Here is a 71180-nt window from a genome sequence, read left to right as displayed (position 1 = left end):
GACAGCAGTAAATGGCTTATGAAATTCCTTCTTGATGTTTTCTCGGTTCTCATTGACAGGCGGATGCAACTTTTCGTAGCTCAATGTAAAGAGAAGGATCATCTCAAGAAAATGTTCGAAGGGTAGTCCACAAAAGCTCAAAAAGAAAGAATTGTTCACCTTACACAGTTCAAACTTCAAAGCGATGAATAATGTCAAATTAGAGGGGATACAAGCGGTTGCTACAGTATCAGGAAAATAACCCTTAGTCCATCAACACTACTTTACTACCTTGGCAACATGCTTGTTGAACATCAAAAGAAAAATGGGTAAATTTCAAGTGCGTAATATGGAAATGATATGAAATTGATCAACTCACCACAGCTCCAATGCATAGAACCGCATCAAATTTTCCAGACTTCCCAAGCTGTTGTGCTGTTATAGGAACTTCAAAGCTTCCAGGAACACTAACAACCTAAACAATGATTTGAATCTGAGTAAAAAATGTGTTCTCCAAAAGTTTCTGGAACTATTTAGAAGCATACATATTACATAACTATGCAGCTCATGATTAATGCTGTATAAAATCATGGTGCAGGTGAAGCCTAAATTTTTTATACGCTATGGCTTTATATGTGCTATTTATGACAAAGATTCTATATGTTTGGGGAGCAGCACTCCTATTCAAGTGCATATCACTCTAGATTTGAAGACATTTTTCTGTATAATAAATAATTAAATTATTTAGTAATGCTGATCATCTACTATTAAGCATACAGCATGCTACATGACATTCATCAAATGTAGACGAATAACTCACAGCGAAAAGACCATAAATGAACTAGCTATCTATCAGTTATATTGCCATAGTTGTGATTAGGATTAAGGTTGGTCCAGAGGAAACTGGCAATGATAATTTTTGGGCCTTGACAAACTACATTACTCTGCTATTCAGGAATAGTAAATGTGACAATCAAATAAACAAAGGGTAGGATTTTAGAAATTAAAAATGTTGACCCGATCAAGTACATTAGCCATCAAAAGTAGTTGTTTGTAAAGCTCATGTGTCCTTAATGACAAAAGCTGAAAACCAACTCTATGCCAACACTAAAGAGGGAGGGTGACTATACACTTCGGTCGATAGTCATGCTAGTATTTCAGAGTGGTGATAAAAAGCAAAATCAGGTGCAATGTTACATGTAAAATATTCGATGAACAGCTTCAACTTAACCAGAAGAGAGGAGATGCGTACTGTTATATCTTCTGGTTTGACAGAGTACCGCTCGAATGTCTCCAGGGCTCCCTGCAGCAACAAGTTTGTAACAACCTCGTTGAATCTTGCCACAACCTGAAAGTCCATAACGAACCATAAAGTTACTGAATTGTCAATTGTGCGTTCGAAGGTAATAGGAAAGCCACTGCTTTTCTGAAGAACATCAGTGTCGGTAAGCACAACAGTGGAAAATCCGTGGCTTTTGTTCCTAAAGGTCCCATCGGTGTTCCGAAGGGGGAATGGGAGCTTCTGGAGCAGCACTGGACTCACCACTCCGAACCTGAGCCCCTCGGCGTTGGTCAGCGACCCCATCAGCTTGCTCCGGTGCGCCGCGGCGGGGGCGGCCAGGCACCGCGAGGGCCCCGCGCCGGCGCGTGCGGCCAGCGCCGCCGGCCGCGCTGCGTGAAGCGAAACGAGAGGAGGAAGGATGAGTCCAACAGGATGGCGAGGAGGGGGGGGGGGGTATGGATGGCGCGTACGGCGGGAGGGGAAGAAGCCGGCGGCTCTCAACGGGCGCGGACAAGCGGCGCCGGGCAGCCGCGCCGCGCGGGGGCTCGCGGCGGCGTGGGGCGGCGCGGGAGGAGCCGCCATCGCCGCCGCCTGACGTTGGGGACGACCGGTGGCTACTCCACTCGAGAACTCGACGACCCTTGTGAGCGCGGATGTCAGCGATGCGCCTCTGTGGGAGGCGACTTTTCTTTCTTGCTTCTCTTCCCCCCTTTTGAAATGTTTTCTTTCCTTTTGGAACTCAAAAATCACGGGTTCATATCAATCGCGCGATGGTAGCTATACTATCCAACGAGGCCAATTATAAGTTGAAGCCAAAATATATTTGATCATTGGGGCAAAATTTATGTTGAAGGCAAAATATATTTTATCAAGAAAGAGAATAGGGAAAATTTGATTCATGCCACCACAACTCCGTGAAATTGGGTTTCATGTTCAAAATCATGCCACTCAATGGCATGGATTTCAACATGAAATTCAATTTCAAGAAGTTGTAGTGGCATGGATCCAACTGACCCAAAATAATAAGGGCAACTCCAACGTCTTGTGTCTAAGAGAGTGCCCGGAAAAAAAGAGAGAAACAGGAGGGTGCAATATATTAGACCAAAGGTGCTATCTTAGCAGTTGCTTGCACTGGTATGACAGGTATCCTATTGTGGCACCTGGGGAAAAGAGAGGATGGAAAAGCTACGATTTTTGAAAAAGGTACGGCTTGTGGACCCCAACTTAGTCTATTAGTGAGGTGCAACAGGATGCAATACACTCGATCAAATTTTGCTAAATTAGTAATCATGACGTAACCTGATCTAGCACTATCTCATGTTCCAAACATTAAAGTTGCCCTAATATAGTATATACCCATATTTTGATCGATGGACCTGTATAGCCGTATGGGCGTAGCCGCGTAGAACATGATAAGCATTTCTGATGCAAGGAAAATTTAATACAACTAATTTGACGTTGTAGATGTTGTTCAATTTCTTTTGATAAATTTAATCAAATTAGATAGTTTGATTTAGGATGAAACTAAAGTGATCTATAATTTCAAAAGATTAAATTACACTCCGAGTTCCTAAACTTATCCCGCAGTTTTACCTAAATCCTCGAACTCTCGTTTGGATCCCTAAACTTTGTTAAGTGATTCATCCAAAATCTCAAACATGCCACGCTAACTTTCGACACTGACACGGCATTGCCACGTACGTGGTGCCATATTAGCAAAAATTTCGTTACATAAATGATAGGTATCAAGAAAAAATAAAACATTCTATAATTTCGAACAAAGAGAGTAGTTTATTAGCTAGCTGTTCGGAGACTCCTAATGTGTGCTAATAGCTATTAGCTAGGTAACTATTACCACTAATATCTAAACATGCTCGTACACTACTGGAAACTGTGTGTTTGCCGTGTGCCCAGAGTTTTGTCGTGGGCTTAACCTCGGGCACAAGGCAAACGTAGAGTTGGCCGTGTGCAGGCCAAAACAGCACACGGCAAAATTCAGGCACACGGCAAATGATGTTTTTGCCATGTGCCACTCTGCAAAACGCACGGCGAAAAAATTGCACACGGCATACGAGGCCGTTTGTCGTGAGCCAGCTAAGCTAAAGAAACACACGCCAAAAGTTTGGCACACAGCAAACCTGTATTCTTGCCGTGGGCCTGAAAGGAGCACACGGCAAACCCAAATTTTGACGTGTGCCATAATGTTTTGCCGAGTGCTTGATTGTTGGCACACAGCAAAATTGTGGGAAAAAATTTGAGTTTGCCCTCCAAACTTTTTCTGCTAAACACATATAATGTATGTTACTTTGTTTTAAATTTTGCTATATTTAGTTATTTAGTTTCATTAATCGAATTTCTTGGTGATTGAACTGGAAGTTTATTAAATAGTGGAATATAATGAATCAAAAAATCATATTCATGTTATGGAGTGCAATGTGAGGATGTATGCCTAAAATAGAAGTAAGTTATGAAGATCTTGTTCACGAAACATGAGCACAAACATTGGGCCGAATCGTTTTAATTTTTTATTAAAAGCAAATGAATTCTGAAAATTATAAAACTTGCCATGGTATTATGATTTCATGCATGGACAGTGTGGTAAAAATCTGGAAAAGTTTTCACAAGTTTTCATTACAGATGTTAGAAATCAGAACATCTCCATAGATGTTCCGTATATTTGTAAATAAGTCTTTACCATTTGAACTCAGTGTTTGCAACGAATTGCCTATTGACTTTCAAATTTTTTCTATTTGCAAAACACCACTTAGTTTATTTCATGCCAAATTTTGGTTAATTTTTGGATCAGTTTGGTAATTATGAATTTATTTTGCAAGTAAATAATCTCATGTGATATATATTGAATTTGAGCTAAAACTGCATGAAATAATGAATTGTATTACATAAAACCAGAAAACATTAACTTTGGCAAAGAATCAAAGACACTTTGGCAAAGGACAAAATGTGACAAACAAAATTTACAAACATGAACTTATTGGAAAAATATTGGAAAAAAAAGGAAACCCTGCGTTTGCCGTGGGCCCTGCACGAGGCACACGGCAAACTAGCGACGCGGCCGACGTGGCACGTTTGCCGTGTGCTAGATCGGCGGCACACGGGAAAAAGGGAATCTAGCCCTTATCCATTTCAGCTCGCGGCCTCCCGACCACACACGCGACCGGCCGCGCTCCCGTGCCGACAGTCCCGCGCCGCCACCGCCCTGCCCCGCCGCGCCACACCGTAAGTGGCTTTGACTCCTATCGAGTTTCATTCGTTTTAGTGACTTAGCATTAATCTAGAATGACTTAGAACTAATGCCTTATGATACATCTACAGTGACTTAAAACTTAGGCTAATGCTTGTAGTTTCATTTCTCACAATACACATGATCGCAACTTAAGATATAACTAGAATGACTAAGTTTGAATGCCCGTAACTTAATTCATATGTAACACATGCTATATATTCGCTTGTGTGCAGAATCAGTCAGCGACATCCAATGATGGGCCAGTAAATCCTAACTTCTCGCCTCCGGTGCAGCAGCCTCAGCAGGTTGTGTGGCCACCGCCTCAATGGGTGGCTTGGCTTCAGCAGCAGCACAGCAGCAAGCTTGGTCGTAGATGCCTACATGGCCGCCCCCGCCGATGTGGCCGCAGCACCCGCCACCTCTGCCGCCGCCGCCGTCGGCCCCGTGAGTTGTATGGACTTGTTTTGTATGAACTTCAATGGACTTGTATGGATTTGTATGGACTTGATTTGTGTGAACTTGTATGGACTTGACTTGTACTTGTGGTTGTGAAACATGAGTTTATTTGTATCTGTGTATCAAATGCCTGCGATGCTTATTCTGATACATGAAATGCTCATTGTGATATATATGAAATGCTTGGGGTACCATATACGTAATCAACAAAACAAAAAAAATGAATCTGAGCCCTTTGTCGTGTGCTTTTACCATGGCACACAGCAAAGAAACATTTTTTTGCCGTGTGCAAACACCACGGTTGTAACATCCCGGATTTTTCCGAAATGTTATAAAGTCGAAAAATGTGAATTTCAAAAATTTTGTGACATTGCTTTAACTTTTCAGCTTAAGTAGGATTTCCGCCTTCTAAAAATTCCTAGTAAAATTAAAACTTTGTTCTTAACTAAGGATATTGATTACAAGTGTGAGAATATTTGGAGTTGTTTGGATTTGTTTGGCTCTACCTTGTTTAAGCTCGAATTCGAATTCGGATTTATTTTATTGCATGAAATTATGTGGAAATTAAATCAAGGTGTGCCCCTCAATTTAATTTCATCTTCTAATATTTGTGTGGGATTTAATTTGAATTGAACCATTCAAATTAAATCCAATCTCTAACCCTAACCCGGACCAAACCCGTTGGTCCAGTCCAGCCCGGTTGGACCCAAAACTAAACCCATCAGCACCTAAACCCATCAGCAAACCTCAACCCTGGAACCAGTCCAGCCCACCTGGCCTGGTAACCAAGCCGCCGGCCCAAACACACGCACCAGCCCGCAAACAATGAGGCAGCCCATTCCCACGCCGCGGCCCGCTCATGCCGATGCGGACGTGCGCGCTTGCACTGCCCGAGCACCGCTTCGCCCTTGCCAGCCCACCAGCCTGCTACCCCGCCCCGCGAACGCACGCGCGCCTCACCACGCGGAAGAGCCAGCCCAGCTCTGCAGCCGGCAGGTGGTCCCCACCAGTCAGGCCGCCCTGTTTCCCTTTCTTCTCCCTCACGGACGCTGCCGCCTGCTCTGCTTTTTACCCTTTTCGACCGCCTACGCCCTTCGCCTCTCACGCCGGCGCTGTCTGCTCGCGTCACTGCCTCCCGCGCACCTCCCGCAGTCGGCCACTCGCTCTTGACCGCCTTTGCGCACGCTTGGAACCCTAGCGCTGCGAGCATGCGACTGCGGGATGGCCGCCACGTAGCCCCGCGCGCACCGCCACGGCCGCTGGCCAAATCCTCGGTGTCCGTGCCTTGGGAGCACCTCGCGCCGGACCCAAACCCTAGCCGGCTGCCTATAAAACCCTGCGGCCGCCACAAACCCTAGAACTCAGAGCTCTTTTCTTCTGCCGCCGCCGCACCTACAAAATAGAGGAGAGGGAGAGGAGTAGAGGAAGAGAGGAGGAAGAGAAGGGGAAGCCGGAGTGCCGCCGCCGGAGGGCGTCTCCGCAGAGCGCCAGGAGAAGGAAGGAGGAAGGAGAGGGACACGCCGCCGCCAAGGAGCTTCACCACGCCAGCGCCTGATCGACGACATCGACGAACCCGCGCGGCACGGCACGGCCTCGCCTCCTCGCTGCTCCGACATGCCACCGCGTCACGCAGTCACCCTCGACCTGACCCGGTAGGCCGCCTCCCTCGCCTTGCTCACCTCAACTCGTTGCCGTGTCTCCACCTTGCCGCTGCCGTTGAGCCGCTGTAGGAACAGCCTAGGACCCCCATTTCTGATATTGCTTGCAGAAGCCTAGCACCAAGCCGCGGTTCTAGCTTTGCCCTGACCCGTGCGCACACCCGATCCACTGAGCCACCACCACGTTGCGGACCAGGTTCCGCCTGGCCTTGTGCCCGCGACGTCGCCACCATGACGACGTGCGCACGCCATGCACACACCTCACCGGGCATGGGCCGGAAGGCCGTGCCTTTTGACCTTCCCCGAACATCGGCCATCGCACGCATGAACGCGCGCGTCCCTGGACCCGATGCACCCTCGGCCACGCCTTTGCCCTGGCCTTGTTCTGCCACTGCCACCATCGCGCCGTGGCCGCGTCCACGCCACGATGTCGCGGTCACATCGCGCCTGCACGCCCCTTGAGCACGCAAGCCAAAGGTCCTGCCCTGGCTCTCGCCACCGTCGCTATGCATCCGTGGGCACCATAGCCCACACATGCACACCCCACGCACGCCACGGGAGCACGCACACAGCGTACATGTCAACCTCGCCGTCGCTCTACCGCCGCCGAGAAGCCGTCGTTGGTCGCCGCCACGAGAAGACCCGGAGCCAGGGAAGAAGGAGACGACGCCGCCCATGGAGGACGAGCCCGTCGGGACAGAGCCGCCGCCACCAAGCCTGCGACGTTTCTCCGCATTTCGGCCTCTGCCTTGACCCAAGCTCGCCATCGCGGGCATGAGCCGCCCCGCCGACGCCGCCTGAGCGCGCACCCGGACCAGACCCCTGCCTTGCTGCCGCCAAGCTCCGCCGCACGCACAAGCCCCGAGATGACCCACTGCGAACCTGGGGATCCAGACCCCCCGCGCGCACGGCTTAGCCCTGGACCTTGCCCACCGCCGCGGACCGGGAATGCCCGGACTCCGCGTGCGCAAGCCGCCCTCCACAGGACCGAGCCTCGACCTCCTCCTGCCTCAACTGTGCTCGCAGCCGAGCCGTCGCTCCAGCCTAACCCGCTGCATGACCACGCGCAGCCCTGAGCGCGCGCCAAGCCTGAGCTTCGACCTCGCCACGGGATGCGGGACCACCTTGCCGCCTCTACCCCGCCTCGCCGACGACCCGGAGCCGCTTCATCGCCGCCATCGAAGCCCGGCGGACCTGTCCGCCGCGGGAGGAGGAAGAGGAGCTGAGGAGAAGAGGGAAGGGAGGCACTGACGAGTGGGCCAGCCCCGTCAGCCGAAGGAAAAAGGAAAAAAGGAAGAGAAGTAAAGAAGTCAGGCCGCTTTTGGCCTAGTGAACCCGAGCCGGCCTTTAAAGCCCAAGCCGAGCCGACCGCCTCTCGAGCCAAGCCTGCTTAGCCGGCCTGCGAGCCGCAGGCCGAGTCGACCCACCTTTTTAGCCGAGCCTTGTTGGGCCACCTGTTCACTTACGGCCCAATAATCCTTAAACCCTTTTTCTTTTCTGGTTTAACCCTACACGCGGGCCCCACCTGTAAGCCTCTGTTGAGAGACTGACCTGTGGGACCACTGACTCGCGGACCCATTGACCCGGTTGACCAGTCAATGGTCAATGTTTACTTGGTCAACACTGACGTCAGCAGGGCCCACTGCTGACGTCAGCAGAACTGACCTGTGTGGTGACGTCATGATGCCGTCATGCTGACATCATCATGCCATGTGGCACGCTCTGGTGCTGCCACGTGTCACCTCTGTGTTTTTTCTTTTTTGATAATCATTTATTAATTGCAGAAAATGCTTTAATCTTAGTTAATTCATAATAATTCAACCGGACTTCCGAAAATTATGAAATCAGTTTCATAATTCTTCTAAAATCATGATCTACGCGTTATAATAGGTTTTGTTGTGAGTTGGATCTCTTTTGAGCCTGTTTTGTGCATTCTTGCACTTTGGTCCTTGTACTTATATTTATATGTAATTACGACTAGGTCCTGGTGGAGGAGTTGACCGACGTCTCGGACGACCAGAAAATCCAGAAGGACTACCCCCAACACCCGAAGAACCCAGAAGGATGTACCGGATGACCAGAAGACATCAAAGACCGAGGAAGACCACGAAGACATATCTGGTTCACGCCCATTCGCGATTGAATACCTATTAGGCATTGCTTGCTAGATACGCTACGCTCCCAAATTGAGTGTGATGAGATGAGCTTGCATGGCCTTTTATTTACCGTATTCCTTGCTTCCCATACTTATCTTTGATTTGTTAGATGCTTTGGCTACTATGAGTGAGATTTGGGTATGGGAATATAAGATGTGATAGTCCTTGTTTGCTGGAAGTTGCCTCCACATATATGGGAGTTGGTGATTAGGTTACAGCGGGGCGAGCGGACCCTTTTCCCTGATCTTCGAATCGGGAGCCGGGGGATTGTGTGTTGGACACGACCCTGTGAGCACCTGTGATGGGTGACGAGCACCTGTGGCGGGTGCAAGACTATTCCGGTGGGAACTTTAGTAGAGGAGTAGTTGAGGAGGAGATACTTGTGATGAGTATTGATTGCAAACCGTGTTGACGGAATGCTACTTTGGACGAAGACGCTCGCCTCGGCTGGATGAAGGACTTGACTTTGTGGCCCTAGTGACAAAACTATGTCAAACGTGCACACCACTTATCCTTTATGAGGGGGGACCCAGCCTGAGCTAGCTATGCGCGGCATCATATCTATAGGAGGATAGTGTATCAGTGTCAGGGGGAGAGGGCAGGACCCTATCGCCCCCGATCACAAGATCCATGGAGATTTCATTCTAGATTGCTTCACAGCCCCGGGCGACCTTCTGCGGGAGGATGCACCCCAGACTGGGAGCAGCATGGTGCCGTAGCCGTTAGTTTCGTTGACTGGTGCCTCGGAGAAGGTCGGGTCGCTCCTGGCCGGATTTGTGGCGAGTGGGTACAGGTGTACAACCCCTGCAGGGTGAAAATTATACGTATAGCCGCGTACTCGGTCATGTACAACTCTGGATCTGGCCCCACAAATGTAGTTAGAACCACATATACTTTTCTACCTCCCTCTAGTACCACTTTTCCTACTTGGATAGCAGCTGAGGTGCGGGGAGAGGGAGTTCCTGTACCGAAACAGGGTTGAGATACTTGGTAGAGGAAGATAGGAGTCCGGGAGTCCGGGATGCCGGAGCTGCCCGAGTTGAAAGGTGATTTGGATGACTTATACGTATATTGCCTGCATAGAAAACCATAGCCTATCCTTGGCATTACTCTTATACCGTTTGCATCCACATAAAGCTTACATACGGATGGTGACGTGAACTTATCCCGTCCTTAGAGATGGCCTGATAGATGCAGGATTCGAGTGAAGGAGTCGACAGGACGACAACGGAAGAAGATGTGAAGGATGGCCCGAGCTGTTCACCGAGCTGCCTGTGGAGAGGATTCGTGAAGATGAAGATGCCCAGAAGACTAGATATCGTTTCCGCTTTCTGTTTGTTTTCTTTTAGCCTAAGAGGCTTGTACTCTGAGATTCATATTACAATCCTTTGGATTATGTAATAAATAAACTCATGTGATGTTGTAAACGTGAGATATGTCTGTGATATTCAATTAAAATGAGTTCTGTATGTGATAGCTACTGATACAGGAACTATCACGACAATACAGCAAGTCGGGTTCGCCTTTCGGGAACCCGGTCTGTTTCAACGGCACACGGCAAACATTCAAACTTTGCCGTGTGCCACGTCGGGGATGCACACGGCAAAGGGCGCCGCCACGTCAGCTTTCCGGTTTGTTAATTTTTTTTGCCGTGGGTCAAGTTTAGCACACAGCAAAAACTTTGCCGTGTGCCCGATATATTGCACACGACAAAGACCTTCTTTGCCGATGCCTGTTTGCCGTGTGTACTTTACCGTGTGCAACACATGGCAACACACGGCAATCCTTTTGCCGTCGGCTTTTTGTCCTTTGCCGTGTGCATTGGGCACACGGCAAAGTCTCAGTCTCCCATAGTGGTAGCTGGTAAATTTAATAAAACTAATTTGATGATGTAGATGTTGCTCAGTTTCTTTTGGTAAATTTAATCAAAATTAGAGAGTTTGATCTAAGATGAAACTAAAATGATCTATAATTTAGAAAAGAGGAAGCACTCTATGAGACTAAGCATTCCAGATGCGCAATGGGGTAAAATGCCTTATCAGGATCTTTACTTTCATTAGTACATATACTCAATTATCGTAGCATATGTGTCATGTGTCTGCATTATTAAATGCCGTTTAGATTCCATAAGTGTTATCAGGATGGGTCGATAGAACAATCACCCGATGCCTGACTGGATGTAAAGCAAGGTGAGCACATATCCATTTTTGTGCTCCGGCCACCTAACGAGCATATATAACAGTGGATCTGATGGATAAGACCAATCTCAATAGAAATGTCATGAGTATTAAATGTTATGTTCGTGGCAGAGTCATTATATTTACGAGGAGGGATTATGGGGAGCTTATAGAATGTGGAAGGAATGTTATGATGATGACACTCCTTAACTGTGCGATGACATTCTTCACTTATCTAACAGCGCCTATAAAAACCGGACCCTGCCTAGGCTCACTGCTAACCAGAACTTCATTGCAAAAACAAAAACACAGTCGATCGATGAAAAAAATGGAGCTTGCAACCGGCGCAAGGAGCGTGTCCCTCTATGGCTCTAGATCTGGCTACAACTACGGCTACGGCTATGGCTATAGGAAGCCCCCAGTCGTTAGTAGTGATCAACGTACTGCCGCCTGCCCCCTTGAAAGTGATCGGGTGCTCTAGCCTAAGAGGGGGAGGGGGTGAATTAGGCACTCTAAAACCTTAACCTATGGCTCCAACTAGTTTGCACAAAAACTTAAACTAAAACAAACTATCTAGATGTGCAACTACGGTTCTTCTAGTGTGAAACCCTCATCCCAAAAAGAATTTAGCAACCTATAGCCAATTCTATCAAGATACTACTCTATGAAAGTAAAGGCACAAAGATTACAATATGAAATGCGGAAGCTTATAGCGGATGAGAGGAAGCAAACTATCGACACGAAGATTTATACCATGGTTCGGATTGCCACAGAGGCGTCCTACATCCACGTTGTTGAAGCACTGACGAAGAGTATCGCTTTCCGGCAAACAAGTCTCTCCCGTGAACACAATCACGGTCACCTTGATCCTGCTTTCCACTAAAGGAGCTTGCCCACGAAGGAGGGGTCTCCGTCCCCCGTACAATGTTGTCGACGCTGCTCCACACCAAGCCGAAGGGTCGTTGACTTGCCGGCGAACCACCAATGCTCCAAGGGGCCGGCGCACCGAGATACAATGGTTGGTTCCCTCAAGAACCGCAGCACAAGGATCTCAACCTTGCTTACTCACTCACTCAAGAGCTAATCTAGCACTCACACTCATAAAGCTAGTGCTAAACCTAAGGATTTGATCAATAAGCACTTGGGTTGGCTTGGAGGTGTTCTTCAATGTGTATGGGGTCTCTCTAGTCTCCAGCCTGCTTCAAATGGCCGGGGAAACACATATATATAGCCCTCCAACTTGAACTAGCCGTTTAGAGCCATTGGCCAGTTTTTTGCGTAGGCATCGAAACTTCCGGTGCTGAGGGCATCGGTTCTTTCGGTCACTCTGCGCTCTGAAGTAGCCGTTGGCATCTCTGACACAGCCACAACAAACTTCAGGGACCATCGGTTAAACCGATGCTAGGGCGTCGGTTAAACTAGTGACACTTGATCTGTTACAAAGCCGTTGCATTCTTCTTTTCTTACTGACGTCATTGCTCCGATGCGTTGCTCCGACGGGCATCGGTTCTTCCGGTGCTGAAGGCCTGGCTGCTGCACACTTGACATCGTCTCTGGACAATAATATGTTGATTGCACCGATGCCTCTGAGTGACCCGTCGGTTAAACTGGTGCTACTGAGTTTTCCTCACTTGATTCAGTACGCACGTCCAAATTGCACCGATGCCTTGATGCCGGTTCATCTGACAACCATCGGTTAGACCGGTGCCTCCGCGTCGGTTTAACCGGTGCAGCTAATCCTGCACTACTTCGTCCAATTCGTTGCGGTGATCTTTTGGATGCTTGAAATATATTCTCTCTGGATTTTTACTATGTTTTGACACCTCTGCGACTGATTGGACTTGTCATCTTGATGGTGGATTGGACTTGGCATCTTGACGATAGAATGAACATTGCATCTTGACGATGAATTAGACGTGTTGAATCATATCCATGGGACCTAAAGACTCCTACAAATATGATCTCACAAACTTGTTAGTCCCATTGATTATGTTGTCACTCAATCATCAAAATCACAAATAATGGCCTAGATGGGGGCCATGTTCCTTACACCCCTGCAGCTGCAGGGCCTGTGGAGGCAAGAAGAAGAAGAAGAAGAAAAAGAAGAAGACCACCAAGACCAAGACCAAGACTAAGACGACGAAGAAGAAGAAGGAACTGCAGTACGGCGAGCTGTATCCGGGGATGGGGAACTATGGAGGAGCCGCCGCCGTGTATGGGGGGATGGCGAACTATGGAGGAGCCGCCGCCGCCCCGAAGAAGGAACTGCAGTACTGTAAGTGGGGGATGGGGAACTATGGTGGAGCCGCCGCCGTGTATGGAGGGATGGCGAACTATGGAGGAGCCACCGACGGTGGCGGCGGCGGTGCGCTATGCAAGCGGGCCGCGTACGGTCAGCACCAGGAGGCAGGCGCCATCGAGAACGCTGCTAGCGCGTATTGCGCCAGCAGCAACAAACGCGTGGAGGAGGAGGAGAGCGAGAGTGAGGACGAGAGCGACGACGGCGAGGAGGAGGAGGAGAGCGACGAGGACGAGAGCGATGGCGAGGAGACAGTCGTTGCCCCTCAGCCGGACCAGGGCCGCGGAAGCATGCCGGAAGAACACCTGCACTGCTACAGGGCGTGCTAGCCGGCCGGGATCGGGAGGTGCACGGCAGCTATATAGCCGGCGAGCTGATGCCGGCCGGCTGCCGCTGCATCAGCTATATATCGATATCCCTTGAAAATAAAATAAATTAACCCGGCGTATCTGCGTTAAAGAAAACAAAAAGGAATCTCAAATTGGAAACGCACTTCTTCTCTGATGGATTGGAGCATCCACCAGCTTGTATATTACTGTCCGGCTTGTATATATTACTGTGTGAATGATGATCAAACTCTCAAGTATATCTATGTGACTTGATTCTCCAAATTGACCATCCGATCGGCTAGATTCTCAGGGCAGATTATATTGGTAGATTTATTTATAAAGCTTCTTCTTATGGCAAAATCAATAATTTTACGCGTGGGTTGAAAATGGAAAAAAGAAAAAAAATGAGACGATGATGGTACAAAGGGGTGTTCCAAGGCTTAATTTACACGTTAAAAACAAAGAGGGAGAAGAAATTAAAGGGATCAACAATGATTATTGATGGCCAAACGTGCGGCCCAGCATGACACGGACATGATCAAACATGGCATCGTTGGGCACCCTAATCGTGTTGTGTCGTGCTGGCACAGCGTGCCGGCACCGCGGCTCAGGCACGACACGATGCATGCGTGGCTGGTGGCCCGGCGCGGTGATGTTGGAGGCCGCGGGTGGTGGTGGTGGCATGTATGTGGGGAGTGAGGCCGGCGCCGGCCGGCGCCGGCCGGCGCGCTGATGCCAGCTCTGAGCTCAGGCGCGCGAGAGAGGAGAGTGACGGCTGGGGAGTTGAGGGCGTGGCACGGTGGAGGCGGCGAGCCCCGCTCAGAGCTCAGGCGGGCGAGAGAGGAGAGAGCGGACGGGAAGGTGAGGGTGCAACAGCGTTGTGCCTCGCTCGGAGCTCAGGTGCATGTGAGATAGAAGGAGGCAGAGGAGGAGGATATAGCAGCGACTGGTTTGAGCCTTCAAGGGAGTGAGGGATGGGGATTAGGGTTTAGAGTCGGTGAGAGTATTTTATGGGCCTTGCCTTCCAAGCTGAGGACAGGCTATTGATACGAAACTGAGGGCTTAGCCCACCGTGCCATATTAGGTTAGGCGGACTAGACCTTCGTCACTCTACACATGTCATCCTTTCATCCTTTGCGCTCCACCACAGAGATCAAGAATGTACAAGGTAGGTACCAAAGGCTTTCATGTCTAACACCCCTACCTTGGAAACTAAGCCCTTTGAAGCGTAAGTAGTTATAGCGGTGGGTAAGACTTTCGTTCAACGCGCTCCGGGTTCTGATCTATATGACCTCCAGACAGTACAAAGTACACCTCTTCCGTAGAGGCAAGCTAGTAGTAACCTAACCTTTTAGAGTTGGGGAGCTGAGCCCTTTCTATCCATAGATAAATCGTCATGTGTGGCGTAAGTTTGAATACTAGAAAAGATTGATTGAGACTCCCTCCCTAGCCCCTCGAAGAACTTTACATACTTGTCTAGTCCAGGACAAACAACTGAGACCTTCCAGTCTACGTGACGTGGGAGCAGCTGAAACAAAGAAGAGTCTGGTCCACTCTTTGTCCCCCCACCCCCCACCCCAAATGGACCATCCCCCTTGATGAATAGAATGGTCCTTCGACTCTTTGGGCGGAAAAAGGGGAGAGTTCCCCGTTCCTAATTCTCCTCTAGTTGGATTCCCTATAACCACAAGAATCCTTAGAATGGAATTCCAACTCAGCACCTTTTGTTTTGAGATTTTGAGAAAAGAGTTGCTCTATGGGAGCACAGTACGATAAAAGTTGTAAACTATATGTTGGGGTAGCAGGGGTACTGCCCTGTTCTAGCAAATGTACCAGCCTCCTTAGTTAGGTAAGTAGCAAATGAGCCGCCTGCTAAGCAAGTAAGATTTCACCAACAGTAATAATAAATTCTGTTACGAGTTCTTATCTTTACTCCTATATATATGTGATGAGAAGTGTATGAGCCGTGCTAGCCCATTAGCCGTTAAGTGCCCGTGCTGGCACTACGTGCCGGAGCTCCGGCCCACACACGACACGATGGCTGTGCTGGGCTGGTACGGATACTAAATGGACTGTGTCGGATCATGTTCGTGCCGTTCTTTTAGTACTGTTTCTCGTGCGGCCCATCGGACACGGCTCGTTTGGCCATCTATATCGATGATGATATTGTGCATCAGGTAAGCGAAATTTAAAATTCGAGAGAGTACATAGTAAATGACATCGAGATCCATGATGTAGCACCCTGCTTTTCAAACCATACAAAGCTAGTGAATATCACCAAATTTTGAATATTTAAGAATCTTTTTTAGGCCAGTGCCAATCGACGTCTTGATCCCCTGCTGTGGAACACCCTGCTATCCAAACGATAAACTAGTGAGTCACTAAAACTTTGCACCTCTAAAACCTTTTTCACAAATTAGAATGATGTAAGCATCAGATGCAAACACTACTACATTTTAATTTTAGAAGCATGGATATATTAATTAATTTGTTCATGAGGCATTAGGGCTTCCGTAACTCTGTGGCAGTTTGAATTTGAGTTCTGTTTAAATTCAAATGAATCTCCTTCAGTTTTCCACTTGTCTCCAATCCTTCTTAAGTTCACTTAACTTCTCAGTCAAATCCCATTAAAGACAAATAATTATGTCCACAATTAGTCAAATCTTTCTTATAAGTTTCTAATTTTTCTCTAAATCAATTTCAGCTGTTCAATACACGAGAATCCCGATATTGGTAACAGATATAGGTCACTAGAGGTAGCGAGCATAATGTATGTTACCCGAGATGGGATTCAAATGACTCGTTGCCAAACCAAAGAAGACCTTTACCAAATATGGTATCAAATATCGTTAAAGACAAGTTCCTTGCAAAGGATAGGTAACAGGTAAAGTACAAATAATTAGGATCAGCATTATTCATGCATCAGTCCAATGGCTCAGTAGGTCTGGACCACCGTGTCATCAGTAGTGCTGAGAAGTAATATAAGAACACGCAAATAATCGTAAGAAACTTGTTTATCTTCTCGATCTCTGTAGGAAGATGGAGATGAGAAGTGATAAAATTATGAGAAGGTATGGTGTATGTGACAGAACCGCCAAGTTAAACGGCTTAATTAAGCGTAATGACCATCATTTCAACACATCAGGCGCATTAGCTTAATTAAGTATAACCTGACAGCCTGTTTCCAACCCACAGGCCGATCGAAACACACCAGAAGTCTCGCGCGACGGCGAGCACAGATGGTACCAGCATAATATAATTTCACAAAAATAGATAATAACATAAATATTTATAAAACAACTTTAAATTTAGAATTTACATAAAATAAATGATAGCAGTGGAACTCAGGGGTGGTAAAGGGCCTAACATTTTAAACTAGAAAATCTAAGGATCGGGCCCTAAAAGGGCCGGGCTCTAAACATATGTATTTTTGAACTAAAAATTTTAAGGGCCTTATTGGGCTGTGAAGAGGCCACTAGGGCCATGGCCCATTACCACCCCAAAGTGGAAGAGAATATGACCTGAGAGAAAGAAATTTGATTGAGAACCAATAAAACAAAATGATAACTATGAACACGTGAGGACGTCACATCGAGCCCACTGATGCGATTCCTGATTAGCTTCTGTACCTGAAACAGGGTAAACAACAAACCCTGAGTATACTAATACTCAGCAAGACTTACCCGACTATGGGTATACATAGCCCATTATCTAGACATGCACGGCTTTCTGGCTGTGGGTTGTTTTGCGGAAAATTAATTGAGAGTGAGTCCTTACTTTCAATATTTTAGCTCAAAATTATGAATGAGTACCTATTTTCTACAGTTTGCATTTCTACAACAATTAGTGTGGAAAAACAATTGATTAGGCACAACCATATTGATCATTTCATTCCCTTCCATGTTCTTACTACGATGTGACTCGGAGATCAAGGTGCTCATGTCCGAGAGCGACTGACGGCGAATCGATCCGATTTAACCTTGCAAGGTGGACCTAACCAACACGTCACGTATTTGCCCCGTCGGACTATACGAGGCAACCATTCCCCTCCCCGCCTCGAACTACAGGACCGCCCCACCAGCATATAGTCAGCCGAGCTCAACGAGAGACCACCAAAAGTAAATCCATGCATCCCAATTCTCCGCGACTACTCGACTCGCCCTAAGGGGTGGGAAGGAGTCATGTACTTTCGAAGTGAGGCAGTACTCGGCTTACCGGTTTCGACTACCTTCTACTCCCGGTATGCGGTTAGTACAATTCAAACATGATCAGTAGGGCCAACAACGGTACGGTCCTCAACCGACTCGGACGGGGCTAAGACACCCAGGAACCCTGTCCTATTGCCATACCTATATCTCATCATCATTCCCCCGTCCGGTCTCAAATTTTCAATCATTCCATATTGTATTTCATATCTCATATACTGGAATATAAAGATAACTATAAATCTCGCGAGTAACCGGAAATTACTCGACTTTTGCCCTATAGCTCGCGAGTGACAGGAAATCACTCGACTTCTAAATATCCTATATCTCGCGAGTGCAAGAAGGCACTCGACTTCTATCGAAAACTATTAAGCATATCATTTCTATCGTCCTATACATGCTAGTATAACTCAGGGAAATCTAGGGATCATGCAACTAGGGTTCCACTCAACTCCTGAAACGTAATGCACAAGTAATAAATACATATATAGATATCATAATTTCAAATAATAGGATGTGCACCGGGGCTTGCCTGGGATTACCACTAAGTCAGTGTTAGTTAGATGATACTCGCTTGGCGAGCATCTGCCTTCGGTCATGCATATTGGGATTCATCCATCCATCTTCTAGATGTATCCACCATTCACCGTCTTGTGGTTCGGTTCCTTCAGCACGTGCCTCACATCCACGCGTTGTACATATAGCGTACCTAAATGATAGGCAATGATACGAGTGCATGAATATAAGAAAAACAACACATGATGCAATGCAATGCGACTAATAGAGAAGATATGACTGGACAATTATTTACCGAGTAAACATAACAAATGAGCTCACAAGGCAAATGGGTTGGGGCTGCAATACAAGAATTCATTCAATTTATTTTAGCCTGAAGTGTTTCCTTCAAAAGCATTACTAAACTTATTTAGAAAAACCAAGCAATACGATAAAGCAAGAAGGATTAAACTAGAACTTGATGTAACAAGCGAGCAAGCATAAGCAAGGTAAATAAAGACAAACCACATTTTGATATATCCGATTTAACATGATTTATACATGAACAAGAATTTAATAACTGAATTTACCATTCAGTACAGTATTTATAAAGAAGTTTGTACAACTAGAGAGCAGACACAGGCAGCATACAGAGAGATGCTTATCAATAGTTGCATCAACCCTACACTAGTTTAACACACGAGCACTTCATACAACCAACAGGTCAGAGGTAATTAAAGTGTTTCAAAATTTTGTTAGACAGCTCATGAAAGCTAGCTCCGATGACTAACCACCAGTCATGACATCATATGTACAAAACAAATGTTTATTTTCTTCTAAACCTAATATCCACGTTCTTAATATTAAACAAGCCTATTATGAGGTAAATTAGTAACTCAGGATATGAAATTCTTACCTTAAACTACAAACATTATCACTAATTTACCATGAAATCGCTAAAGCATTTGAATTGTTACAACTTCATTTAAGAAATTATTACAAAATATCCACATAAAGCATTAACAAGCAATTATTGATTTCCAACAAAACATTAAACTAAAGCATGTCATATTATCTAACCAAAGCATATATCTAGTCGTGAGGGGCATAACAAAATAAATCTCGTCACTTATGGTTCAAACTATAATTTACTAGGCATTAAATAAGTTTAGCACATTTTCTATTTTTACACCTTTCTATTATTCATAATAATTTATTAAGCACTATCCATCTTAAATCATCAACTCAGTCATACATGCAGCAATAATTCTGAAATTTTTATCACAGAACATACATCACATGAATAACCTACCATAAAAATTTCATAGCAAAAGGAGCAACATAACTACATATATGATTTTATCCCTAACAAGAATGGATAAAATTCTAGGACAATATTTTTCTACCTACACATGTCATATTATAGGTTCACTGCATAGATCTAATCACAAGGATTCCAAAAAGTTCTTATTTGTCTTTTTAGGATTTTTCTACGATTTTTAATTGAATTTCCAAATTTACTGCAAAAATGTAATAACAAATCTAGATATTATGTTTAAGTCCCTGGATTTGCAGAAAACCCCCTGGAAAGATTTGGGACCTCGCAATCTGGCCCTTGGCCGGATTGGAAGCAGAGGCGGCGGTGCGGGCCGGCTCCCGGCGAGCTCGCTCGCCGGCGGCGAGGGCCTCGAGGTGGAGGAGGTAGAGGGGACCTAGTCCTACCTCTGGGTGGTTTCGGAGTGAGCTGAGGTGGCCGGAATAGGGCACGCCAGCGAGGACAGGGGACGGCGGTGGCGGCGCTCCGGCGTGGCTGGGCAAGCGGGGTTGGGCCGTGGAGAATCAGTGGGAGGTGGAGAAGCTATTTCGGTGGCCAGCTTGGGTGGAGGAAGGCCGGAGGTGGGAGCGCGGCGTGCAAGGCCGGCGGCGGCCATGGCGGCAGCGGCGAGGCGAAACGGTGCGGCGGCGAGGCGAGATGGCGGTGGGGCGAGATGGCACGAGGGCCAGGCGGAGCTGGGCGCGCGCGATGACGAGGCACGGGGTTGCGCGAGCGCGGCCCGCGGCGGAGGCAGGGCAGAGCGGCACGCAGCGGCGTTCTGGTGGCGGCGCGCGGCGACGGCATGGGCGATGGCGCAAGGCGCGCGCAGGCGGTGCGCGTGCGAGAGAGAGAGACGAGGGAGTGAGCGAGAGGGACGCGGACGGCACTGGCGAGGACGCGCGGCGCGCGCACGAGCGGCGCCGTGGCCAATTTGGCCTTGGTGGCCCCGGCAAATATCGGGGTGTTACAGTGTACATACAAATGACTCCTATCTGGCTCCTCCAATCGTAGTCAGTCAATATTTTGTGTCCACGTAGTTCCAATATTCTTGAGTAACAACAAATTGATGAGCTGAGAGTAGCTCAACTAGTAAGGTTTCTTGGGGTGAAACATGCCAATCTGAGTTCGAGCTCTTGACTCGATATGCATGGGTGCTCATATTTATTGAACTTATTTCAAAATTTAACTAGCACTGTTATTATGGTCACCTCTGTTTTCAAGGCATCGCCTAAACGACGGAGTGGTTGCGAATCGCCTTACGGTCTCGCCTTAGCCCGCGTAGGCGAGAAGGCGGTTGCGAATCGCCTTGCGACGAGGTGCCACGCATGTCGACAGTGAGGCACTAGTCTTGAGTGGAGTAACAGTCTACAGAACATGATATTTGTCCTGGTTAGAAACTGTCTTTGATCTCGGTTTTCTAACCGGCACCGCCAGACCGGACAAAAAAAAAAAGAGAAGACCTTTAGTCCGTCCCGGGTGTGACAACCAAAACAACAAATAATTACCAACCGGGATCAAACATGATTAAAAAATAATAAAAAATGCCCTGTGCCCCGCGATGGCCGTGCTTGCGGCCACCATGCTCGCCGCCGCCAGAAGCTGCGCCCCGGCCACCATGGCACCACCTCACAAAACTCAACCGAAAAAGAAGAAATCATACAAGTATTGCCATTTCATCACCAAGAGAATACAAGTGCTTCTCTATTTCCACGCAAACTCAAACGGTCTAGTTGCAGCATTACAGCAATATATCACAAATACCAAATATCCCAATCTCTACAGCTACTCCTCCCACGACTTGAAAAATGAATAAGAAAACCAGATCTATAAAAAAACAAACAACATCACATACGGGGGACTCCCAACTTGCCCACCGCTGAGTGGCCGCTGCTGTCCTGAGCGGTCGCCGCCGTAGCTCGCCGCAGGCGCTGCTTGCTGCCCGAGCCACCACGGCTTGGCGCTTTGCCGCGGGCTCGAGGCCGCCGCCGCTCGCTATGCCCGTGCCGCTCCGGCCGGTCGTGCGGCCCTCGTGTCCGGCAGCTCTGGCCTGCCGCGCGACCCCTTGGTCGAGCTGCTCTGGCTGGCCGCGCGGCCCCTGGCCCCGCTCCGGCCGGCCGCGCTGCTCCTGGCCCGCCAGTTCGCGGCTCTGGCCTGCCGTGCCATCCCCGTGCTGAGCAGCTCCGGCCGGCTGCGCGGCCCCTAGCCCCGCAGTTCCATCCCGCCGCGTCGCCCCTGACCTGCAGCTCCGGGAGAGGGGAAGGGAGAGGGAGATGAGAGGGAAGATCGAAGAGGATAAGGTGAGAGGATGGTCTGGGAAAGATCGAGAAGATAGATATAAGCAGTGGACAGAGAGCTACTGAGAAAAAAATATCCCACTCCGATTCTATCCCCGTGCTCAGTTTCAACCGGGACCAATACACTTGTTTTCCAACAGGGAGTAAATCAATTTGTCCTGGTGGATAGCTCCAATCGGAACAAAAGAGCGAACTTTTGTTTTGATTGGTGGTTTCAACACGAATAAAGGCTCCTCGGACCAATGATCTCAGTTGGAGCCATCAATTGGAACAAATATATAATTTTTGGTTCTAGTTGGTGGATTCAACCGGAACAAAAGACCCCTGCACCTCTACACTCCCCGACTAGCTGTTGGAACCGGAACTAAAACACTCTTCTGTCCCGGGTCCAAAAACAACCGGGACAAATAGTCTGGACCAAAAATCTGTTATGTAGTATGACTCCTATCTGGCCCTCCAATCGTAGTCAGTCAATACTTTGTGTCCACGTAGTTCCAATATTCTTGAGTAACAGCAAATTGATGAGCTGTGAGTAGTTCAACTAGTAAGGTTTTTTGGGGTAAAACATGCCTGAGTTCGAGCTCTTGACTCGATATACATGGGTGCTCATATTTATTGGACTTATTTCAAAATTTAACTAGCACTATTATTATGGTAGGCCACGCATGTCGACAGTGAGGCACTGGTCTTGAGTAATAGTCCAGCTCTAAAGTCCACCATTACCCCAAACTTCTTTACAGTACTAGTTCCAACTTCCATAGAAAACTACAAGATGTCGCATCTTTACATCACTTTCCACCAAACTTGTCTTCAGTTTTTTTATGGTTTTAAATAGTCGGCTATAACCTTGCTATAGTTCCGCTATAGTTCCGCTATAGTTTTTTACAGCGTTCCCGCTACGCTATTCGTATTTGTACCGTTATAGCAGTTATAGACGTTAAATTGGGCTATAGCTGCGCTAAATAGTATAACTTTAGCGCCGCTATAGTCTTATCTTTATCTCAGTGCTACTGTTTTGATTTTTTGGACAACTGAATATTTGATTGTATGGATTTTATTATATTGTCAACTTAAGTAATATTCTCGTAGCTCTAAAAATATAGTTGTGTTTATGAAATTTGCTAATTACTATGTTTTTGTGCATCTATTACTTGTATTTTTCATGATTTAATAGTAAACCGCTATTTGCCATAACCCGCTATAGCTTCCGCTATAGTCTCTTAGCCTCGAAAAAATACACCGCTATTTATCATAGCGCGTTATTTAAAACCATGGTTTTTTCTCGCTACTACGGAAAAAAGTATTTAGGGGCAGTTGAAAAACTATTTCTAGAGGCAGATGCGCCACTGCTTCGCGCAATTAGAAATGTTGTTTGCAGGAGTGGGTAATGTGCTCATCTCTAAAAATCGATTTTTTTTTCCTATCCAAGTTCTGAGTCCTTGACTTGAAATGGGTGCTCGCAATTTTTTGGATTTATTTTAAAATTTAACCTTTACTAGTATGGTAGGCAACGTACTCATCTACAGTGAGCCATATGTGATCACCCTGTTAATCTTAAAGATCTGCCTGTGTTTCAAAAAAAAATCTAGAGTAACAGTCCAGCACTAAAGTCCACCAATACAACAAACTTCTTACTGCTTCCAACTTCCAAGAAAGCTGCTACACGGTGTCGCATCTTTACAGCACTTTCCATCAAACTTCTCTTCCGCCATTTCTCACTACTACAAAAGGATTTTTTTGGGGCGGTTGAAAAACTATTTCTAGAGGCGGATGCGGTACCCGTTCCTGTTTGTCAGAGGTAGAAATGCTATTTTTAGAGATAGGTAACGTGCTTATCCCTAAAAATCGATTTCTAAGAACGAGTCATGGCGTGATCCGTGCTTAAAAATGATTTCTTGGGATGGGTCATGCCATGACCCCTAAATAGGAATAATTTTTAGGGACGGGTCGTCGCATCACCCGTCCCAACAGATCAATTTTTAGAAAATAGAAAAATAGAAAAAATATAAAATATCAAAAGAAAAAAGAAAAAAATATTCCAACTAAATGGCTACCATCACAAGTCCCTCTACTACCGAGGTATATTTTTTTTAACAAAATATGCATACTTGCGTAAACCGGATTCAAACCACTTGCCTCAAGTCTCGCGTACCCTCCTCTCCACCATACTGCACAGTCACTTGTGACTCTATGAAATATGCTATTTTTTTATATTAACTCTAAAATCGATTTGTAGGGGCAGGTGATGCCATCACCGATTCCTAAAAATCCATTTTCAGAGGCAGGTGATGCCCACCCGCCTCTAAAATATTCTTCTATTTTATTTATAAAATTCATTTAACTATTTAAATATAGCAAAATAAATATAAGAAGTGAAACTTCTACAATACGTTTATTGTGACTATAGATACATAAAAAATATGCTAAATATATTTTAGTGTATATAAAGGTTATGATTAGTGTATATAATTGTAGTGTCTCTGGCGTATCCTTACGGACTATCGTTGGATATTAGTCGCCGCACTTGCCAATAATCCATCAATGACTCATTCGTCGTCGTCGATGGGCCTGAAGATTACTTGCTTGTCCAAGACTAGCTTGGTGTTTGATTTCCATTCCTCCCTGTCCTAAGTCAAAGTCCACTTGCCGGGCAATGTACGCATCAGTAAAAATTGCAAGTTCTAGCGATCGAGAGAGATAGAGACTGTCAGTTTTGTGCTATATGTCTATCCACAGTTCCAGACTTCAGTTCGATACTTTGTTGTATGCAACTAAATCAAATAACAGCACTTTGCTCATTCTCTCTGTGTGCAGTGTACTCCTGTACTTTTGTACTACCATCTTCCTAGTTGAGTTTCCTTGGCTGGTAATCCTGAGTAGCAATATAATGGCGGAAATGCTCGGTTCTGTGGTTGCGGAGGAGACACTGAAGCAGGTGATGTCCGTTCTGATCGGCAAGCAGAGCGAGACGGCGGAGCAGCACGTGGAGAGGCTGGAGATGGCGCAGATCAAGCTGGAGGCGGCGATCGAGACATCCCGCGGATGGCACATCAGGGACGCGTCGCTGCTACGCTGGCGGAGGAAGCTGAAGCGCGCGGCGCAGGAGTGCGACGACACGCTGCGCCAGTGCAAGCAGCGCGCCGTGGAAGATGAAGCCAGGGAGCAGGAGGTGCGCGGCGCCTCCTTCCCCAGGCGCCTGGCCCACGCCGCCAAGTCGCTCTTCCGCCGCGACGGCAGCCTTGCTGCTTCCAGCGCGGCCGCCGTCCGAAGGTTCGAGTGGCTCGCCGGCGGCGCCGGCGAGTTCCTGAGGTTCGTGGAGCTCGGCGGCACGCCGCGCCGGTACGCGTTCGTGGACCCTCTCATCGGGCACCTCCTCGCCGGCCAGGAGCTACGGTACATGATCGTCCGGAGAAGCCAGTACTATTTCTTCTGCGTGCGCCCCATTCGCCTGGAGGACGACGACCGCGGGGTGGAAGCCAGCCTCCTGTTCGTGTACGAAGACGACGAGGCGCCGGAGAAGAACCTCTGCCTGGGTTCCGTACTACGCCTCTGAGCCTCTCTGAGAGCACCGACCTAGTCGGGACCATCGTCAAGTGCTTGGAGCTGCTGATGGTCACTCCTCATTTCAAGCCCACGGCTGAAGCCTTAGGCTGACCACAGCGGAGGGAGCAAGAGCAAATTTGCTCCCTCCTCGTTTCCCACGTCCTTTCTGTCTACAGTGCCAAACAGTGCATCTACAGTGCCAATCAGTGTATTTGCTTCTTCATTTGCTCCCTCCACTGTGGACGGTCTAAGAAACTCGCCCATCTGCCAACTCAAGACTTCTCGTGGGTGCCGTATGTCGAGTCCAGCCACAAGGATCACTGGAATAGCATGCACAGCAGCCTGGCCCAGTGGTTTCGCCCAGACCCGCTGTGCTGCAGGCAGCATGAGCCCAAGCCCTCCTATGGTGGAAGCAGCAGCAGCAGTAGCAGCACCATGAAACTGTCAGATGTGGCTCATCTAGAACCAGTCATCGAAGTGTCCCTGCAGCGCCTCATCCCACTGTCCGAGTACAACAAGCACAGGAGCAACGCTGTTGAAGGCGATAACAGTTGCCTCAAGAACGTGCCGTATCTAAAGATGGGGCTCCTCCTCGCCCCCCATGCACAGCTCGAGAACTGGGCATGAGTACCGAGCCGAAATCTCCAATTAGTACCGGTTTCGCATCCGATACCGACCAGTCGATACTAAATGTGCTTGCATTTAGTACCAGTCTGGTACTAAATGGCACACTTAGGACTGGTTGGTAACTCTAACCGGTAATAAGTTGCTCGCTGCGTAGGGCGGTTGGGGCAACAGTTTAGTACCAGTCTAAATTTTTTCTTCTTCTTTTGCTTATGTTTCTTTTCTTTTTCTTTTTAGTTTTAATTTGAATTTGTATTCGTACATACATAATTTATATACACTTCAAATATTTCAAGTACTTCAAATAATTAATGATGCACACTTGGGATCAAATATTATGAGTAGCCACATAAGTTGTTTTCTAACAAGTACTTTAATTAAATATTACTAGTCTTCATCGTTCGACCGTGTTTGAATCAAGTACTTTAAATATTACGAGCAGCAGCACAATGAAACTGTCAGATGCGGCTGATCTACAGCCAGTCATCGAAGTGTTCCTGCAGCGCCACGTCCCACTGTCTGAGTACAACATGCACGCGAGCAAAGGTGTCCAAGCCGAAAGCGGCGTCGTGTGTCTAAGAACCTGCCACATCTGAGGGCCGGGCTCCTCTTCTCCCCGCACGGCGCCTCCGAGGGCCTGGATCCGGCGGTCGAGAGCTCTGCGACGGCGCCTCCGAGGTGATGATCGACGGCGCCGAGCAGGGTGGTGCGCACAACAACATCAGCCTCGAGCAGCTGGACGAGTTCATGCCGCCCAAGGCGATCGACTGCCTCGGCCTTGTTTGGTTCCTTCTGATCTAATCTCTTCTAGAAAAGAATTTTGTATGCATGGGTTATTAAATGAAGTTTATTTGTAAAATCTCTTTGAGGATGAGTGTAACTTTTCGCGACGAATTTAATGACGGTAATTAATTGATGATTAGCTACAGTGATGTTATAGTAATCATCCTCTAATCATGCGGTCAAAAACCTCATTAGATTCTTCGGGGTTCCTAACGCGGGATTCTGAGGTTAGTTTTATAAACTATCTTTATTTGACACCGTAATTAGCGATCAAAATATTACTATTTCTAAAATTCTAGGAAACGGTGCCCTGAAAGTCCAGGCACGGAGCGGCGTTCCTTCAGGTCGAGAAGACTGGCCTGTGGTAGAATGAATAGTGTTCGGCTAGTAGAATAAATAGTATTGTGTGAGAGGAAATAAGCCGAGACAAATCGAGAGAATCCGAGTACAGACCAGCCGAACAGCCCCAAAGATGCTGCCGCCGAGACACATCAGGGGGGTCCGGGACGGAAGGGATTCCTTTGTACTTCCCTGTCACTGATGTATGAGGTCGGGCCCGCATGTCAGTGACGCAACTGCAGAGTAAAGTACGAGATCCTCGTGGCTCCGGAACAGCGACGCCGTGACCCCAAGCTAAAGAAATGGGTGCAGCTTGTCAAAGACTTCCTGGATCTGTGGGTTGCGCATGTTCCTCGTATGCTTCAGAGCTCGATCGTGGGATGGATTCAGGAGGTGGATGAAAAGCAGCTAGCATGCCAGGCGAACTAGTCCATGATATATAATTGATAATAATTTACTTGTACTAAATCAAGTCTCTGATACTTGTGTATTTATATCATGGTCCGGTACAATGATATCACCATGTAATATATGAGCCTTGCCTGGAAATAGTGCTAGATGTTGACGGCGCCAAAGCGGAACAAAAGAGGGACCCTTTCGTCCTGGGCTCAGACAACCGGGAACAATAAAGACCTTTGGTCCCGATTGGTGTTCCCAATCGGGACCAAAGGCTCCTAGTTTTTTCTTCTCTATTTTCCTTTCCATTCATTCTTTTTTTATTTCAATTTTACTTTTGTATTTGAGTTTAAGCGGAGTATAAACTACACTAATATATATATATATATATATATATATATATATATATATATATATATATATATATATATATGTCGACGTGAAAATTCCACCGTGCAGGATCCTCGCACTCCACGTAGGTTAGGGCTGGGGAGATCTACTTTGCTCTGTAGTACCGAACCCAATCGGTGCGTGTACGGTGTGCTCGGCATGCCAGTCAATTTGACCAGCAATTGATAAGGAAGGTAAACGTTAAATTCCGGGGCTATCGGCTAGCCAGCCGATAATAGTGACATGCGCGGATCGGCTATCGTACAGCCGATTAGCAGGAGAAGCAAGCCACGCCTCTGATGACGCATGCAACCTGCAGACAACACCTAGATCCAACCCCGATCGGCTATAGCGAGTGATGACACTGCCATTTGGACACTCTTCTAATCCCTAATTATTTCACAACTATTTCTAATTCCTAATTAATTTGACACTCAAAAGTTTGAGGCGAACACTCTTTGTCCCAGGCCGGCGCCATATGGGATGCAATCACGGTTCACACACTTTGTTTCAGACTTAATAACCAAAAACCATCTAGAACTAAAAAAAATCTTTATTTAGGAACATGTATATGTCGTTAATTTTGACCCTGCGGTGATGACACGACCATTTGGGGCCTACATGATTCCGGTGACACAGTGCGGTATAAGGATGTCGCCGCACCACCAGCACTTGCGGTTGACGCGGGCCTACATGAATGTAATGCCACGAAAATTTTGGTTTTCTGATAGAGATGGCAATAGAAATGGCTGCTCTACATGAAAGCTCTACAAAGCGGTAGAGACAAACATATAGACATCTCGACTCTTTTAACCATTTCTGTCTTAATTACTTTTGGGATCGTTCAGTAGACCTCTTGAGCATTGTAGTTGCACGGCGTACGAAATATATATGTCCCGACGACCCTTGCATATTGACGAGGAAGCTCACCATTCTGCCTTCGGTTATTAGTTACTCAGCTAGGCAATCCAACTACGAAATCTTTCTATTAGTTACTCATCTTGCTTGTGGTCGCAGTTTCCTCGAATTTTTATGATTTCATTTCACTACATAATTTTATGCGTTCCTGCACAGGAATCGATCGATCCTTAGCCATGGCGGAGATGGTCGGTTCTGCGGCTGCGGAGGAGATACTGAAGCAGGCCTTTGCTGGTCTGATTGGCAAGCAGCAGCAGCACCAAGAGGGAAGAGATGAGCAGGAGCATCACATGGAGAGGCTGGAGATGGCGCAGCTCAAGCTGGAGGCCGCGATCGAGACATCTTGCAGATGGCAGATCAAGGACGCGTCGCTGCTCCGCTGGCGCAAGAAGCTCAAGCGCGCAGCTCGGGACTGCGACGACACGCTGCGCGAGCTCAAACAGCGCCCCGCCGAAGACGAAGCCAGAGAGCAAGAGGCGAGGGGCTCCTCCTTCCCCAGGCGCTGGGCTCACGCCACCAAGTCGTTCGTCACGGCTCTCCTGACGAGCCGCGACGGCAGCCGCAGCAGCTCCGCCGCCGTTCGAAGGTTCGAGAGGCTCGCCGACAGAGCCGGCGAGTTCCTGAGGTTCGCGGAGCTCGGCGGCACGCCGCGCCGGTACATGGTCGCCAACCCGCTCATCGAGCACCTCCTCGCCGGCCAAGAGCTCCGGTACAGGCTCGTCCGGCGAGGCCAGCACCGTCTGTTCTGCGTGCGCCCGGTTCGCCTGGAGGAGGGCCGTGGGATGGAGGCCAAGCTCCTCTTCTTGTACGAGGACGACGAGGCGCCGGAGAAGAACCTGTGGCTGGGCTCCATACTGCGGCTCTCCGAGAGCACCGACATAGTTGGCACCATCGTCAAGTTCTTGGACCTGCTGCTGGTGGCTCCTCATTTCAAGTCCGCAGCTGAGTCTGTCAGCAAGGAGCTCGCCCAGCTGCCGACGCAGGATTTCTGTTGGGTGCCGTATGCTGACTCCAGCCACAAGAAGCACTGGAACAGCATCCACAGCAGCATGAGTGCATGACCCAGTGGTTTCGCCCAAACCCACTGTGCTGCAAGCAGCAGCATGAGCTGAAGCTGTGGCCCTCCTACAGCACAATGAAACTGTCAGATGGGGCTGATCTAGAACCAGTCATCGAAGTGTCCCTGCAGCGCCTCATCCCACTGTCCGAGTTGCCTCAAGGCGACAGCAGTTGCCTCAAGAACGTGCCACATCTGAAGATCGGGCTCCTCCTCGCCCCCCATGGCTCCTCCGAAGGTCTGCTCCCCTCCGTGGAGAGCTCGGCGGTCGAGGTGATCGACGGCGCGGAGCAGGGTGGTGCGCACAACAACATCAGCCTCGAGCAGCTGGACGAGTTCATGCTGCCCAAGGCGATCGACTGCCTCCACAGGAAGGCCGAGGCGACGGCGTACCAGGTGCCCTGGAAGTCCAGGCACTGCGCGGCGTTCCTTCAGGTCGAGAAGCCATCAGGCCTGACGAAGATGCTGCCGCCGAGACACATCACAGGGGTCCGGGACAGGAGGCTCATGATCCAGCGACGCCGTGACCCCAAGCTAAAGAAATAGGTGCAGCTTGTCAAAGACTTCCTGGATCTGTTGGTTGCGCATGCTCCTCGTAAGCTTCAGAGCTCGATCGTGGAATGGATTCAGGAGGTGGATGAAAGGCAGCTAGCATGCCAGGCGAACTAGTCCATGATATATAATTGATAATATTAATGTACTTGTACTAAATCAATTCTTTTTTTAAAGCACAGGAGGGGAATCATGTAAGATATCAGTTGCGCACTCATGCTGAGTGCGCGCAGATGGGCTGCCGACAAATCCGAGGACGCATCTGCCGGAGCTTACACACGCACACGCACCCACACTCTACACACAAGCTCCAGCACCCCTCAGGGGATAAATCCACGGTGCGACACCAGAAGCGTCCCCAACGGGGATCGAACCGTGGTGGGCTGCCTGGACACCGCCAGAGCCCAGAGGTGGCCACCGAGCTCATTCGCACCAAACCAAGCCTCTGATACTTGTGTATTTATATCATGGTCCGGTACAGTGATATCACCATATAATATATGAGCTTGCCTGGAAATAGTGCTAGATGTTGACGGTGCCAATATGTATAGCAATAGAAAGAGGAAATAAATAAAAAGTCTAGTTTACACCATCGAATTACCGAAAAAGTCTTATTTTCATTCTTCAGGTACAAAACGGGGATAACGTAGGCCATCCAACTATCAAAACTGGGCAAGTTTAGTCTTTAGGGTGGTTTCAAAGTGGCTTTTCATTTGTGAAATTAAAAATATTCAAACTTAAACTAAAAAAATCATAAGTAATACATTTTAAATTGGAAAAAATATGAAATTAGTATCAAAATTTTTCTAAAAACGTAAGGACAAGCTACCTGATTAGCAAAGATCGCGACACGATAGGTGGCAAAGATCGCGGCACATGCAGCTGGTAATTGATGAGGAAATGGATCGATGATGACGATGATGATGATGATCCGGAGGAGAGATGCCTCTAGCCTTTCTGTCTTGGTGAGTAGAGCTGCATCCCTTTGATCCCTCCACCGTACCGAGGCAGCATATCAAACTGTTTGGCGGTCACGGCGAGCTCGTCATTGGTCTGGCGTGTGGAAGCTTCAGTGACGACGACAAGCTCGTTGATGGTACCGTTTCAGCGTTGACACACGGTTACTACATAGCGAGAGGAAGATGGGGCTGGATGGGAAGCTTCGTCACCTCAGTGTAGCGCTCGAGGCCGACTTCTCGAGGATGGGGCATCCATGGATGGCAGCGGTGGTTCAATAACGCTAAAGTGTAGACTCGGTTGTATATCCGCATGGGCGATGTTCGAGTCCTGCTCGGTCTGCCGCATGGCGCGCAGGATCCGCCTTGGTGCCCATTGACGACGAACCAAAGGCACAACGCACAAAAGGATTGGTTCCGTGCTTTAAAATTAAGGAATTGATAAATAATATTTAAATAGATCAATAATAGATAGATTATAATTTTAGAAAAAAATTTGGTACCTATTGCATACTTTTTAGATTTAAAAGTTTTGACTTTTTTATATGTAATTAGAATTTTTATTTTTTAAAAAATTATAAAACCACTTTTGAAACCACCCTAAAAGTCAAAATTGTTCTCGTAATCTAGTTTTGTAGTTGAATATTAAAAGTCGGATTTTTCTTATAGGTGGGAGGTGTAAACTAAACTTTATAATACTTGTTTTAATTATCAATACACACCTCTTTCAACCGACAATAATTGATCTCGTACTCCCTTACATATTAGCATGGACTATCCACTTTAATTGCACAGGCAATGTTACCTAACACTACCTCTAATCCTAGATACTAATTACCTATTTTCTAGTAGAGTCAGTTTACAGGGGTGAGTTTGCATGTGGCTGGCTTCCTCCGCCGCTTGGTCCAAACTGACACAGCGACCGGCGCCACCGCGCCAGCAGAGGACACATACAGGTACCTCCTGCTGGCGCTGCTGGTCAGCTCAGCCTGCCCCGAGCAAGAGGTGAAGCTACGATCGAGCATAAGGATGCAAGTGAGTATGCAATGGTAATTTTTTTAGATCAGCTAATTAATTCTGATGATATACCACTATAGTTCATTTCTCATTCTAAATTATTTACGCAGAATGCAAGTGAGTTTTCATCCTTGAAGTTTTACAAAAGTGTGGCAATCATCCCTCATGTTTCATTTGGTGCAAATCAACCCCTTAACTAACTAAACTAGTGCATTTATCATCCCACCTTAATTAATAATAGTTTAATGCAATCTAATGGCAGTTTATACCACACAATCATTTGACTAATCTCCGCTTAGCAATGTAATATGCTGAGTTGACGACATAAAGTCTAAAAAATCAGTAAATCCTCTAAATTGGGTACCCCATAAAAATTTTATCCGAAAAATTAACTTAACCAATTCACGTCAAATTATTATAGCAATTGGCTTAACATTAGACGTGGCTAGGCCACAATTAGTAAGATAATTACATGACCTAAACCAATATTATATGACACTAAACCATTGCTAAATTAAGTTGGGGATGATAAATGCACCATTTTAGTTAGTTAAGGGGTTGATTTGCACCAAATGAAATATGAGAGATGAATGTCACACCTTTGCAATACTAAAGGGATGAAAAATACACTTTTTCCTTTATTTTATTATTTTTTGGATCGATCCAATAATTGCATCCCTAGTCGAGTATGGCTCAGGCCGAGCAGGAGATGGAGAGGCTGAGGTAACGACCACCGGTATAAATTCTTTTAAAAATGATTATACAAAAGTAGTACGTCCCTGCAAATCAAAGTCATTCTATTTGGGGTCGAAGATCTGCTCAGCGGTCGTCCAGTGTTGAGTGCAATGTTCTAGATACTACCCTTGTACTTAAATGTATGATGATATTTAGGACCAGCTAACATGAGATTGTTTATGTGTCCTAAATGCCATATATTTAAGAACGGGGAGAGTATCAAATTGTAACTTTACTGTTTATACAGAAGTACAGAGGGAGGATTAAACAATAATCACTTTTAAATTGCTAAAAATTTTGGGCTCAAAGTTGCTAAAGGAGCATGCAACATCACAGCAAGGAGAGGAAAAAGGGCTGGAAGGCCCAATAATTGCCTCTCCGCCATCAGACTTTTTGTTTGCATGGGCCGTTTTCTTTCTCCGTGGACCGAGTCGAGCACGGTGAGGCCCATGCTAATAGTGCTAATGGCCCATGAACTAGCAACATCTTAGGAAGTTAAGACCATGATCCGCATCAGGATTGTTTGAGTCAATACCACAAATCTTTTTTTTTTGAAAGGACAATACCAAAGATCTGGCTAGTTCGTTGTTGCTGAACGTACGCACCATGTTTAAATCTTACCAAAATGGTGTTGGTGTGCTTGTTTGAGGTATCCCTTTTTCTTTGGTCCTGCAGATACACTGAAATTGAACATAATTTACTAGAAAAATGTTGTTTTTCTTTCTTTCTTTCTTTCCTCCTGCCAGGCATTACAGTTCTACACTCATACCAGGCTTGTATGAACAGGCAGTACCCTAAAGCAGTCCAGCTGAATCACACACCACACTTCAGGTTCTACATTATACAAGAGAAAATAGTGATAGAAGTCGTAAAACTGTATTACTTCTTTTTTTAGCTTACAACTGTTGCTGCACCTGGTACCTGATCCAGGGAATCAAATCTATGCACAGCTACCAAATGTCAGTCTTCAGATCAAGTCGCTCCAGGAAGACCATTCCTGTGGTGGAAGGGCCTGTTCAGCAGAAGCCGACGCCACCGAGGTGTCATTGCTTTGGAGCAGGGGAGCTTGCATCTGGCTCTGCATGCTACCTTGAGCTGATGTGCTACCTTGAGCTGATGCTGGAGCACCTGTAATGGAACCAATTGAACAAGATTAGTTGGTTTGGAGGTACTAGATCTGCCAATGAAATTTATATTAGTCAGGAAACTGGCCCTAGCTCCAGTCTGATTTGAGGGATGAGCCCACCGTCCACATATGTTTTTTTTCTTTCTGAATACGTTCAGTATTGTTCACTTTTTCAATTGAAGATCTTGAACGAAAAAATATTAGGTGTGGTTGAACCTTGAGTTTTGATACAAGGGAGATACGTAGAAGAAGATAACACATACCACCAGCTGCAGGTTGTTGTGGTGTTAACATCATATAGCCCTGAGAGGAAGTTGGTGCTTCTAAGGTGTCATTGCCTAGCCAGAAGAGCGAACTCTGGATGTCCACCTGATTAAACCCTAGTGATGATGGGAAGGAAGCAAACCCATTGTCAGATGCCATGCAGCTCTGTACTAGATGTTCGTACAAGAGCTGGTACCAATGGTCAGAGGTTGTTGCTCTACCTGCTTGGTTCAGGAAACGCCCCACTTCGTCTTGTTCATCTCCATGGTACAACTCCTGCACCAAATTAACAGCCCATGACATTCTGTTTGTGCTTTATGTTACTCCTGCATTAACCTCGCAGGAACTCTGTAATTAAACTTTTTTTAAAAAAAGAGAGCACCAGATTTTATAGAAAGTTATTTTACAATGAAACTGCTAAGCAAGCTGGGGTTACCAGCTGCTTTGAAAATCTAAAGGAGAGTAGCCAGAACTATGTTGTTACAATAGGAAAGTTCAGAGCACGCAGGCCCAAAAAAAAAACAGCAGCACGATCACATGAAACTGTAATTAAACAATTCAATTCATATAGGAACTGGAAAATTATCCAGCATTTGATACCGGGTCATCTGTCTTTGGTTAGATCAAACTAATAATCATGAGACAACAATTGCTCACCTTGGTTGCCCAACTACAAGAGTCCGGTCGACCAACAGGTTCCTGACATAAACCATTATGGGAGGTAGAGGAGAACTGCTCCTGACCAGCAAGCCGGGTTCCTTGAGATGGAATGCCTAAAAGTCATGCAAGGGAGATTGCAAGGAAGCAATTGAGAGTTGATGGAACAACTGCAAGACTGAAGCAGGAACCTTGATATTGATATTGATATTGATATGCACTGTGGCGATCAGGAATAGAGGAGCTGGGACTGGGATCCATGTTCGTGTTTGCAATGGATGACTCAATCTGAGTGTGGCTCGAGCTTTCGACAGCTGGAATACATGCAGCTGAAAGAAAATTATCAATCATCAGGGTATGTACGCTGCATGTGTGAAACACAAGCAGGCAGATAAATATCTGGTTTTCTCTTAACCTAAAAAAAATATCCGGTTTTCTAACCTTGATAAGCTGCAACAGGACCAGAACAACCACTTGGCATGTTGGATGGTCCAACTCCAGCACTAGAACCAGCGCCACCTATATATGCAGTAAGTGGCCGAGGAAAGTTGTCTGTCTCTGTCATTACATAATCAGGACGAAGAGCATCCAATTGATCATATGCACTCCCTTTCAGCTTATCTACTAGATCCTGCAACTAAACACACATGAGACATGTTCGCTTCCAATGAAGAAAATGATGAACAAGACACCATGGCTACTTAACCCTGACTTCGCAACATATACCTGTTCATCCTGGTCAAACTTGCCACACGCTCTGTAACGGCCATCAAATTCAGCTCCAACAAAACCATGCACGCAATTGAAAAAGAGCACAATGTTTGTCTCTGGGCAGTGGTATGATTTCAGCTCACGCCCAAGGGGGCACTTCCTTGCATGCTCGACCATCTTCTCCCAGTTCCTGTGTTCTTTTTTTATCTGGAGAACCTGCACACCAAGAAATGGAGACTGTCTGTCATAAATTCATAAATGGAGGGACGTGCATGCAAGAAATATTCAAGCGATTTACTTTGGCAAGCTTCTCAGGATCCTTATTCAGAGCCTTCAAGAAGTCCTGCACAGTGCGGATCTTCTCCTTCTCGAGCCTCTTGCAGTAAATCCCATCTTTCGCAATTTCTTTCAATCGATGCACCGGATCATCGAGCTTAGGAAGGTGTCGCTTTTCATTGACTGCGAAAAAGAAAAGGGAGAAATAAGTAAACAATGATAACCTGTCAACACATCACCTGAAGTGTTTAAGATTGCAATACGAATCTTGGACAAGCATCATATATCTTAATCATCTCTGATCAAGTGAAATGAAGATGATATACAGATAGCAGGAAACCTACATTTGTTTCTGCGATCCTGCACAACCACAGGGTCCATGACAGCCTCTTGGGCACGGATGCCAGATACCTCACCCTCACAAACTCGTGCCCCAATGATGAACTTCCCTCTGTGAGCCTTGCTTGAATTTTCTGTGAATTTGATGCTGCCAAGATCGCACTGTCCATTCTTCAGCTGGGCTTTTATTCCTTCACCTGCCAACACATTTCCTCTTCCATCCCGAGCATTGGCTCTATGTTTATTGAACTTCTTAGCAGTCCAACTCTTTGGGGAAGCATAAGGAAAGTCACCCTCAAGGGCGAAGATCTCAATTTGCACATTCGAAAGCTCGCCTGATTCAATCATTTTCTCTCCATTGAATATGCCAATCCTAATGGCTGTATTGCGGTCAGATTTTATCTCATCGTCATGGTAAACTTGCGTGTTCATTCCATTGAGGAAGCGCAGCTGAATGCTTGTGTTTTCACCCTTGCCTTCAGTACTGGCCAATCCTTCAGCTTCAGCAGGTTTGACTTCCTGGTTTGTCTCTTGCCTGAAATAAAGACAAGAAAGCATAGTAAAATGAGGTTTAATTACTTTAAAAAATTAACTTTTGCTCCACCAGGACAAAAAGAAGTCCCTTACCTGAACTGCTCATGATTGTGGTGGTCAGGAGAGCGCCGTGCTATATTGTCCTGCATTTGGTACAAGCAATAGTAATAACCCAAGTGCTTTTTTCCCAAAAAGAAGAAGCAACAACCAAGCAAAGATCTTATTTTGCAACCATACAAGCATTCCAATTGACAAGCAACGACGAAAAAAGAATTTCATCGGAAAACAGTGAGCAAGTAATTATGCAAATGAGATCTGACCACTTTCACGGTGATATCCAGAATCTGCTCCTCCATTCTTCCCAGTTTGCTACCCATAGTTTCCAGTTTGCTATCCATAGTTTCCAGTTTGCTGCATCCAAATTCCAAACAGGGAAGTGTTTTGAGATTTGCTTCGAGTCAACCCCCTAACCCAAAATTACAGGGCTTTTGTTGTTAAAGCACCGAAGAAAGTAGTAGTAGCTGAGATTAAGTGGGAATGGAACGAGATGTTTACCTAAACAAGGGATTAATGAAACGACAAATCTGGTCTCGCATCTATCCAAACAAATAGAACATGTAAGTCTCAGTCAAGTAACCAACCATGGCAAGACAACAAGAGAAATTGATAGTGATCAATCATATGTGGGAAAAAAACAGCAATCATACTTTAAAGTACATACACTACGGGGAGCCAAGAAGAAAATCTTTGCTCATAGTATGAAACTACAGAGCCTGAGCTGACTTAAATATAACAATTCATGAAGAAACTCTCTGTCCTGCTAGTTCCCCTCCTTCCTCACCTTTCTGTAACGGTAAGTCTACTAGTATTTCCGTTGTGAAATGGAAATGGGGATCGCCTCGATTCGAAAAAAAAATGAAGAAACGCTCTGTATTTTGAGCATAATTGTTCGGATTCAGTTGGTACAGTACAGTACACACCAATTTCTTTCAAAAAACTAGTACACACCAAAACGAGGATTTGAGCCCAATTCAGGGGGCATTACTTTACCGCAAACACTCAAATGAAGGGGATATCAGTTTACAGCAAACAAAAAAAGCAGAAGCAACAAGGGAAACTTTTTCCCCCAGTTTCTTCTAGAAAAAAAAATTGCTTTTTCGGGCTAGTGCTCTCACCATGCGACCAAACTTCAAGGCGGAGATTGGGATGGCGTCCGTGCTCCTACCCTTCCTGCACGACCGCGGCACGGCGTCAACGAGAGAGAGAAAGAGATAAAGAGTCAGATGAGTGAGAGAGGAAAGAGAGAGGACACTGGACACGTACGGGCGTTTCAAGAAGAGGACGACGAGCACGATGGCCAGAAAGTGCCTCGGCGACGACGGCGGCTCGGGGCTGCTGCCGGGAGCCGCTTCCGCCCGCAGGCGCTTCTCCGGAGGCGGCGCCGCCCCGCCGTCTCCGGCCGCCACGAACAGCTCCCTCTTGGGAGCCATTGGATCCCTCCCTCCCTCCCTCGCTGGCTGGCTCGGCTCTCTCCTCGGGTCCTGGTCGCCGCCGCGTCGGAGGGGAGGGGAAGTGGAAAAGTCGAGGCGCGCCGCAAATATTGTACTACGGCAACTCGGCTAGCAACCAGCCGGGAGTTCGCCAGTGGCTACTGGGCACTGGCTACTGCTGCCTCTATAACTGGTTGGGCTTGGCTAGAGTGAGGGGGGCAAAAACGGAAACTCTTGAAAGAAAGGTTGACAAGAAAGGAATCTCTAACGTCCTTTTTTTTAGGGGAAATCTCCAACGTCCTCACAGTGGAGTGGAGGATCTTGTGTCATTGTGTGGCGATGGAAGACATGCATGATTCATTTCTCTTTAGGGTGTGTTTAGTTCATTGAAAAAGTTTAGATTTTAGTATTGTAGCACATTTTGTTGTTATTTAACAATTAATGCTCAATCATGGACTAATTAGGCTTAAAAGATTTATTTTGTATGAAACAGTTATACTCTATAATTAGTTATTTTTCAACTGCATTTAATGCTCTATGCATGTGTCCGAAGATTCGATGTGGCCGCTACTGTAGGAAATTTTTTGGGGACTAAACATGGCCACAACTTCAAATATTGTATGCATATCCCCCCACAAAGTTTTACATGGAGTAACATGAGAGCAAAAATAGTCCATTTTGATTCGCCCTATGAATGACATACATCAACTTTAGTAGCAAAAATATAGCATGAAAGCCTAACGAGGACACACAAAGCCTGAAGTCACATGGATTGGTACGTGGGTGTGCTGATGCAGAAGATCGTGCCACGAGAATGTAACCGGAAAACTCCACTCCCCGTGTGGTCATTCGTTCACCTGTCTGTGTCAACAAAGTGACTATTTTAAAACGAAAATCAGAACGGTGGCACGCTACGAGAGGATAGGATGATATCTGCTGCCACTAAATTAGCCCTCATCCGCTGGATTTGGAGGTTATTGGACAAAATTTTAGTTGGGGGAGTTGGCTAAATTTTAACCCATGCTTAGCCCCCTTTTGAATTATCTAGAGCTAATTTTTAGCTGAAAAAAATTAACCCCTACATCCAAACATTAGCTAAATCACACATGACATAGAAAAAAGATTAGCTGGCCTCCTAAAAAGATAAAGAAGCTGTGCTCGACTAAACACAAAATCTCTTCGCTTTCTTTACTACTATTGGGTTCAGAGGGAAATCAGCTCGATCGGCCCGACGAAGCTTAAGGCGGCTGCCAAAAATGGAAGGACATGATGGGTCATGGGTGTGTATAAACATGATGAATATATAAGGGCAAGTATTATGGTTGGCTGCAAGCCGACTGAATCATCGCTAGCGGGGAGAGAAAAAAGGAGAGAGAGTGCGGAACAGGCGTCTCGTGAAACGGCGGCTTGAAATGGGTGGATATACGCGTGTTGCGCTCCCATCCGCTGCTCTGCTGCTCTCCCTCCGCATTGGCTGCATGTGCTGCTGCAAAGCTGTTGATGCCGTTGCTACATTAATTGTAAGCCACCCTATAGTTTATTTCGCCGGCGAGTGGGCTATATCATTGCCCTTTCTCTAATATAGCATTGAGCTGTTTTGTGGGCCATTTGATTACCGTCCAACGGAACGGATATTGTATTGCTTGCCAACTGAAAAGAAATCTAAATTCAGTTAGCTGTGTATGTCTAATAGCACTTCCCGAATTGAAACCATGTTACAACTTACAAAAAAAAACAGAAATTAAACCCCTATTGGGTTGGGTTGGGTTGGATCGGATAGGTGTTCAGTTGACAAATGAAATTAATTTGTACAGTTTTGGAATTGGAAAATATAATGTTGGTGTTGGGAAATCAAATTTAGAAGGTTCTGGATTTGCTCACGTTTAGTTGAGAAACCAAATTTAGACGGTTTTGGATTTCCAAGAAAAAACTTGATGTCGGATAGTTGTTGCATATACTTTTTTTTACCACATTTCCACATTTTAGTATAATATATTATACAATATGTGGTTGGAAAGTGGCGGTGGGATGTTAAATTCTAAGCTAAATAGCCTAGTTTATTAAGTACTCCAGGTTTCAATTCCTCCAAAACGAGAGGATCCAAACGGCCCCTATAGCAATCCCAGCATAGAATTGCCAAACGGCCCCTCGATGAAGCCTGGAGCGGCGGCAAATCTCTGTGACCGATCAACCCAAGAAATCCCGGCTCCGTGTGCTCACGCGTAAGGGCCGTGTGGTTGGTGACAAGTGGAGGACGCGGGTGAATTATTTCTCCTCAACCGCGTCGCGTCGCGCGTGGAGTCGTCGTCCTCCCAGGTCGCCAAAGCCAAAGATCTCTGGCTTTGGCTGCTTCTTGTTTTTGCATCCGCGAGGGCAAGGACCCACGCCGCACTAGCAGAGAATTGAAGCTAGTCGATCAGAAAGCGGGGAACACTTGGTGTTTCCTGTAGTTTTCCCTACGCCTTCTCTGATGCCTTTTGCTCTCGTTTCCTTCGTTCCATGGCGTATCCTCGTCCCTCTTCTTCACGCGTTGGAGTGTTGGGAGTCCCTACGCGTCCATGGATGGATGGATGACTATCGTTGATCCTTGGCGAGTCTGCAGTGGGCAGGGTCGTGTTATTTTCTTTAAAATATAATATATAATTAAAGTTGTAAACGAACTGTCAGGGGATTTCCATATTGTACACAAGGAAAGTGATTAGGACACCGGCAGACTAGTCTGTGCAGGGAAAGAAAATCCGTAGGTTGCGCGAGTAGGAACCATCAGAGACGCCAAGCTTGTGGAGGGCTAGTCTGCCACACTCTGATCTTCTGACAGGTATGCCTGCTTCAGGCCACTCGAAGGATTTGGTGACGTGTTGCACATCTTTTTTTTTTGCTGGATCGCTACCTTTAATTTCATCCCTTGCCACTCGAAGGATTTGGTGACGTGTTGCACATCTTTTTTTTTTTTTTGCTGGATCGCTACCTTTAATTTCATCCCTTGAATCTGCGGACCAACAGGTTTCAATGTAATGTGCTTACATGTATAAATATTCGTTCTGTTCTTCTCGACGCCAGTAGAATCTGATGTAGTAAGCTTGCTCCTCATCTATCTCTAGATTAGGAAAATCATACAAAATTTATAAAACTATGTGCTTTGGATCAAATCAATCGTCAATCCTATTTTCGGTAGGAACTGTTGACAATTGAATTCATTTTTTTCTCATTATTTCATTGTTCATACTAGTGTGGAAAGACAGCCCTGGGGAAGAGTGGTTCTTAATCATTTTCCCTAGGATTCATTAATTCTCTTTCTCGATGGAACAACTTCCATTGAGTTTCTGCAACTATCCTTTCCCTTTGACTTCTTATTTGAGAATCACTTAGTCTTTTTTTGAAAAAAAAAGATCTTTGGCTCAGAATTGTCCATTTTCATTCCAGGGTTTCTTTGAATTTGGAAGTTAACACTAAGCAAGTTTACATGCCAAGGCTCAATATAATCAAATCTACACTTAGCAAGTTTACATGCCAAGGCTCAATATAATCAAATCTGTAGTGTCTACCAATTTCGCTATATTTCCAATTTTTCTTTTCTTTGAAACTAAGATTCCTTGTATAATTTCATCCAACTACTAGTTTTTCTAATAATTAAATTTATTATTCGACGTAGTCTACTAGGTTCAGGACGAATATAACAGACTATGTTGAGCTAAGAGCATTTTCCGTTTTTAATTCATGCCTATAACAGACTATGTTGAGCTAAGAGCATTTTCCGTTTTTAATTCGTGCCTTCTTCTCCCACTATGTTATTTGAATGCGCCAACGTGTCATATAAGTTTTGGAGAGAGAAATGTGGCCTTGAATCAGTTAACATAATTCTAGAACTTGAATGAAGATAGCGATTAAAAAAATCACCAACATCTTTCCCATTTATTTGAGAGCAGCAGCCTAGAATATTAATGTAGGTAGTTTACTGAATTACATGACACATTTCGTTCTCAACAGACATGTTCAGTTGTTCACCACGTCTAGAAACATATTTTATGGCCCACTAAGTGGCAAGACATGAACTGGATGAACAACACTTGAAATTAAACAAAGCTTCAAAACATTCGCCAATAACAAAATCTGAAAGTTGAATGAAAGAATGTCGTCACTATACATATCTCAACAACATTTACTGGATTGCCGATGTTATCAGTTATCCTGACCTTGCCATTCCATTCTCCATAGAGAACATATTCAGATGATTTATCAACAATTTAACCGATCGGAGCCTTTGGCATATCCAACTTTTCCCCATCGCCCCGCGTCGCTTCTCCTCGGGGCGGCTCAAGCGGAACCCCAGCCCTAGTGTTGCTAGCCCTCTAGCACTGATCTTGCCCCCTCGCTGTCACCCAAGTGGCCGCCGGAAGCCCGTGCGGCCGCAAGGAAGGTGGCTGTAGGACTCAACCACCCTCCTCTTCTTTTCTCCCCCTTCGCGCTCTCTTTGGGGCAGCCTATGGCCATGTCTGAGGCTAGCTCCGGGTAGGGATTGGCCGGATCCGCCACCTCGGCCCCCGGATCCACCTCCCCGTGCTCTCGGCGTGCCAGGAACTTGCGGCCGGCGCACGGCGTGTGTCTGGTGGCGGGTGGCGCATGCGTTGGGTTGCGGCTCGGCCAGTGCACATCGTCGTCTAGCAACGGAGGCGTCCGCAACCACCAGCATGGCATGGCTCGACGCTGTTGCAGCCGTCCGCGACCGACACGCGGCGACTGCTGTCCTGGTGGTGTCTCGGGCGTGGCGGGCGGGTGGGCTCCTAGGTGACGGCATCTTTGATCTGTGCGATGGTGTGTTGGCGGCACCGCGGTGACTTGGCTGACAGCGGTTTGCTTGATCGTATGTCAGCATCGTGGTGGTGGCGTTGTTGAATACGGCCGTGCGAGGCTCCCTAGCAGTGCCATGGTGGTGGGGCTGGCAGTGCCGGCTGTTTCATTACACTACACGGTGACGATGCGGGTGAAAACCCATCTTCTTGGGACGGTGTCGATGGCGCCTTTGGCGTCATATCCTTCCTTTAAGGTGGCGGCGGGCATCTCTGCCGCGCGGAAGGTATTGTTTGGCAATTCCAGCAGAGATACTTGCTTCGGGGTGGCTGCTTTTGAAAGGGCGCTTTTCTTTCTTTTTTCTTTTAAAATAAATTCCAGTCTGCAGCGTCGGTTGTGTGGCGGCTCGCGTCAACATCTCAATCCGACTGAATGGAGATCCGTTGAGGCTCATGTTGATATCTCAATCCAACCAGGCAAATTTGAGAGAGATCTGGTTGATGTCCCAATCCAACTGGATGATGTTGTGTGTGTTGAGTTAGTGTGAGTAGCACGCTGGCGTGTTCGGCATGGGTTGATATCCCAATCCAATCGGCTGATGTTGCGTTTTTCTTTTTTCCGGTCTGAGTTTATTCTTCTTATTAATATAATTGGCAGTTTTTCAATCCGGTTATCTGGTTCGTTTTAAAAAATAACTGATCGGTGCTTTATTTTTTTAAAATTTGTTTGTTTTTCACTTAGCCACTCTACACAATGCTGGTTCTGCTCCCAGTTCCGGTGTCTCATGACAGCCAGGCACTTTGAAGATGCCATGTCTTGGGTGCATAGGACAGTATGCCAGAGCTCTGACAGTACAGAGAGATCGAGGCATCAAAGTGACCGACGAAAAGGCTGCGCGGTAATTTGCGTGGGTCCGAACATTAGCCCAGCAATAATTTTGAAGGCTAATATTTTCTATAATTGATAGGCTAAGAATTATTCTAAGATGAGCTATTTGGATGCATAGCCTAATGCCCATCTTCTCTCTTCCATTCTCATATCTAGACGTGAGTGCAGACTCACCTTTTTCGTGGGGTCCATGTAAATTAGCCGTTAGCACCCTTCGGAGGGGATAAGAATTTTGGGAGGGCTAATTCACTTCAGCCCAAAATTATCCCACATGTTTGGATGCATGAGAGATAATTTAGAGCTAGAATGTAAGGGATAAAATTTATGTCATGTATCCAAACAGGGTCCTAGTCCGGTTCCTATGATTTCTCCAAGAGCGTGGCTGAGCGGGCTGGGCTGGGCTCATTATGCAGTTTTCGAATGGTTTGAAACCGGTTCGCAGGCTTCTGCACACAACGTTCTCCTTTCTATCGAAATGCACTATACATTTCTCACTTTCGGTTTAGTTCCAACAACAATTCCAGCATCTAAAAAGTGCTAGCACTTTTGATTCGAAAAAAAAAGTAATAGCACTTCTAGAAGCTGGACGAAAACATCAAGAAATAAATATGAGTTGCAAGGTATTTGATTTAGTTATTTAGATGATCCAAATTGTTGTCTTAATGTAGATGATCGAAGTTGAGAACTAGGTTCAGCCACCCGCTAGCAGGGGGGCAAGCTGCCTTGGTCCATAGGCTTGATTGGCTTGTAGACACCAAGTTCCCAGATCGACACGATCGAGGGTTGGAGGATCAAGGAATAGGAATATCGGAGATAAGATCTCAGCGTGCATAAGGAAGGAAGAAAATGGACTCTTACTATAATTCCTCTATAATCCTACTAAGATTTGTACCTGTAATTCTATTAAGACTCGTACCTTCTAACCGACTAATGATTCCGCCCTCTAGAATATATAAAGGAGGGTAGGAGTGCATAGATCGACAGAATGACCTCAAACCTAAACTAGACAAAATAACACACAAACACATGGTGCAATATATAACACCCTAAACAGTATGTAGAGTATTATGCCACTCTAACGGTTTTCAGGTCACAGGTGTTTCCTGACAGTTTTCAACCATAAGTGCTCGCTATTCTAGCAGTGGATACTCCAACTCTGCCCAATCTACTATCTTGGGATACAGATCGGTTGACCTCACGGTAGGTTGCGGGGTATAAAACACCGACGAGGCTGTTACCGTCCCCCGAATGATATCATATTGGATTGGCTGGCGTCGCCACTGCCAGCAAGTCGATGTCTTGCTCTGTCCATCACAACTGTATTTTTTTCGCGCATGTCGTGCGGCGGTGTCGGCGTGGCTTCGCCCCACCCCTCGTTCTGAACGCACGTGTGCGTGCCTTGGTAGACGACGTCGAACAGCATCGGGTCCTCGTCGGTCCGCTGCACCGACTTCACAGCCAAGCATCCCATTGTACGGTGGTATGTGCATCGGTAGTAGGACCTGTAAAATTTATTCGACGCAGGTCAGTTTCAAAGTTTCTAAGCTGCAGTTGTGAATCTTGCCAGAAGAAAAGGAGAGGTTTTAATTGTGAACTCGGAGCAAGATTAACAAGAAGGATTGTAGTATTGTTCCAATGACCCTATCTTTTTTCTTTATCTAAAAAATGAACCTATCTGACAAGTGGAGGCCAATCATTTAAAAATAGACCTTGACAGTCAGGGGTTCATGACGACCAAGGTCCTTTGGCTTGTGATTTGTGTCTCTGAAACTCTACTTCCTATCTTAGTGAAGGGCAGAGCTGTGCCAATTTGGTTCAGAAAAAAAATCATTTGAAAATAGAAGGAAGGCTACAGGCCTACAACGTTCAGGAAGAATGGTCTATCTAACTCAAAAGCAGACACAAATTATTTAGATTATTTCACTTGCCAGAAACACAAACGTGCAGATTTAGGCTCTGAAAAGAAAACAAATACATATTCCATTAAGATGCGCTAACCTTGGGAACTTGGCTCCAAGAACATTCTTCTGGCCGTACTTCCTCCAGCTGGAACCGTCGTCTATTGGGTTGCCGTTGCTGGGGTCCGACCTCAAGGTTATCTGAACCCTCGTCTTCTCCTGCACCTTCCTCTTCTTCGACACCTCCCTGTGAAAAATTAATCAAATTTTGCCATATGGCAATGAATTCAGGTGGGGGATCCACCCACCCCGGATTGACCTTAAGAAAGTTTGATGATAAAGGTAAAGTGTATGCCATGACGGATCGCATGAGTTTACAACAAACTTATCAAGTGACAAAACATACATTGATAATGTATGTATCTGATAGTATAATTCTAGTGTATTTTTATACACATTTATTTAAAGTTAGAGAAATTTGACTTCGGACAACAGTAAAACACCATACATTTTGAAAATGGAGGGATTACAGTTGAGAGACAAATTGTTGAGTTTTTACCTGGTGTGTTGATCAACATTGCTAGTGGAACGTGGATGTGCCAAACTTTCCTGCATTTTTTTTATACCAGAGTAACATATGCATTATGCATATCAGCTGAATGCCGTAAAAATGAAATAAAGGAGCTGTCTACCTAGCACAGGCTATTGGCTTCTACTTGCCAGTTGCCACATTTGAATTTTATTAACGGGAGAAGCCCGGTTTACCCCTCCAACTATCACAAAAGCCCAATTTTCAACTTTGAACTATAAAACCGGATAACAAAGGTCATCCACCTATTGAAACCGGATAAATTTGGCCTCTTACATGGTTTTGAAGGTGGTTTTCTATTTTGTAAGAATAAAAAATATTTAAATTTAAACTCATAAGTAACTCATTTTAAATAAAAAAATACGAAATGGGTATCAAATTTTTTCTAAAAATGTAATTTATCTATTGGCATGATATTTTTCAGTTATCCAGATCTATTTTTTTATTTTCATAATATTTGGTTGCTTGTAGTTATGTCTATTATTTTTGAATAGCTAAGATCCAAATAGAGCAATAATACATAGGTTGTATTTTTAGAAAAATTTTGATGTTAGTTTCATATTTTTCTGATTTAAAATGAATTAGTTTTGATTTTTTAGATCTAATTAGAATTTTTATTTTTTTTAAAAAAAATACAAAACCACCTTGCAAACCACCCAGGGGTCAAATTTATCTGGTTTCGACAGTTGGATGACCTATGTTATCTGATTTTGCAATTAAGGGTTAAAAATCGGATTTCTGCAATAGTTCGATGGTGTAATTCGGACTTTTCCCTATATTAACATGCATGCAAAGTAACTTTATTTTAGAAAAGAATGAGTGTTTTTTAGGTGTTTAGCATCCAAGTTAAAGGTGTTCCAAAATCCAGGTATTCTTAGGGAAGCTCAACAACCAATAGTTAGAGCCAGTTCAGTGCAGCTCCGACCGGTTTCAGCTTCTCCAACGTCTGCTACTGTACCGCTACTATACTGTTCACTGAATCTATATAGACTGCAACTATTACAAAGAGGTGGCTACCTCTACAAGGTGAGGCACATGTCCTCATCTACAAAATGAACGCCGCCGTACTTGTTTCATTCCATCACTGCTGTAGTGCAATGAAATAATAGTGAAACACACTTACTTTTTTGGTAACCTTAATTACCTCCCTCTTGCTGCTGCATTCTGCACCACCCCATGCGAGCATCTCGATAATTTGTCGTGTTGTTGGCCTTTCTGCCCGATCAAGTTTCACGCAGAGTAGACCAATCTCAAGGCACCTTCTTATTTGTTGGCAATCAAATTCTCGAGAGGTATACCCTTGTACATTTTCGAGCCTATTTTTCCAGTTCGTAAGTACCTTGAAGCCAGATCACAAACCTAGAATGTTAGTATTACTATGCAGAGGGAAAATTTAATAGCATTCATTTGGAAAAGGGGGCATCCTCCCTGAAAGTTGAAACATAGTATACTTACAAACTCAATGAATTCCTGGGATGATGTTTCGACCTTATCTGGGTAGTGCTTGTCTCCTGTAGTTATCTCTATGATTATTACGCCCAAACTGAATATATCTAACTTCTTTGTGATTATGCCTCTGTTTAAGTATTCCGGTGACATGTAACCCCTTTATTGCAACATGAGTGGGTCAACTCTGAAGCCTTATGAGAAATGTAAATAAAAAGGCACTTGGTGATGACAAAAGGTTGAATCTAAGAGGCATCTGACTTACAATGTTCCATACTGATTTTTTGTGATGGTTCGAGTTTGTAGCTCACCGAAGAGCCTAGATAAACCAAAGTCAGCAATTTTTGGCACCATATTATCATCGAGCAATATGTTTGCAGGTTTAAGGTCCCTATGAATAATAGGGGTACCAGCTTGCCACTCCTCATGAAGATAATGTAAACCATAGCATATACCCCTAATAATTTTGTAGCGTGTATCCCAATCAAGTCCAGAAGATGCATCTACAGTTATAATACGCATCTGAAGTTATATCTGAAATCACATATGGTTGTTCTCTGGATAGTATGTGAATAGGATTCTAACCACATAAATTGAAATTTGATGCTTGAATGACTCAATGAAAGAAAAAAAGAACACGATACACCCATGGTGTTGGGTTGCCATACCGGAAAGATGCTTGCAGAGGCTTCCATTAGGCATGTACTCCAAGCAAAGCAGCCTTTCTGACTTCTCAGCATAAACGTATTTCCCGTTGGGCAGTTGTACAAGTTCCTTCTCTGTTTCAGAACAGTATCCTACAAGTTGCACTATGTTTGGATGTTTAAGCCTCATGAGATGACGGGCTTCGTTCTCATATTGCTTATCCTGAAGTCCTGACGTTGTCCATGTAAGCTTCTTCACAGCTATTGTATCCCCATTTGCTAGAACTCCCTGTTTAATCTCTGATATTATTGGTATGGATAGCAGTTTCCTGATCGACAAAGTTTGTTATAGAAAGAATAGGATTTAGTCTTACCTTATACACCCTACCAAAACCACCTTGTCCAAGTAGCCTCTCATCAGAGAAATCATTTGTGACCTCTCTCATATCTTTTAATGAAAGACTCTGTAGATTCAAACGTTGATTGTGTAATATGCTCTTCTCTGGCTTATTATGTCCGCCAGACTCATCGTCCATGTTAGCTCTGTTTTCTGAGAAGAACACCAAACACTTTTAGATGATAACGAACATCCTTTTTTTTGTCGCGTTCTTTCCCACGGATTGAATAGTGCCTTCAACAAGTCTTGCTGTTATAACTTGTGACTGAATGATTATTCCACCAAAACAGGATAACTGTACAACAGAACACATAACAAACTGTTGCTTCTACCAGGTGGCTCCAGAGAGAGAGAGAGAGAGGAAGCAAGCTTACTACATCAGGAGTCAGATCCCGGCGCACTGTTCTGGCGATTAAGATAGTGAGGAAAAGTCTGAAAAAATCCAGGAAGAAACGCTCCGAGGAACACAAATAATGAAGCTGAGAGAAGGTTGAAGGTGTTCTTGTCACAGTCCAGAGATTCAAGGCAAGATGAAGCGGGTTGCTAGAACACTAGCTAGGAGAAAGTACACTTGAAAGACAAGTCTGAGCACTAACCTGGTTTTGGTCCGATGGAGATGCTGCTGCTGGAAAAAGGCTCCACCTCCCACCAGGGGCGTGAAAAACGAGGCCGGCTGTCCTTCAATGACGCGGTTGGCTGCTTTAACAAAGTGGTCTCGACGTCGGCAGCCGAAAGAGGGTCGTTCGGTGGTGATCGTACCTTCTTTTTGTTTAATACTACAAGTTGGCAAATGGCAACAACAAGATTCGCTCATACCGGGCCCAATAGAGATGAATAACCCAACTAGCTATATTCCCTTCAATATATATATACAAGTTCCCCATCCCTGCATACTAAGGTAAACTATTGATCACTAGTTCAGGAAAAAGGGGGTAAATCAATCTCTACGATTAACCTGTATGTGTATTTTTCAGTCTTTATGCCCATTTTAAAACTGAAGTAATTTTTTTTCGAAACATACACAAACAAGTCCCTACCCACGAGCACAAACTAAGCAGGCAGGTCCTGAGATTGAGATTACACCACAACAAATGTAACCAACCAAGTTCAGTTTGTAAAACGAATTAAACAATTGGTTTTGAGAATACGTATGTGAAACTTGTTCAACTTATAGAAAATAAAAAATAAATCCAATCTACTTGATTTTATTGTAGCTATGGATACACAGATTATAAGAACCGAGTCGTACCTTATGCATGGTAGAGTAGGATTACTTTTCACCTCTATGTTGAGGCCTTAAGGGCGAAACGAAATGCGGCAAGTACGCCAATCGTATCCATACTAACGCGCAACATGCCAGAGTCATGAGCCCCGACCGAGAAATGAGCGTCGCGCGTCGTAGGCAACAGCTTTGCTGACTTGTCAGTTGTCACGTGCTCTCGATTGCGCACGGGTGACGGGACACTGCTATTGGAAAATTTTTGGAAAAATTCCTTCTACGGCTCTAGAAAAAATAGAGCTCCCATCTATGGCCCTGGAAAAATGAGACTTTCTTATTTGACATCAATTTTATTTTCTTATCCCCTCTATAGCCCTACCGTTACCTCCATGAGCAACTTCCTTTCGTTTCTTCAGTTGTCGTGAGAGTTTGGACTGGAGCAGGCACATGTGCCGGTAACAGCAGCAGCACGCGCGCCTCCACCGTGCCGCATGACCTGCACGCGGCTGCGGCCCTGCTATTGACGCTATTGGCGCCGCGTGCCTCCTTCCGCTCCCGTTCGAAGCAGCAGGACTGCGCCTCCTCAGCCTTGCCCTTGATGCGTGGCGGCAGCCTCAGGAGCTGCTCTAGCGTGGTGCGCACGCCCGCGTGGGCGTCCTTGTGGCCACTGGCGACGCCCCGCCCTGCCTCTACCTCCGCCTCCACGACTGCCTGCTGGAGCCGCTCGGCGAGCTCCGCATTGCGCGCGGCCAGCCCAAGCCAGCCAGCACTACCTGCAGGCGCCGCGCCACCGCGCGCCCCACCGCCGACCGCACGACACACGCCTCATCCTACTCCTCGTGGCTATTGGCGACACCCCGCCACGCCTACGCCTCGGCGATCGCCTGCCGGAGCAGCTGAACGAGGCCGGCCTTCGCCGCCCGCCCTTGCCACTGACAAGACCGCCACCGAAATTCGCCGTGTTCAAAGCCTCTCCGCGGTCGATTCCTTCAACGGGAAGCTTCGTCCCCATCCTCTCGACCCCCCCACAGCTCAACTCCAGCTCACCATGCGCCGCATCGAGCCGCCGCCGGTGAACACCAATCAGCTTCCAGCGCCACTGCCTCTACCCCCACGGTGAGAATCTCCACCGCCGCTCCCTCTGTTCCGTCCAACCCGACAAAAGAGTTCGCTGCAGCCTCACCGTGCTCGTGTGCTCGCCATCGCCGCGCGTTCCACACTGGGTTGGCTAGGAAGGGGAGGCAGAACGGAGGCGTTGGAACCCGGCCGCCACGGCGTAGCGCTTGCGCGGGAGCCGAGGGTGGCGAGCCGGGCGAAGAGCTTGAGCAGGCGGCGGCAACAAGAGCGGAGGGAGCGGTCGAAGGTGGCGGCGAGGGCGGTGGGCGCGGACGGTGGAGGGACATGAGTAGGCTTCCCCGGCGCTTGGTCGCAACCAGCCTAGCGCGGCGGCGGCGCAGGCACACGGCCCCACCCCAGTGTGGTGGCACAGCGACATGCCGCCCTGGCCGACGGTGCGAGCAACCGGCGGCGCGGATGGCCGGCGGGGAGAGCGGCCGGTGGCGGGGCAAGGCGCGCCTACGACAAGGTTGGAACCGCAGGCGGCAGGCAATGGCGCTGCAGGAAACAAATGGAAGTTGCTCACGGATGTAACGGTAGGGCCATAGAGGGGAAAGAAAATAAAATTGGTGTCAAATAAGGAAGTTTCATTTTTCCAGAGCCATGGAGGGGAGCTCTATTTTTTCTAGGGCTGTAGAAGGAATTTTCCAAAAAATTTAACTACCGACTCTAATCTTTTCATTATCATGGTTAAAGTTAGAGAAGAATAGAGGGGGGTGTGGCACTTCATCGAATATGTATGGTAGTCAAGGAAACGTGGTGAAAATTTAGAAGTGATCAATGATTATGACTTTTTTCTTGGTGCGGACACACACAGAGATCAGAACGTGGCTACGCCCGTTCAAATGTTGGTGGTGAGCAGTCGATGTTGCTCACACGTAAGGCCTCGTGGTTGGTGAGAAGTGGAGGACGTGAGCGAATTTCTCCTCAACCGCGTCGCGTGTGGACTGTGGAGTCGTCGTCCTCCCGATCGCCAGAGATCTCTGGCTTTTGCTGCTTCTTGTTTTGCGTCCGCAAGGGCAAGGACCCACGCCGCACTAGACAAGATCACAAGAGAAGCTAATCGATCACAAAATTTTTTTTCAGTCACAAAATAGGTTTTTCCCCTACAGCGGGAATTGAACCACTTGAGGCGCCGCTGGTGTTTCCTGGTATTTTTTATGTCTTCTCTGATGCTTTTTGCTCTCCTTTCCTTCGTTCCATGGTGTATCCTCATCTCTTCTTCACGCGTTGGGAGTGTTGGGAGTCCCTACGCGTCCATGGATGACTCCCATGTTGATCCTTGGCGGGTCTGCAGTGGGGTTGTGTTTTTTTCTTTAAAATATTATGTAAAAGAACAACCAGAGATTCGCCTATTATTCAGGAGAGCGGCGAAGATCCGAGGCTACTCTGCCACGCGCTCTGTTCGTCTGACATAATAGGTTCAATGTCCAAATGCAGGTATGCATGCTTCAGGCCACTCGAGAGATTTGGTGCCGTGTTGCACTTTTTTTTTTGCTTGATTGCTACCTTTGTTCCTCTTGGATCTGCAGACCAGCAGGTTTAATGAGCTGACATATATAGATATGTGTGCTTCTCGACGCTAGTAGAATATGATGTAGTAAGCTCGCTCCTCATCACCTCGACGGCCGTGCTGGCATAAATAGAGGCATGTGCGAAACTTTAAAGTGAGGTATACTAGGCTAACTAAAAAGAATAATTAAATATTAAACATACTATAATATATGGGATGAAATACATCAAGAATTGTATCTATATTTATTTTTAGTTGTATAGTCTTTACTTAAATAGATTCATTCTTGTCGTGTTTTTTGAAATCAAATCTTCACTCATAATCAATCTTCTCCAATATGTCACTCTCAGGTGCTATCATGGTCAAATCATTAAGTCTTTCTTGGATCATTGTAGAACGCATGTAGGACTTCAGTAGCTTCAATTTAGAAAAGCTTCGTTCTACTAAGGCAACAGTCACATGAACGGTCAATAGAACTCTATATGCATTAGTTGCATTGGAAAAACAATTATGGCGCTTCAGAAAGTTCAATATCTCAACAGGGTCCATATTTTCTTTTGGAACGAAATTTTGAAGAAATTTCAACTCGATATAAAGTTCATTAGCATCAATATCAGATTTTCCATCTTTTAAAAAGGCAGCCTCGAGATTTTCACAAAAAAGATTTCAGCCACTAATTATCCAATGGCTATAATTCGTCAGAAGTATAAATAAGAAAACTTTGGGTAACCTTATACTGCTTCGGCGGCTGCCGCAGCGCGGCTTGAGCTCGACCCTCGGTGTTGACATGTTGTGACTCGTGAAGATGATTGGATGAATCGGCAGTCGGTACAGGAAGTCAAAAGACGGGAAGGCTATATATCACCTAGGCTACAAACGTGGAATCCATCGCCTGAAGGATTAGTTGGGCTGTTTTAATTCTATTTGGCCCAATTGCGTTGTATGCAGGCCTTTAACCTTCTTTTCTTTTGCCATACATTCGCATGCGAATTAGTTGGCCAGTTGCATGCTGCAGCATGTACATGCATGCGTAGTTGTACATTATCCTCTCATTATCGTATTATTTATTCACTTCCTTGCATCTGCGTGTTCAGCAGCAGCATGCACATGCATGCATGGCTGGACATTAGCTTCTCTTTATTTTATTATTTATTCATTTATGTCTATGTGTTAACCGTGAATTTATGTTTCTTTTATAATTTACTTATTTTATATATTAACTTGTTTAATATGTGTATATATGCTTATAAGAATATTTCTTTTGATGTAGATACATTTGTTGCTTATGTCTGTGTGTAACTAATTTATTCGCAATGTTCAATTATTTATTTGCTTTGTAGATTAAATTGTTCTGTGATGTTGATTCTATTGTTCGTGATATTATTTTTCATTATTTATATATACAATAAAATATTCGCACTTTTAAAGTTTTTGTTCATTGCATATTATTATTTGTTCGTGATGTTTAATTTTTTGTTTGTAAAAATAATTATTTATTCATGTTGTAAAATATTTGTTCGTATTATTTAAAATTAATTATACAATATTAAAAAAATATTATTCAAACATAGGCAAGTGTGGTCTTATTTTGAAGATCTTGTCATAAGAAAGATAATAGTGCAATCCAAATTTTATTTGGATGCTTAGTTTGATAGTTATAGTTTTTTTAATTTTAAAATTGCATGCGACGTCATGCTAGTTGTCCTTTACTGCATGCACATCATCTCTCCTCTTTTGCTGGCACTATACATGCATGCGCCTGATGGCCCATCAAGTGATGGTTGAACCGTTGAAGGGCACCTTAATATTAATTTAGCTTGTTAGGTCCAACTATTAACTTTGCCTACGTGGGAGGGCACGCTTTTGATTAGAAAATGTGTCCCCTGAAGTGACAGGTGACCACGCCGGTCAAAAGACGGCACGACAACTGAACAGGCTGTCGCCGCGACAGGCAGAGTCAGGATTCCTCGGTGTCGTGGCCTTTTGTTTTGGTCGTTTGCATTTGGGCTGAGGAAAGGAGCTAAACTGGTTAATGGGCTACTTTATATACTGGGGCCCTAGAAAAATAGGGGTCCTGTGCGGCTGCACAGGCCGCACGCCCTGGGCCCGGGCCCACACACATACACACGAGCGCACGCGCGCACACAAATCGTATAGATTTTATGGAACCATGTGTTATGGCTCGAAATTGTAGTTAATTCTATTTTCATAGGATTTGTGGACAACTAAATCTAATTTTTTCTATTATTTGACTATCCATAATAGTGTGGAAAGAAAGCTTGATGAAAAGTGGCCTGGCCTTGAGTCTCGGGCCCTTTTGCCTTAGGATTCAATAAATCTCTTGCTATTAATTCTCTTGCTTGATAGAAACATTTTCTATTAAGTATATGCACCTATCCTTATCCTTTGGCTTCTCGCTAGACAATCACTCGTTTTCTTAAAACAAGATATGGATCAAAGTGCCAATCGTGTGTACAAGCAAAACAATCTAGAAAACATTTCAAGAGTTTAGAGGAAAGAGAGATTTGGCACCATTAGATCATATTCATTTAGATCTATACGAGATGAATGGATTGTTGGCTAGAGGAGGCAAAAGATATTTTATGACTTTGATAGATGATGCTAGACATTATTGCTATATTTATTTGCTGAAAATAAAAGATGAAGCTTTTCACTACTTTAAAATTTATAAGGCCGAGGTTGAGAACCAATTTGAGAGAAAGATCAAGTATTCACGCGATGATCGTGGAGGAGAGTACATCTCCAATGAGTTCTCTCATTTCTGTGCTGAACATGGTATAATCCATGAGGTCACATCACCATATTCACCTCAATCAAATTGGGTGGCTGAGAGAAAAAATTGGACACTTACAGAGTTGGTAAACACCATGTTAGAGAGTTCTGGTATGTCCTATGAATGATGGGGGGAAGCTATTTTGACAGCAAACTTTGTCCTTAGTCGAGTTGTGACAAAGAACAAAGATGTCACTCCTTATAAGTGATGAAAAAGGCGTAAGCCTAATGTCAATTTTCTACGCACGTTAGTCAATATACCAGCGCCAAAAAAGAGAAACTTGGACCCAAGATAATTGATTGTGTGTATTTGGATTACGCACAAAACAACACAGCTTATAGATTTTTAGTTGTGAAATCAGATTCTCCTGATGTGAGTGTATACACAATCATGGAGTCGCGTGATGCTTCATTCTTTGAGAAAGTTTATCCTATGAGAACGGCAAGCAACAGTGAAACTCAGATTTATACTCAAACTGAAACAACAATCTTTTGTTGATGACTTTATTATTTATCTTGTGGATGATGTGCAAAAAATACTTCTAGAGACTTGTGCATCTCCTGTTGCAGAGTATTGGAAAGGGGCAGTCCATAGTGAGATGGACTCCATCATGTTCAATGGGACTCGGGAGATCACTGATTGTCCAAGCGGGTGCAAACCAGTTGGATGTAAGTGGATCTTTAAAAAGAAAACGAGACCTGATGGTACTATTGAAAACTACAAGGCAAGACTTGTGGTCAAGAGCTATACCCAAAAGGAAGGAGAAGATTTCTTTGATACTTACTCTCTAGTAGTCCGGATTGCAACAATTAGAGTACTGTTTGCGTTGCCAGCTTCCTATGGTTTACATGTCCATCAAATGGATGTAAAAACATCTTTCCTTTATGGAGAGATAGATGAAGAAATATATACGAAGCAACCGGATGGCTTTGTGCAGATTAATAAAATCCATATATGGCCTAAAGCAAGCACCTGGACAGTGGCACGAAAAATTCGACACAACTTTAACATCTATAGGATTCAGTGTGAACGAGGCAGATAAGTGTGTACTACTGTTATGGTAGGGTGAAGGTGTTATATTGTGTTTATACATTGATGACATATTTATATTTGGGACCAGCACTGCTGTGATTGAGGAGATCAAGACTTTCCTATCTCGGTGTTTTGATATGAAAGACATGGGTTCAGCAGATGTAATTTTGAATATTAAATTGATTAAAAATAAGAATGGGATTACATTGAGTTAATCTCACTACACATAGAAGGTCCTTAGCCCGCTTTGGCTTTGCAGACTATAAGATTGCTCCAACTCCCTATGACACAAGTGTGAAACTTCAAAAATTCGAAGGATAGGGAAGAGATCAATTGAGATATTCACAAATAATTGGATCCCTTATGTATTTGGATGGTGCGACTAGACCAGACATCTCCTATGCTGTGAGCAAACTGAGCCAGTTCATGTCAAACCTAGGAGATGATCATTGGAAAGCACTCGAGCTAGTGTGTCACTATCTGAGAGGTACTTCAAATTATGGAATTCAGTACTCGGGATACCCACCAGGGTTAGAGGGGTATAGTGATTCCAATTGGATCTCAGATGCGGACGACATCAAAGCTACTAGTGGCTATATATTCACTCTAGTAGGTGTTGCAGTTGCGTGGAGGTCCTGCAAACAAATAGTCTTGACAAAATCAACGGCTGAAGCGGAACTTGTAGCATTGGAGGCCGCCACTAGTGAGGTTGAATGGCTTAGAGAGCTGCTTATGGACTTGCCTTTGCTTGAGAAGCTGCTACCACCCATCCTAATGTATTGAAATAACCAATCAATGCTAGCTCAGGTTATGAATACAAAGGATAATTCGAAATCCAACAAGCAAATTAAGTGGAGGCTTAAAACTATCAGAAAAATGAGAAACTCCGGAGTAATAGCTGTGAGCTATGTGAGAACTAAAAATAATCTGGCAGACCCTTTCACAAAAGGATTATCACGGAATGTGATTTTTGTGATGTCTAACTACAGGGCTATGAGGCCATTTAAATTTGAGTATGTTATGCCAGAATAGTAACCTATCCTATGTGATCGGAGATTCCGTGAAGTAGGAAATAGGAAGAACAAGTTGAGGGTGTAACTCAAAGAGTACATTAAAAAAAATTACCCATGTTCAAATGACAACCATAGTACTCTTTACTGCTTGGAAGGATGTGAAAAGACCTCAGATGTCGCCTAGAAGGGGGGTAAATAGGCATTTCAACTAATTCCGCAAATTACAACTCTTAAAATAGATTGTCAGCACACTGACCGGTCAGACCGGTCAGGCAGACCGGTCAGGCAGACCGGTCACACCGGTCTAACACTTAGAACAGCTAACGAACTCACCAACCGGTCAGACCGATCTGCAGAACCTGCACAAATCAGAGTTACCTCTCCTTCTCGAGCTCTAGCACAAATACAACTTGGTGTAATGCTTTTGCATATGACATCAAGTATATTTTAAGTCCCTGCACACACAGAAATAACACACCAAAGTAGATCGAAGAAGAAGTACAAATATGAAGCTAGAGCACAAGTAGTGAGGCAAACCACAAAGGAGATATAAGGATTTATTTTCCGAAGTTCAAATTCACCTCTACGAATCCTACGTCTCCGTTGAGGAACTCGTTGGGTGTGAGTCTCTTTCAACTCTATCCCTTGAGTTGAGTCTATTTCAACCACACCTCCTTTCCACTATCTTGATCTTTTCCACCAAGGGGGCAAGATCACGCCCGTCCAGACTCTCCGCTGCTCACCACACTGTTGGGAGCTAGCCGACGACGCCTAGCAGTCTAGGAGGCAAACCTCCAAGAGTAACAAATGCAAATTAAAAGCTTTGATGTAACCAAGAGTGCTCAAGCTAGGATTGCTCACTGCAGCTCAAAATAGAGTTATCATAATGCTCAGAAAGCTCACACACACTTAGTCTCTCAACCCAACAACTAAAAGATATGAAATCTAGTTAGCACAATTCACAAAGAGTGTTGGCGAGAGCTTGCTGGCCAAGAATATGGCTTTATAAACTTAGGAATGCCAGGGAACTAGCAGCCCACGAAAGAGAGGGCCAATGGGTATAAATACCCCACTTCCAAAAACTAACCGTTTGAACTGCCAGTATAGACCGGTCAGACCGGTCCCCAGATCAGTCAGACCGATCAGTCCAAAAAAACTAGCCGTTACAACCTAGATGACCAGATCGGTCCCCCAAACCAGTCAGATCGGTCAGGGCCAGAGGAGCCCAAACCCAGGTTAAAGTGCTTCACTTGGTTCACCAAGCTGAGACTCGATCATCCAAGTAGCACAGAGTTAGTTCACAGGGTTTTCTCTCAAGGATCCTCACTTGGGTGACCTATGAGCACTTTTGACCATTGTCAATCAACCAATATTGCATCCCTCTTGATAGTACGGCATACCTATACTCAAGATTAAATGTAAAATATAATTGCATCACTTGAGCTTTGACTTTCTTCAACCATTGCCATACTTTGACTTTCTTGAACTTGGGATGACAACATTTAACTTTATCTTGAGCAAATCTATACTTGAGCTAGCGACTTAGAATTCCTATTACATTTGCAAAACTGTCCTTGGAACCTTAAGTCACTCTGATAAGTATTTGATGCATTGCATTGCTTCTCCCAACAAGACTTAGATATGATACTTCAAAAACCCCACGGACACTAGCCACTTCACCCTAGCAATTCGCACATAGTAAGCCATCGCTTCACCAAAGCTTGCTTAGTCCCTCGTACTAGTCATCTCGGTTGGTTTCTTCATCACTTACCATCATCTTATTGAGTTAGGATTTGTACATCAACAATGAATTCCATTTGTCACAATATTTGATTGCTTGTTCTTGATTGATAAGGATATTCTATTAATTGCAAGCTTCCAATGATAAGATCAATATGTGTCTCATAAGCATATGTCATCATATTGTGACTCCATGATGCCTTGCAATATTTTATTTCAACATTGATTTCTTGATGATCCCTTCACTTGTCAATCTAGCATTGCATCACGGGATCAAACACTTGCTTGTTTTGCTTTGCAATCATACTTCCAACAATATTTCCTTTTCATTTGATTACATGAGCTTTCATTTGATTACATGAGCCAAAGACATAATTCTTTTACAAATAAATTCCTACTTATGATATCTCAAACAAAAACATTAGTCCTTTAATCAAGTTTTCATTCAACTCACCAAAATCCATTAGGGGCCTAGATGCACTTTCAGGATGCCATAAAGCCTTAATGTTCTCCATTGAAAAGATATCAGCCAGGAGGATATTCTTGAAGGGGAACACCTACATGAGTCTAACTGTAGGTCGCAGTTCTTGAGATAGGGCGCTCACTCATTGAAAACTCACTAAAAGATATGGGAGCAGACCTTTAATGCTCCAGTTAGGCGAGGTCACCTTGGTAGCCTAGTATCAGCTATGACTTCAAGTGAAGTTTGACTGCACTGAAACTGGGAATTCAAGGCCTGGTCCATTCTCTTGCCACAGGAAGATGAATCTTGCTATTCTAGGTGTAAGTTCAACCCATATGGAACTTATGCTAAGATGCTAGTATAATAACAATATTATAGCACATTAATTCTTTATCCTTCTTATTCTTACTTTAGCATTGGTGGGGGGATTGCTAGAAAATAGGCCCACGAAGAGGCCCATTTTAGAAATTCCAAAGCAAGAGCGCATGACATCTAGTAGTCTCATACTGCTAGTTTGAGTTGGTGCAAGCCAACTTAAATAGGTGAGCACTCCCATATGGTTGTACAGACAACAAAGGGAAGTATGGGGCTAGTTTACATAACACGCGCTCACATATGCGCGTATATTTTCACGTGAAGAACCGTGTGACTTGTGACTTGCGACGCAGTGAGCAGCCAAGCCAGGTTGGTGTAAGCCTTTTGTCATCTGCATATTAATCTTTGGGGATTATGATTAGTATGCAGTCAATGCCATAATCCCAAGTTAAATGGGCTGTATTAATCTGAATTATTTGGGGATTACTACTGCTATTAAGTGGTGATTTTATAGCAAAAATGGTCAGCAGGGAGCTGCCTTCTCATCTATAAGAAGTCCCAGAGACATCCAAGAACACACACAAAACACACTCACATTCTCCTCTCCCTCCCTCTCCATCTGGTGAACTTTGTTGTGGTACTGAGCAGTTGATTCTTGCCAGCTCTTCTCCTTGGCAAGCACCTTAGCAGAAGGATGAGTTGTTTCTTCGAGCTGTTGCCATCGTGAAGCATGCACGAGGGATGGCAATAAGGTTTCTGGGCAGCGCAACTACGCGACTGCTCGAGTCCGATTGACTATGTTCTGTGCTACTTCAACTATGATCTGCACTGCATTGTTTCTTCATAAGGACGTAGCACTGATCAGTAAGTGTAATGGATTTTTTCATGAGTTTGATTCAGCTCTTTTTGCTCAATCCATTTTCCCATCTGAATTACATAGCAGTAGCATTGTTTTGCGTATTTTGCCTCAAATTAAAATCAGGTAGATTTAAACATATTTCCAACACCTCAAGGATGAACTCGACCCGATCTACACCAACACCGCTCTACTCCAATAAGTGGCCCCTTGCTCATGCTCTACTTGTCGCTGGTGAGCTCCCCTGGCCAATCCTCTTTCTTCTTTTGACCTCAATCAAGCTTCTTCCTCGCTGGAGACCAAGGAGAAGGCCATCCCCAAGCTTTTTCTTCATCTTCCCAAATATCTCAAGGATAAACTCTGACCCGATCTACACCAATGCCGCTCTACTCCAACAAGTGGCCCCTTACTGATGCTCTACTTGTTGCCGGTGAGCCACCCTAGCCAATCCCATTCCTTCTTTTACCCTCAATCAAGCTCCCTAGCCTATCCATGGCCTTTCACCATTGATGACCTAGAGCTTTGTAGACTCCATGCATGTCAAATCTACTAGCCAAAACAAGTTCCCCATATCCTTAGGAACCTATAGGAACAAACCACACTCGAAACCGATGCCGGAGCCTCCGCTGGCGACCTCGCCGGTGAGCCTTGGCCAACGAGTGAACAGTTCGCGACCTACTGTTGGATAGCCCGCCGGTCGTCGCCCTCAACACCGAGCCTCTGCACATAAACACATCCCTAGAATTTTCTACTGCGGACAGTCTGCCACCCTCCCTCGGATGGTCCGCAGTTCACTTCTGAATTCCACATAGGATTGGGTCATTTCTGCAACTCATCCCACACTCGTATTGCAGACTGTCCGTGATACTGTAGCACGGTAGGTACAATTTGCTGGTTTAGTGCATAAGCATGCATCATTTTGCATAATTCATATAAAATTGAATATAGCTCCGATTGATGTGAAACAAATTTTCTTAGTTTTGTCTCGATGTTCTCTACCTTTTAAAAATATGATTGTTCCCAAAACAATTATATTATTTTCCATTTTATTAAATATGTGTCTATCATGTTAATTGCATAATTAATTCTTTGTTAGTCCAGAAATTATGAAACCAATTTTTCTAGATTTCTTATGATATGTACTATCCATTAGAGATGTTGGTTGGAATGAATTGTTTGTAGATTGGTACAATTTAATCTATGTTTGTTTAAACCTAGTTAACTAGTAAATTGCGCAATAAATGCAAATGTGCCTCTAAAATTGTGGATCCAATTTGTTTACTTTTCTCAACCTTTATCTACTGTCTCAAATTAATAACACATATGAAATAGTTGTATATTCTTATAGTTTCTAATTTATTGATTAAGAGCTTGTTACCTAGTTGATGATGCTCCTAAAATTATGAAACACTCTTGTTAGTTACCTATGGTCCTGATTTGATGCTCCTAAAACTAAGAAACACTCTTGTTAGTTACCTATGGCTATGATATGATGTTGTTAAATATTAACCTTCATGATGTGGTGGCAGAAGGATATTAATTTAAATATGTTGCTAGGACTAGCTTACTTGCAAAATGCCTAGTGAATCAATTGTGCTCATGTGATCTTCCCTTTGTTACTTAAAAATAAATAGGATATGCTTTTATGGTTAGGAACCTCCATGAAATAATTTATAATGATGATGCTTGTCTTAATTAAATACAGCAGGATTTGCTAACTTCTCTTTTATATAATGATGATCTTACCTGAACTAAGATGTAATGTTACTAGCAGCTACTAGTTAACTTGAATTGTCTAAAGCTGGCTATACTAATGTCATTAACTTATATGAGCATACTCTAGAACTTTATGATGATAGCGATCATGACTAACTCACATGATTGATACTTCATGTTGTGATGAGTTACTTATTCTTAATTTATATGATAAATAATATTAGCACAACTAGCTTTTATGACATCCTCTAGTTCCAACTTGTCTTGTAGAGTGTGTGAAAATGTACGAGTAATTGTTTTGCATCTTCACTCTATGTAATGTTTGTGTACCCTAATTTCCCTCTTTTAGTTGCTTACTTGATGACCTTGAACCATGCTAGCCTTTACCTCTCATGAGTCATTGCATCTTATAAGCATATGCTTTCATAGCATCGTTTCTGATTCATGCATTTGTCTACTTTCTTAGAGAACGATGTTCCGGAGTGTCGCGGTTGCGGAGTACCAAGGCAGGCACCTATGTATCTCAAACCTTACTGTTGAGGACATGCCAACGGTTACTCAAGTTACACATAAGCAAGTGCATGAAGGGCCAATTACACGTAGCCGTGTAAAGTTACTTCAAAAAGAGGTGAACTCATTCCTAGATAAAACTAACTTCAATATACATGAGAATATTATACTACCTAAAAATTCTACATTGATATTGCTTAGGTATACACATGAAGAAGTGGAAGATACATGGCCGAAGGATCAAGACATAGTGCCACTACCGCACCGGTGTGATGAGGAAGGGAAGGGTTATCGGGCCAACCTGATAGAAAGCTGATCAGTCCGAGTACTTTATCTCTTGATTCGCTAAGGCTTTAGGGGCCTATGAGCACTTTATTGAAAGCTTATAAAGTCTTGTGATGGGTGAAGATAGGACACGTAGGAGGGCAGGGTCTAGCCCTACTGCTCTCTCGGCTTGACAGAGGTAGGAGAAAAGGTAATTCTATTCTTGCCTCACAATAATCCAAGGTTACATGTATATAGGCCTACGTGCCTTGCAAACCAAGCTAATCAATCCCTAACAAATAGGAGATAGGCTCCTCAAATCAAACTCACCATAACTGAAGATACTATTCCTAACCGGCCACCTGCTTCCTCTTGTGGTGGCATTCGTAGACATGGCCCCACATGACATCTCCCCCCCCCTCCGACCAATAGCTCGTCCGCGAGCTGGAACGAAGGATAACGCTGTTGGAAGTCAAGAAGGTCTTAGTCAAGAAGGTCTTCCCAGGAGGCCGACGAAGGAGGGGCGCCCTGCCACTAAATGGGCACTTGCCAAACACCATGGCAAAGACGAGTTCGCAGGGCATGCTCAGGCTGAGGGACCACAGCACCATGATGCAGCGGAGGTAGAACAGGTGGTGACAACGGAGGGTCACCCTTGAACGACTTGAGCAGCCCCACATGGACGACATCGTGGATGCGGGCTTTCGGAGGCAGAGCAAGTCGAACGGCGACGGGGTTGATGATGGCCACCACCTGGTACGGCTCGAAGAAGTGGCGATGGAGCTTGCCCTTGGAGGTGTCGACAATGCCAGACACCAAGCAATGTCGCAGGTGTAGCCACACCCAGTCCCCCACAGCGAAGAAGAGCTCGTGGTTCTGCTTGTCGTAGTGGAACTTCATCTTCTTCTGGGCCTGCTCCAGACGGAGATGCACGTCCGCCAACAGCTCGTCCCGGTCCACCAATGACAGCCACAGCCAGCACACAATATCGCCGGGGTCGTATGAGAAAAGTGAAGGCGGGTCGCGGCCATAAACCACTCGGAAGGGCGTGTCCCTGAGGGCCGTATTGTACACGGTGTTGTAGATGTACTCCGCCCATGGAAGCAAGCGGAGCCATTGTCGAGGACGATCGTCGGTGAAGCACCGCAGGTACATGGCGATGATCTTGTTGGCCACCTCCGATTGGCCGTCGGACTGCGGGTGGAACGCAGAGCTCATTTGCAGCTTCGTGCTGGTGGCGCTAAACAGGGCTTGCCAGAATGCCGAGGTGAACTCGGGGTCACCATCTGACAAGATCGAGGTCGGCATGCCATGGAGCGCGGACTATCTCACCGAAGAACGCCCGAGCCACCATCTCCGCTGTGTACGGATGACCAAGCGGAATGAAGTGCACCGACTTCGAGAAGCGATCGATGACGGTCAAAATGACTGACTTGCTGCCAACCTTGGGGAGACCCTCCATGAAGTCCATGGACACATCCGCCCATACCGTGGAGGGGATCGGCAGCGGCTGGAGAAGTCCGGCGGGGTGGAGTTGCTCTGTCTTGTTGCGCTGGCAGACCAGGCAAGAGCGTACGTACTCCTGCACGGCGCGCTGCCCATCTGGTGTATGGAAGTTGCGGCGAAAGCACTGGAGGGTGTGCTGGACGCCCTCATGACCGGCGTCGTGGGCGGCCGCCAATGCCATCTGCAGCAACGGAGAGGAGGGCGGCACATATATGCGACGATTAAATGTGACCTTTGTTTCAAATTTTAAATTATTCTAACTTTTTTGGAGAGTCAAACTATTTTTACAGTTGACCAAAATTATAGAAAAGATTACAAAGTTTTATAGAACCAAATATATGTACTTTGTAAGTATATTTAATGAAGAATCTAACTATACTTATTTGGTATCGTAAATGTTAGTACTTTATATGAACTTGGTCAAACTTGAAATGTTTTAACTCTTCAAGAAAATTGGAATGACTTACAATTTGGAAAGCAGGGAGTAATTATCTTAGTGAAGGGCAGAGCTCTGCCAATTTGGTTCAGGAAAAAATCATTTAAAAACAGAAGGAAGGCTACAGGCCTACAACGTTCAGAAAGAACGGTTTAGCCCAAAAGGCAGACGCAAATTATTTAGATTATTCCACTTGCGAGAAACACAAATGTGCAGATTTAGGCTCTGAATAGAAAATAAAAGACATTCGTGTGAACCCTCATGGTCATCCGAACCCTCGTCTTCTCCTTCCTCTTCTTGAACACCTTCCTGTGAAAAATTAAACAAATTTTACCATATATGGCAACGAATTCAGGTGGGGGATCCACCCACCCCGGGCTGACTTTACCTCAAAAAAGTTTGATGATAAAGGTAAAGTGCTGATGAGGGATCGGATCTCGTAGAAACTGCTAGTTGTCGAGCAGGGCGTCCCAGTCGATCTCGTAGGACGGGTACTTGCGGAGCACGAAGCTCTCGGCCTTGTCCCACGGCACCTCGCTGAAGTCCAGCTGCCCCATCTCCGCTGCCGCAGCCGGCGGCGGCGGGGAGGAGTACATCTCGTCGTCCGACCCAGGCACCGAACCCGCGTCGGAAGAGCTGTTGCTCTGGGACCCCGCCTCCGCCTCCGCGATGGCCCTGCCTCCCTTGGACGACGATGACGCGGCGGCGATGGTGGCGCAGATGGCTTGCAGCCTGGCGTCCACGGCCGAGCCCCGCGGCGCCCAGGAGGCCGCGTTGTCGGGGAAGTTGAGCCGCGTCGCGTCCCCGCGGAGGCGGTACGCCGCCTGGTGTAGGCCAGCGCGGCCTCCTCGGCGGTGTCAAAGGTGCCCAGCCACAGCCGGGTGCCGTTGCGAGGGAGGCGGATCTCAGCGGCCCACTTGCCCCAGCTGCGCCGTCGGCGGTTTTTTTATTTTTTTATTTTTTATTTTCATTTTTTACAAAAATATATTTTCGATTTGAAAATTTACAGGAATATACCACGGCCGCCCAGCTGCCGGGCGGCCGGGACCTGGCCGCCGGCAGCGGGGCGGCAGGGGCTTTTGTGCAAATACTTTTGCGGAAAAAATTGCACGGAGATCCCTGGGGGCCGGCCGCCCGGCAGCGGGGCGGCCGTCCCTGGCCGCCCGGCTGCTGGGCGACCGGGTCTCCCACCTTTATATAAGGGTTCGCTGGTCCCCCCATCCCTCATTTGCTTCACTAAAATTCCAGAAACCAAGAAAAAAGAAAGAGGGAGGGAGAGAGGCGAAGCCCTGCCGGATTTTCGAGCCGGCGACTGCAGGTAGCCAAAATTCTTCTACGCTTTACAAATATATTATGTTGTAATTATTTTTGTTGAAACAATAGATTAGCAATCAATTTAATATTATGATTGTGTATCCAGATATGTCAAGCAAGTTTCGTTTTCAAGTTCATTATGGTGACTACTATATTTCTCATGATTCATATGGAGTAGATCTATCAGGTTTTGAATGAAGAGAGTGCGGAATAGATAAACCCTTAGAGAGGAGTTTTGGTTCCATACGCAAATGGCTTCACGAGATATTCAATGTGAATCCAAAGACTCATTTCTTAACCGTTCAGACTGCAACAAATTGGGGAACTGAAGGGGATTTCTGGGAGTTGATGCTTGTAGCAAACACCGAAGAATGGCGGACTTACATGCAAGCAGCTTTTGACCGCGTGTGGCCTCTTGCAATGCTAATTCAGATTCACCAGAATGCAGCCCATTTCGGTGAAGGGTCAACAAGTACATCATCTCATATGAACCAAGCAGTGGAACAAGAAAATGAAGATCAGAACATGCATGTCACAGAACTTGAGCCGCAAGGTATAGCTGATTAGGTAGGAGAAATAGAAGATCAGAACGTGCATGTCATTCAACCTGAGCCGCAAGGTTTAGCTGATGAGGGGGAGCGGATATCTGGAATAGTGGAAGCTGTACAGAATGAAGACCAAGAGGCTTGAATGATGGAAGAATGTGAGGACTCATCAGATGATGAGGACTACCCGTTGCTAGGTGAATGGCGAGACAAGAGTTTTGGAAATCCAGTGATACAGGATATTAGGAGTAATGAATACGAATACAGAGATAATGAGGTTGTGCAGGGGGCAAAGTATCCTAGCATTGAAGCTGTGAAAGATACTGTGAAGCTTTGGGCTATATCTTTGAGGAAGGAATTCAGAGTTGTGAAGTCTAGCAGCAAAGAATATGAGATGAAGTGTGTCAATGGCGATTGTACATGGCGAGTACATGCCTACAAGGGCAAGTACAAGACACACTGGGAGTGTTCAATTGTTAAACCACATACATGTAGATTAACTGCTGTTGCGCAAACTCACCGTAACATCACATCCACTTTCGTGGCCAAGAAGATGTATGGGGTGATTCTGGACAAAATTAATTATGAGCCAAAATTGATAATTAGGGACATCGATGACCGTTTTCAATACAAAATCAGTTATACAAAAGCTTGGCGGGCAAAACAAAAGGTGTTTGAGATGAGATTTGGCACATATGAGGCATCATATGATAACCTGCCTCACATGCTGTCAGCAATTGTGCAGAGAAATCCTGAAAGCGCGACTGATACCTACATTGTACCGAGTTTATCTGGGGGACCTGGGTTTCTGCTTCGTGCTTTCTTCTGCCTTGGTGCATGTGTGAGGGCATTTATGTATTGTCTTTCTCTTCTATGTATTGACGGCACATTCTTGACAGGAAGATATAAGAGGACAATACTGATAGCGATTGGAGTTGATTGCAACAAGCAGGTGGTTCCCATCGCCTTTGCCTTTGTTGAGAATGAGAACACAGAGAGCTGGTACTGGTTTCTTGAACGTGTGAAGATTCACGTTGTTGCTGGAAGGCCTGATGTTTGCCTCATTAGTGACAGACATGCAGGTCTTCTAGCAGCAATAAGACAACTACATGAAGAAAATCGAGGACAACCTCCTCTATGGCCAGATGTTGTGAGTAGGTGGTGCATAAGGCATATGGGTGCAAACTTTTATGAGCGCTTCAAGAATAAGGAACTTATGAATTTGTTCAAGAGGTTGTGCACACAGAATCAGCAGCGGAAGTTTGATGCATTGTGGCAGGTGCTAGATAACATGTGCGCCGAGCTGCTAAAGGAACAGGCTTCAACCTCCGGCCGGAGACGTTCTGGCGGCGGACCTTTCGCACAGTGGATTAAGGATGCACCTAAAGAGAAGTGGTCAATTCTATATGACACTGGTGGTCGTCGATATGGGATCGAGACAACCAACCACGCAGAGTGTTACAATATGGTAATGCGTAATGTTCGTGGATTTCCTTTTGTTGGCATAGTTGAGTTCATCATGTACGGATGCACAAGGTACTTCAGAGAGCGGTACCAGGCAGCTGCTGTCTTACTTAATGATCCAGGAGTGATTTTTTGTAATAGGGTCACTAACTACATGAAAGAAAAGATTGAAAAGGCTCAATATCACAGAGTGGTCTCCATGGGCACAAATGATCAAAGGTTTGAGGTTTCATACAAGGACAGGACAGGGCAGGGTGTCCGCAGACAAAGGGTCGTTCAGGATTGCTTGATAACGCCGGAAGGCAAGGTTTTTTGCAGATGCAAGAAGCCACAGCTTTTTCACTTACCATGCTCCCATGTCATTGCGGCATGTTCAGAATCTGGGTTGGATCCTGGGGTTTTTGTTTCACAATATTACAGAAAAGAAACCGCTGTGCACACTTGGGGCCATGAGATATATGGCATAGGCAGTCTGGGATCATTCACTACCCCAAATATCTCTCCAATGTACATTCCCAATCCAGATGCTAGAAGAGGGGTAGGTCGACGGCAGACACTTCGTATCCGTAACGGAATGGATGAGTCTGAGGCAGGAAAGAAGAAAAAATGATGCAACCTGTGTGGAGCAGATGGTCACACTTATAAGAAGTGCCCTAAAATGCAAGAAAATAATGCTGGTGCTGAGGTTAGACCTTCTGGAAATCCCACCGATGGATTGCCTCCGGATTTTGGAGCCCGTCACGTCTAGCTTTCGTTATGTGTGCATATGTATTTGAACCAGATGTATGGATATGTATTCCGACCTATATGTGATAATTACATTTCATTATGTATGGATATGTATTTGCACCAGATTGTAGCATGTAATATTACGAAGGTATTTGTGTAGTAAGATTTCTTGGTTGCAGTTCTAAATGTGTAGGTTGGTTCAATTAGATTGCTCACTGAATGTAGTGTACTGAAAATAGAAGGGTAGTTACGAATCATAAATTTTTGGTTTGCAATACATTTTTGTAAACAATGCTACGATTACAAAGCAGAAGTCTAAGGCGTTCGTACTACTAGGTACTTGAACAATGAAAAGCATGGTATGTGCAACACGATAACCTCATGTTGTGAGTAAACCTAACATGCCTTAGGAAATGTAAAATGCCGGGATTACATGGTGGTGCTTTACTGAGTGCACCGGGGATATTTTCCCTTTCTAATAGCTTCAGGCCCTGTTTCCTTAGCACGGCGGGCCCTCTCTCGCTTCCTCTCCCTATCTGCTTCACGTTCCTCTGCCTTCTGACGTTCCACTTCTGCAATCCTCTTCTAAATCTCTTCCTGGTTTTTCTTGCGCTTCTCCTCCATCTGTTCTTCATGCAGCATTCGTTGCCACCTTTGTGCAGCCCACCTTGCTTGATGCTCCACGTGGTCCTTATCCTACTGAGATTGGTCAGTGTCTAACCACTGCACGAAATCACATATAGACGGTGGAGTCTTTCCCCAAATCATGTTAGAAGTCATTACTAGATCTGAAAGTGACAAACTCTGATAGTGTTTTGTAGTACCTTTGCTCGGTCCTTGCCGTAATGCTTGGGCGGGTCGTACTCGTAATTCTCGCACATGAAGAACCTCTTGCCAAAGTCGTCCCCCAAAACTCTTGATTTCTTTAGTTTGCACAAGGATCCGCAAAAACACATAGGCACCTGGACTCCTTGGGGGACTGTTTCCGTCACCTTACTCCATGGAATTTAGGTGGATCCTGAGGATGCCATGGTGTTGAGCCCTGGCAATCACAAGTGAGCAATCAGATTGCTAATATACTATATCAACGCTAATCATTGTCAGTAACTACACCTAAATGCCCTGTTTTAAAAAACATTTTAAAACTACGTTTAATCTTGATTAAACTCTAAACTTTGGTCTAGCCTTGCGTTTAATCACAGTGTCGTTTAATCACAAAAAATGTTTAATTTATGTTTAATAAAAAAAACTCTAAACCATAGGCTAGCGTTCACCTAGCGTCTAGCGTTTTTTAAAACCTTGCCTAAATGTACCACTAATCACTCCTAATAATAATTAAACTGATTGCTAAACTACTGTTTCAACAAAATACTTTCTACAATTTTCTAA

At 45.3% G+C, this 71180-nt stretch overlaps 4 protein-coding genes and 1 pseudogene across 18 annotated transcripts in view; 1 reads left to right on the top strand and 4 right to left on the bottom strand.

The window, feature by feature from the left end:
• Positions 1-2113, bottom strand: part of LOC120699767 (6,7-dimethyl-8-ribityllumazine synthase, chloroplastic-like) — a 4133-nt gene extending 2020 nt beyond the window's left edge. Inside the window, exons 1-4 of one of the 2 annotated variants that reach the window (XM_039983841.1) lie at positions 1732-2113; positions 1523-1650; positions 1232-1327; positions 359-454 (exon numbers count right to left, since the gene is read on the bottom strand). In XM_039983841.1, the coding sequence (XP_039839775.1) occupies positions 359-454; positions 1232-1327; positions 1523-1650; positions 1732-1843 (432 nt within the window). In that variant the 5' untranslated portion in view covers positions 1844-2113. The remainder of the gene's footprint in view (positions 1-358; positions 455-1231; positions 1328-1522; positions 1651-1731) is intronic. The other variant, XM_039983842.1, reaches the window with a different exon arrangement.
• A 22481-nt stretch (positions 2114-24594) lies between these two features.
• Positions 24595-26066, top strand: LOC120699766. The gene has a single exon (XM_039983840.1). The coding sequence runs from the start codon at positions 24612-24614 to the stop codon at positions 25440-25442; it is 831 nt and encodes a 276-aa protein (XP_039839774.1). The 5' UTR covers positions 24595-24611; the 3' UTR covers positions 25443-26066.
• Positions 26067-33875: 7809 nt separating this feature from the next.
• Positions 33876-38777, bottom strand: LOC120699764 (calmodulin-binding protein 60 F-like). 6 transcript variants are annotated; one of them, XM_039983834.1, is made up of 14 exons: positions 38430-38759; positions 38282-38336; positions 37662-37702; positions 37427-37517; positions 37200-37249; positions 36578-37107; positions 36256-36416; positions 35973-36173; positions 35688-35883; positions 35438-35575; positions 35247-35347; positions 34811-34865; positions 34589-34705; positions 33876-34327 (listed from the first exon to the last, which is right to left on the bottom strand). In XM_039983834.1, the coding sequence occupies exons 1-14, from the start codon at positions 38594-38596 to the stop codon at positions 34167-34169; spliced, it is 2064 nt and encodes a 687-aa protein (XP_039839768.1). In that variant the 5' UTR covers positions 38597-38759; the 3' UTR covers positions 33876-34166. The 6 variants fall into 6 exon arrangements, with proteins under 6 accessions (XP_039839768.1, XP_039839770.1, XP_039839771.1 ...); XM_039983836.1 differs by having other exon boundaries at positions 35247-35352; positions 35455-35575; XM_039983837.1 differs by having other exon boundaries at positions 35438-35560.
• Positions 38778-45152: 6375 nt separating this feature from the next.
• On the bottom strand, positions 45153-50012 carry LOC120699762 (putative receptor-like protein kinase At4g00960). 9 transcript variants are annotated; one of them, XM_039983829.1, is made up of 9 exons: positions 49843-49985; positions 49621-49725; positions 49224-49399; positions 48874-49138; positions 48471-48708; positions 48215-48365; positions 47883-48098; positions 46271-46417; positions 45153-45774 (listed from the first exon to the last, which is right to left on the bottom strand). In XM_039983829.1, the coding sequence occupies exons 3-9, from the start codon at positions 49383-49385 to the stop codon at positions 45403-45405; spliced, it is 1551 nt and encodes a 516-aa protein (XP_039839763.1). In that variant the 5' UTR covers positions 49386-49399; positions 49621-49725; positions 49843-49985; the 3' UTR covers positions 45153-45402. The 9 variants fall into 9 exon arrangements, with proteins under 9 accessions (XP_039839763.1, XP_039839762.1, XP_039839759.1 ...); XM_039983828.1 differs by having other exon boundaries at positions 49224-49541; positions 49624-49725; XM_039983825.1 differs by having other exon boundaries at positions 49224-49541; positions 49843-49984.
• A 16161-nt stretch (positions 50013-66173) lies between these two features.
• LOC120701076 overlaps positions 66174-71180 on the bottom strand; it is a 10707-nt pseudogene continuing 5700 nt past the window's right edge.

The sequence above is a fragment of the Panicum virgatum genome, chromosome 3K (assembly GCF_016808335.1).
Source record: "Panicum virgatum strain AP13 chromosome 3K, P.virgatum_v5, whole genome shotgun sequence".
Classification (NCBI taxonomy): domain Eukaryota; kingdom Viridiplantae; phylum Streptophyta; class Magnoliopsida; order Poales; family Poaceae; genus Panicum; species Panicum virgatum.
This window is presented reverse-complemented; position numbering and strand designations above follow the sequence as displayed.

What these genes read in the sequence shown, in the direction of transcription:
- LOC120699766 (XM_039983840.1), top strand. Translation starts at nt 24,612, where the DNA reads ATGTCTATCCACAGTTCCAGACTTCAGTTCGATACTTTGTTGTATGCA.
- LOC120699764 (XM_039983834.1), bottom strand. Translation starts at nt 38,596, where the DNA reads ATGGCTCCCAAGAGGGAGCTGTTCGTGGCGGCCGGAGACGGCGGGGCG. An exon ending in AGTTTGACCAGGATGAACAG is followed by an intron (nt 35,884 to 35,972) that starts GTATATGTTGCG and finishes ATGTGTGTTTAG; the next exon opens with TTGCAGGATCTAGTAGATAA. An exon ending in TCCTGTTGCAGCTTATCAAG is followed by an intron (nt 35,576 to 35,687) that starts GTTAGAAAACCG and finishes ATTTTCTTTCAG; the next exon opens with CTGCATGTATTCCAGCTGTC.
- LOC120699762 (XM_039983830.1), bottom strand. Translation starts at nt 49,385, where the DNA reads ATGGACGATGAGTCTGGCGGACATAATAAGCCAGAGAAGAGCATATTA. An exon ending in CCCAGGAATTCATTGAGTTT is followed by an intron (nt 48,099 to 48,214) that starts GTAAGTATACTA and finishes TCTGGCTTCAAG; the next exon opens with GTACTTACGAACTGGAAAAA. An exon ending in CTTGGAGCCAAGTTCCCAAG is followed by an intron (nt 45,775 to 46,270) that starts GTTAGCGCATCT and finishes TAAATTTTACAG; the next exon opens with GTCCTACTACCGATGCACAT.